The sequence below is a fragment of the Sus scrofa genome, chromosome 6 (assembly GCF_000003025.6).
Source record: "Sus scrofa isolate TJ Tabasco breed Duroc chromosome 6, Sscrofa11.1, whole genome shotgun sequence".
Taxonomy (NCBI): domain Eukaryota; kingdom Metazoa; phylum Chordata; class Mammalia; order Artiodactyla; family Suidae; genus Sus; species Sus scrofa.
In genome coordinates, this window is record NC_010448.4 from 94,817,843 (window position 1) to 94,882,654 (window position 64,812).

At 43.7% G+C, this 64,812-nt stretch overlaps 1 protein-coding gene across 2 annotated transcripts; it reads right to left on the reverse strand.

The window, feature by feature from the left end:
- Window positions 4,175–46,264, reverse strand: RHBDL2 (rhomboid like 2). 2 transcript variants are annotated; one of them, XM_005665240.3, is made up of 8 exons: window positions 46,110–46,264; window positions 26,995–27,264; window positions 23,628–23,776; window positions 20,786–20,898; window positions 14,666–14,766; window positions 12,197–12,257; window positions 7,910–7,971; window positions 4,175–6,095 (listed from the first exon to the last, which is right to left on the reverse strand). In XM_005665240.3, the coding sequence occupies exons 2-8, from the start codon at window positions 27,241–27,243 to the stop codon at window positions 5,916–5,918; spliced, it is 915 nt and encodes a 304-aa protein (XP_005665297.2). In that variant the 5' UTR covers window positions 27,244–27,264; window positions 46,110–46,264; the 3' UTR covers window positions 4,175–5,915.

A 64,812-nucleotide genomic window follows, 5' to 3' on the forward strand; every position in this document is an offset into this window, starting at 1 on the left:
TATTTATAAAGTTATTACTATACTTTGGCATAAAAATTTTTGTGAATTTTTATTATCTTAAACCCCAGAAATTTTCAACTATTATATGCTACCAGGATGTTATTAGATATTACTTGAAATAAATGGATCATTGGTATAGTGGTAGCATTATAGACATTTTCATTGTAACAATATTTGACCTTGTTAGGATATGTAGCTTGCTTTGTGGAGGGAGCAGCAGGGAGAGTTATAATTTAGATACTTGGATTATCAGCCAGTAGGTTTCATATTAGAGTTGATATCCTATGATATCTAAGAGGAAATAAATCCCAAAGGAAAAAAGAGTGAATATTTTCATTCACTTTCATTTAATATATAAATGTATGTCCTATATCCCTTATAGAAAGGGAAATATTACACAGTCAGACAACATACTGGGATGTTATAGCCACAAGATATGTTTATCACAAAAATCCTATGAGTTATGTATGTTTCCCCATTTTACAGATGAGGAAACTGAGGCACACCTTAAGTTACCCAAGATCACACAGCTAGAACTGGCATTCAGACTCAGTCAATATGGCTCTGAAGTCAGCTCTTACCTGTTTTACTAAACTGTTATTTTTTTCCTCTTCAAGCACACTCGAAACTTTCATGAAAGAAATATTAGGACATTACTTTTTCTCTTAAAAGTTTAATTATTTAAATTAGGTATGTCAAACAATGAACATTCTGACTTTTTAAGTCACAGGTTCTAGAGTCTTGAGTTCCTTTTTTAAAGATTTATATAGTTCAAAAGACTTGCAAAAGCATCAACCTAAAATTTAGTCATATTCCTGAGACAGAGAAAATTTATATTTGACTTTATTATGTTAATGGTAGTATACTCTTTGACCCAACAACCCAAAGTACTTTAAAGTGTAAGCAAAGCTATTCTTTTTGTTGTTGATTATAACAATCATACCTTGAAAACATCCAAAATAATTATCGAGAAAGATTGTATTGTACATATAAATAATAGTATGTCCACAGTGTGGTACTATGAATCCAGTAGAAATAATAAATATATACTAAAATAAAAAGACATTTGATATACTATTTCAGTAACATTCAGCTTCTAAAACAGAATAGTATGGCCCTATTACTGTAAATTTATATATTTGTAGAGATACATACAAAAAAGCCTAGAAGGGATCTCCATCAAAATACTATAATTATCTCTGGGTAGTGTGATAACAATTGACTTAATATTTTCTAATTATATATATTTTAATTTTTTTTTTTTACCATCAGCACTCTACTTTTATAATCACAAAAAGAAAAGATCTTTTTTTTTTCTTTAAAGGACAAGAGCATGGTATTTCCTGAAAGAAGTAGTAGTATTTAGATTCAAATTTTAGGTTCTAAAGATTTCATAGAAAATGACATGAGTACTGGTAAACATAGATACAGTACTATAGAATTCAAAAGTGAAAGAAAAAAATTCAGATTACTCTTAATTAGCTAAGACAAATTAACACAAACCTTTCTTTGTGGTTTAGGTAAATCTGAAGCAGATCATGCTTAAAAGTTATACCACAGCCATCTTCACCTTATTCTCTGAATGTGTCCCTTTGCAGATGCAGAGCAAATTCGCTTTGGTTCAGTGTGGTGAGTCAGCCATCATCTAAAATCCATTTCCCTCTCTTATTCTTGCTTCTAAACAGCTCTATCCAATAGAACTTTTTGCAGTGATGCTGGCATGGACTCTATCTGCACCATCCAATAAGGTGGCTACTAGTAACACACAGTATTGAGCACTTGCAATGTGGCTTGTGTAACAGAAGAACTGATTTTTTTTTAATTTTAATTAATTATTTTATTTAATTTTAATTAAACTTAAAGAGCTACATGGGCCTAGTGGCTACTTTATTGGACAGCATGGATAAAGAATATTTCCAAAATTTCTAGTAATACAGCACAGTTTAGGAGACTAAAATTGTGAGCCCCAAATTAAGCTGAATAAATGGTTCCTCCATAATTCAGAGATGTCAGATTTAAAACATCAGATGTTTACATGCCTTTTTAATGGTAATTTTGCCCCCTGGGGAACCCAGTAAGATATCACTGTTTTTGGTAATGTAAATAGTGTTTCTCACACCAAAAAAAAAAAAAATCTAACTAGATAATAACTTCTTTATCATCGGTCTTAATAATCAATGAGTCATGTCCGATTTCATAGTTAGATGAATCCTATTTCTCTGTCTAGCTTTCTGTTATCAACAATAACAGCACTTTAGGTCATTAAAGATCTCTCTTCAGAGCTATTGACCTGGTGGGTTGGTGACAGCAGATGAATACTTTTTCCCTGTGCTTCTTTGCCAAATAATAACTACTTTTCAGATTAAATGCAACCTTTTCATAAGGGAAAAATGTTTATTTCTATATATTCATATTTTTACATGTTTATGTGATTATGTAAATTGCATAGTATGTGTAATATATAAATTATAATTAAATTTAAAAGCACTAAGTAATCAGAGAAATACAAATTAAAGTATTATTTGGACTTCCCACTGTGGCTCAGCAGTAATGAACTCAATTGGTATCCATGAAAATGTGGGTTCAATTCCTGGCCCTGATCAGTGGGTTAAGGATCCTGCATTGTTGCAAACTGCGGTGTAGATTGCAGACATGGCTCAAATCTGATGTTGATGTGGCTGTGCTATAGGCCTGTAGCTGCAGCTCCAATTCAGCCCTAGCCTGGGAACTTCTATATGCCCCAGGTGTAGCCCTAAAAAGCAAAAAAAAAAAAATATATATATATATATATATATATATATAAATTAGGGAGTTCCCACTGTGGCTCAGTGGAAACAAACTAGTATCCATGAGGATGCGTGTTTCATCCCTGGCCCTGCTCGGTGGGTTAAGGATCTGGCATTGCCATGAGCTGCGGTGTAGGTTGCAGAGGTGACCTGGATCTAGCATTGCTGTGGCTGTGGCGTAGGCTGGCAGCTGCAGCACCAACTGGACCCCTAGCCTGGGAACTTCCATATGCCATGGGTGTGGCCCTAAAAAAATAAAATAAAAAAAAAAAGCAGATTAAATCTAGCAAAATTAACATAAGATTTCTGCTTCTAGATGCTTGAAATATTCATTCATTCATTCTGAAAGACACACTGCACATACTAGGATATTCACATAGCACCGTTAGTAATAGTACAAAATCAACAACTTAAGTGTTCAATAGAGGAATGGCTAAATAAACTATAGTGCATCTTTATCATTCATCAATTCAAAGAATAATGATCTCTGTGAACTAAAAGAAAGATCCTGAGTCATATTCTACAAGTTACAGAAATAGATGTAGTTTGATCTCATTTATCCTGTTAAAAACCTACTTTTCATATATATGTATTTAAATAGTTAAAACAGTGGTATTAACCCAAACCTTTCTTAGTTTGTGTAAATCTGAGAAGCAAATCATGCTTCAAGAAGTTATACTATAGTCATCTTCAACTTGTTGTCTGAAAATATCCCTTTGGGGTATACAACAGACTCAGTGTAGTTCAGTGCCATGAGTGAGTCTGCTATCAGCTAAAACCCATTTCCTTTTCTGCTCATCCTGGGTAGAAAAAGTTTGAGAGTATACACACACCCAACTCTTGACAATGGTCATCACCAGAAAAAAGAGCAGGTTTGGGGTAGTTAGTTAAAAGGGGTTCTTATCTTTTAAGTTCTTATAAAAATCTTTGTTTAACCAAGAACATAGTTGTGTTTTCATACTCAAATTTCAAAAAAAAATTTAGTAACCTTCCTACACTGTTAGTGGGAATGTAAATTGGTAAAACCACTATGGAAAACACTATGGAGTTTTCTTAAAAAACTAAATATAGAGAACTACTATATGATCCAGCAATCCCACACCTGGGCATCTATCCAGAGAAAACCATAATTTGAAAAGATACATACACCCCAATGTTTATTGCATCACCACTTACAATAGCCAAGCATGGAAGCAACCTAAATGTCCATAAACAGACAAATGGATAAAGAAGATATGGTACATATATATGTGATGGAACATTACTCAGACAGAAAAAAAAGAATGAAGTAATGCCATCTGCAGCAACTTGGATGCAACTAGAGATTATCATACTAAGTGAGGTGAGTCAGAGAAAAGCAAATAGGATATCACTTACATGTGGAATATAATAAAAATGAACTTATTTATTAAAAAAAATCTTACAGATTTCAAAATGAAACTCATGGTTACCAAAGGGGAAACTGTAGAGGGGGAGGGGTAAATTGGAAGGATGGGATTAACACATACACACTACTATATATAAAATAGATAGTAACAAGGACCCACTATATAGCACAGGGAGGTCTACTCAATAGGTTCTGTAATCACCTCTCTGGGAAAAGGAATAGATATGCACAACTGATTCATTTTGCTATACACCTGAAACCAATACAATATTGTAAATCAGCTAAATTCCAATACAGTTTAAAAGAAAACTTTAAACAAATCCCAGATCAGCTTTTCCCCAAATTCTAAAATACTGCTTTTCTCAGTATAGCTAATTAAGCAATATATGCTCCTTTCAGAATACAGCAACATATTAAGGTAAGTGTTTATAAATAAAACATATTGATGATGAAAGAGGGAAAAAAATGTATTTCTTACATTCAGATGACCTAAAACTACTATTTTGGACAAAGAATGGCCAGCAGTCTGGGTGCTCTACAGGAAAAGGACACAGGCATCTCAGCTTTCAGATATGACATTTTGCCTTTTGTAAAGAAATCCTACCCACTCATAGGAGAGCCACCAGCCATGTGAAGGATAAGAATCTTATCATGAAACTCCAAAGAATCCAGGTACATAGTGTGCGCCAGGAATACAATTCCAAGTTCCTTGGGACTCTAGACACACTGTTCAGCTCTTAAACTAGCTGCCAAGAGAATTATCAGTCTTCTTATTATAAGGTATTTCTACCATTCCCGGTGCACCCACAGAAATGCTTATTCCCATACTCCTGTGAACTCATTAACTTTCGGTATTTGGGGAACACAGTAGGGATAGGCAGGAGAGTATGGGCTGTCAAGTCAACCTTTAAATCTGCCCCCTCTTAGACAAGTTGCTTCATTTTTTTTTTTTTTTTTTTGGAAGAGTTTGCATATTTTCCTCTCTAAGATATAGAGAAGTAGTTGTCTTTCATGTTGTTAAAAAGATTAGCAAATAGGAGTTCCTGTTGTGGCTTAGCAGCTTATAAACCTGACTAGTATCCATGAGGATGTGGGTTTGATCCCTGGCCTCACCCAGTGGGTTAAGGGTCCCATCGTTGCCATGAGCTGTAGGTCACAGACGTGACTGGGATCTGGCATTGCTGTGGCTGTGGCGTAGACCAGCAGCTGCAGTTCTGATTTGACTCCTGGCCTGGGAACTTCCAAATGCCGCAGGTGCTGCCTAAAAAACAAACAAAAAAGATTAGCAATAATGCATATAAACAGTGACCTATCAACTCGAACCAGATGGAAAGTGATAATCAATAGTCTGACAGATATGAAAGGTTTTATTATCAGCATAGTACATTTTTTGTGGATTCTATCAAGCAGTCTCTACACTATATCCTCCCAAGAGAGCAAATCTCTTTTAGAGGATACAGACCCACACAGCACATGCTTAGGAGAAAGCCCGTCTCTCTCTCTCATTTCCCTTCCCTTTTCTCTCTTCCTCTTCCTCCCCTTTACACTCAGAGGAGCCCCTTCCTTAAACCATAACTCCTTTTGTAAGCAGCCTTTGAAACCAATGACTTCAGGAGTGTTTCGGCCTTTTTATAAAATTGTTAGCGTTTGCTGGAACTTCTCTGTTTCTTCATAGAATTCTAGTTTGTTTGTTTTTTTCCCCAGATGGCATTACTCATTCATCGGTTCGTGTTAGGGGCAAGTCAGTTCGCTGGGGATAGGAAAATGTTGAAAAACACAGCAAATAAGACGCAAGCTAAATAAGCTGCAATTGCTACCCAAAACCTTGGATCTTTCAGGAGTGCCTTATCAAAGCAGCTGAACACGGTGTAGCCTATGGACATTCCAGCAAATCCACCTGCAATGTGAGCTGCAAAAGACACCTTAGGAGAAAAGCAAGAAAAGGGGAAATAAGTAAAAAAAAAAAGTGCTACTGCGTATTTCAGCTGCATCACTCTTACAAAAAACAAATGCCATCCCAGTGAAACAAGAGTCTCAAAAGTCTCAAAGACAAATATTATATATCACTTATATGTGGAATCTAAAAAAAAATAATACATATGAATCCATATAAAAAATAGAAACAGACTCACAGAAACCATAGAAAACAAACTTAGGGTTACCAAAGGGGAAGGAGGAGGATGAATTAGGAGTGTAGGATTAACAAATACATTCTACTATGTATAAAATAGATTAGCAGCAAGGATAATAGGTAAGCAACTGCATAACACAGGAATAATATTCAATATCTTATAATAACCTATAATGGAAAATAATCTGAAAATATATATTTATGTATAACTGAATCACTTTACTGTACACCTGGAACTAACACAATATTGTAAATCAACTGACTTCAATTTTTTAAAAAGCTTTAAAAGTCTGAAGAGCAAGTAATGAGGCAAAAGAGACACAAAACTCCATGTATACAGAGAGGAGATATTCCAGTACATGCAAAACTAAAAGATAATGTCATTTTATGCAACGAGATTATCATATTAAGTAAAGTAAGTCAGAAAGAGAAAGACAAATACCATGTGATGTCAATTATATGTGGAATCTAAAATATAGCATAAATGAGCCTATCTATAGGACAGAGACAGACTCACAGACATAGAGAACAGACTTGTGGTTGCCAAGGGGGAGGAGGGAGGGACTGTGATGGACTGGGAGTTTGGACTTAGTAGATGCAAACTATTACATTTAGAATGGATAAGCGATGAGGTCCTACTGTACAGCTCGAGGAACTATATCCAATCTCCTGGGACAGACCATGATAGAAAATAATGTAAACAAAAGAATGTATGTATATCTATATGCATGACTGGGTCAACTTGCTGTATAGCAGAAATCAACATCGTAAATCAACTATACTTTTTTTTTTTTTTTTTGGCTTTTTAGGGCCACACCCCCGGCATATGGAGGTTCCCAGGCTAGGGGTCCAATCGAAGTGACAGCTGCCAGCCTACACCACAGCCACGGCAATGCTGGATCCTTTAACCCACTGAGGGAGGCCAGGGATTGAACCCGAAACCTCATGGTTCCTAGTCGGATTCGTTTCCACTGTGCCACAACAGGAACTGCTAAATCAACTATGCTTTAATAAAAAAAAATGTAAGTCATTTCACTGACTGATATAAAAGATAGAGCCATCATTTCTCTTTCCTCTTGGTCATCATTGCATTTAGGATGGTTCTGTATAATACCAACCAAGGGAGCAAGAGTCGAGGTGCCCTGAGGGATCTCTATAGGAGCAGAGTCTGATCTGACATAAATGAAACGTCTCAATTAAAACGCAGGTAATACATACACACAAATACTAAATGGAGACTACCAAACTCAATGGCCAATTCCAATAAACTGGAAATCTTAGTTTTCTTGACATTGTAAATTCACCTAGGCCCATATTATTCCTGCTTTCCAATCTTCATTATACTCTCTGTGGACAGTGAAGTCCCTTCTCTCCCATTTTGGAAGAGGTACAGTATGGCAGGTGCAGAGAGTTGTCAAGGCGATGAGAGAGAGAAGTAAACAGGACAGTCCAAATGGCTGATTTCCTTTGAAATTTTCTTAACTTCCAAAAGGAAATTTGACTGCCCTCCATCTCAAAATTGTTGCCCCTATTTGGTGACCCTTTTTAGCTATCGATGTGATAGGTAAACAAATTTTCATTGAGCAAATAATAAACTGAACTTACCGGGGACCCGTTTGCAGGGACAAAGAACCTTCTGTAGAGAGCAAATCCCATGTCCAACGCAACTAGAAGGGAAAACAGCCTGATGAAGCCCCAGGATCTCCACACCACCACTCCAGTTGCTTCTGGTTCCCCCCTAAGGATGGTAGCAGCCAACATTTATTGAGACCGACTCTGTGCCAGGAACTGTTCTACAAGCTCCACCTGTACTAACCTTGTATCAGTAATTCTCACAGCAGTGCCATGGAAGGGATACAATCATTATCCCATGGTCTAGCTGTATTCTTCCAGCAAGTATTTATTGATTATCGCCCATGTGCCAGGCACAATTCTAGGTGATGGAGATACTGCAATGAACAGATCAGACAGCCTCATGGAGCTGAAAGTCCAGTTCAGGAAGGAGAATAAGTAAAAGATACAGTATTATCCAAAGGTACTTTGTGCTACAGAGAACATACAATGAGAGGAAGGAGAATTAGGGAATGCTGGGAGTAGGGAGTGATTTTTTACAAGAGAGGGGAATTCAATGAGCATGTGGTGTTTGATGGAGATAAGGGAACGAGCCATGCTGACTTCTGAAGTAAGAGTCTTCTAGGCAGAGGGAAGTGCAAGGTCCTTGAGGCAAGATGGTGCCTGGAATATTTGAGGAATTCCAAAGCAGTTGATCTGGCTGCATAGGTGGTTTTCAAAGGATGGTTCCCTCCCCAGCTGGGGATCTCACCATTACCTGGGAACTTATTAGAAATTCCAATTCTGGAATTGCCACTGTGGCTCAGAGGATTAAGGACCCGGTGTTGTCTCTATGAGGATGCAAGTTCGATCCCTGGCCTTACCCAATGGGTTAAAGATCTGGCATTGCCATAAGCCATTGTGTAGGTCACAGATGCAGCTTGGATCCCATGTTGCTGTGGCTGTGGCATAGGCTTCAGCTGCAGCTCTGATCTGACCCCTGACCCAGGATCTTCCATATGCCACAGATACGCCATAAAAAGAAGGGAAGGGAGGGAGGAAAGAAAGAAAGGAAAATTTTCAGGCTCACCTCAGACTTTCTGAACCAGAAACTCTAAAGCTAGTGCTCAGCACTCTGGGTCTTAACAAGACCTTCGGGTGATTCTGGACTAAGGTTAAGGATAAAGTAGTAGGTGATGAGATGGAACAGTACCAGGGGATAGATCACCTAGAGGCCCCATGGACCACTGTAAGGACTTTGGCTTTTACCCTTCGAAAGCTTTTGAGCACAGGAGTGCATATCTGACTTAGGGTTTTTTTGTTGGTTTTTTGTTTTGTTTTGTTTTGTTTTGTTTTTTGTCTTTTTTGCCATTTCTTGGGCCGCTCCTGCAGCATATGGAGGTTCCCAGGCTAGGGGGCAAATCGGAGCCATTGCTGCCAGCCTACACCACAGCTCATGGCAATGCCAGATCCTTAACCCACTGAGCAAGGCCAGGGATCGAACCCACAACCTCATGGTTCCTAGTTGGATTCTTAACCCCTGAGCCACAACGTGAACTCCTGACTTAGGTTTTTAAAAGATGGTTCTGGCTGCTAGACAGGAAGCAGACTCTGAGGGAGCAAAGACAGGAGCAGGAAGACCAGCTAATTACTACTATTGCAGCGACCCCAGTGAGGAATAATGACGCTGCTATTTTTATACATAAATAAATCAAGACACAGAGGTTAAGCACTAGCCCAAGGCCACACAACTCAGAGGCAGTGGCAGGATTTGAATCTTAAACGGTCTGACCTGGCGAGGGAGGGGAGGTTCCACTCTCACCCACCACACTAATCGCCTCTAATCATCGTCAGGATTACAGAAGATGGGCCAAGAAGGAACGAGTCCACCTTCTTTAATAGAACAGTGAGAGCCAGAATTTAGATGTTCCTAAAATAAGTCAAATCTGTGATGCTAAAAGAGCTTCTGGTTTCCTCTGCCTAGAAGAACTCTGCCCTAAATGTGTGCTTGGAAACATCTGCAGCTGTAATGTTCCACACCCATCCCTCAATTGCCTGTGCTCCACTGAGTGAGCGTTCTAGGAGATGGAAAGACCTAGTCCTTGCCTTTGGGGAAATGGCATCAGGACCCCGTGTTCTGGCTACTTTCCCTTTCAATACAATATTGACATTAAAGTCCCTGGATAGGAATTGAGGTCAATGAAGTACTCAATATTAATTTAATTGTAAATGACTATCACACAAAATGCTGGATAAATGTGGCTGTGTTGTATTTTCAGTCATCTGCCTTTCCTGATCCAGTGTATATAACAGACAGGACTAGGAAATTATAAGAAAATCACTGCTGGAGAACAGGACTGAGTTACAGGAAAGAGTTACTTTGGTCCACAGGAGGAGGCCTTCTTTGCAAAACTCTTTGTAATCCTTAGCATGTCAGTTTCTCCATTTCATTTACGTTCCTGGGCCAGCGATCAAACCTGTGTCACAGCAGTGACCTGAGCCACAGCGGTGACAACCAGATCCTTAACCACCAGGCCACCAGGGAACTCCTCTGTTTCTCTCTTGTTTTGGCCCCTTCAGACTTAATCTCTGGCCCTTTCTGCTTCCAAGGGGAGTTTACTTCAAGGTGCTGCAGTTTTTAAACTGATACCTGTCTTCTCACCAGAAAAGGAGTCCTTATTCCAATAAATCAAATCATTGTCCTCAATAAAATTTGACACTCATTTTAAGGGCGTTCCTTTATATGGACCTTTTTTTTTTTTTTTTTTATGCTTTTTAGGGCTGCACCTGCAGCATATGGAAGTTCCCAGGCTGGGGGTCAAATGGGAGCTGCAACTGCCAGCCTACACCACAGCCACAGGTGTAACTGCAGGACCTACACCACAGTTCATGGCAACGATGGATCCTTAACCCACTGATTGAGGCCAGGGATGGAACCCGCATCCTCAGGGATACTAGTTGAGTTTGTAACCTACTGAGCCACAATGGGAACTCAATATATAGATTTTTTTGGAAGGATGAAAATGTGAGATTTCCTGAACTTTTTCTAGGGAAGCTCAGTTGCTTTGTCAGAAAACAAATCTAACAAATAATGCTTAATGAAGGAACATCCTTAAAGTTAATCGTATTTCACAATTAAGAATAATAGGGGAGTTCCCGTCGTGGTGCAGTGGTTAACGAATCCGACTAGGAACCATGAGGTTGCGGGTTCGATCCCTGCCCTTGCTCAGTGAGTTAACGATCTGGCGTTGCCGTGAGCTGTGGTGTAGGTTGCAGACGCGGCTCGGATCCCAAGTTGCTGTGGCTCTGGCATAGGCTGGCAGCTACAGCTCCGATTCGACCCCTAGCCTGGGAACCTCCATATGCCGCGGGAGCGGCCCAAGAAATAGCAAAAAGACCAAAAAAAAAAAAAAAAAAAAAAAGAATAATAGGAGTTCCCATCGTGGCTCAGCGGTTATCGAACCCGACTAGCATCCATGAGGATGCAGTTAGATCACTGGCCTCACTCAGTGCGTTAAAGATCCGGCATTGCTGTGAGCTGTGATGTAGTTGAAGATGCAGCTCAGATCCTGTATTGCTGTCGCTCTGGCATAGGCTGGCAGCTACAGCTCCGATTGGACCCCTAGCCTGGGAACCTCCATATGCTGCAAGTGTGGCCCTAAAAAAAAAAAAAAAAAAGAAGAAGAAGAATATTTACCAGAGTTCCCATCATGGCTCAGCGATAACAAACCCGACTAGGATCCATGAGGATGTGGGTTCCATCCCTGGCCTCACAAGGCAGTTTAGGGATCTGGTGTTGCATGGGCTATGGTGTAGGTTACAGACACGGCTTGGGCTTGGATCCCACGATGCTGTGGCTGTGCTGTAGACCGGCAGCTGCAGCTCCAATCCAGCTCCTAGCCTGGGAACGTCCTTATGCCAAGGGTGCAGCCCTAAAAAGTGAAAGGGAGGGAAGGAAGGGAGGAAATACAATATGTCAATGGTTTTCAAGCTTTTCCACTTCAGACAAAATCATATATAGAATCCAGTGTATGAACGAGAGAAATCCAGCATATAAAGCATAAATGAAGGTATTGTGGTTGAAGTAGATGGAGTGCCTTGAGCCTGACTCTCTTGACTCCACCCCACCCCAGAAAGAAACAGAAAGGCACTCTAAGAACTACCCACCAGGGTTTGTGAAAACTCCATTACACCTTTCTGCTTAGGGCTATGGAGCTGACCATTCTTTATACCTCTAGGCAGATGGTCATCTTACATGTAACATTTGGGAAATGTGAGACGGCCATCTGAAAGTTGAACCCATAAAACTGAAGATATAAAGTGTTCGCAAAACACACTTACTTATAAGGATGATGATCAGCAGTCTGACAATTCCAAAGGCAGGAATCATTTCTCGAAAATTCTTGCAAAGAGAAAAATAATAATAACATAAGCTATCCTTTGGCAAATGAAACCTCAACTGTGCTCCCTCTTCATCTGCTTTTTCATTTAAAACAAAAGTTGAGATAAGCAATGAGATCCTGCTGTATAGCACTGGGAACTATATCTAGTCACTTATGATGGAGCATGATAATATAAGAAAAAAGAATGTGTATGTGTGACTGGGTCACCTTGCTATACAGTAGAAAATTGAGAATACGGTAAACCATCTATAATGAAAAAAAATTAAATAAAAATAAATAAAAATGATTATAAAAACTTAAAAAAATAAAGTAAAATAAAAGAATGCCAAATATTTGCAAAACAAAGTATTGGTGTAACAGCCCAGTTTTCGAATATATTTGGGAAGTACACTGCTGGTGTACTTTGGAGAACAAAATGAAATGTGATATTTAATTCCATGACATAAACTAGACACAAATTTTTTAGCAGGAAATAATCTAAATACAAGGAATATAAAATCACCACATAACATGTCATAGATAGATAGACAGACAGATACATACTGTCAAACTAAACCTGATGAAATATTTCCAAGTTTTTTTGGTTAATATTCATTTGATACATCTTCATCTTCTTTCTAAGTAGGAGTTAGCAAAGACCTAACTAAAGCTTGAGTATTACCTTAATTTTTTGAGATAACTTCAAAACTGTTTAAAATGTTGGTCCAAAAAAACCCAGTTTGGGAGTTCCTGTCGTGGCTCAGTGGTTAACGAATCCGACTAGGAACCATGAGGTTGCGGGTTCGATCCCTGCCCTTGCTCAGTGGGTTAAGGATCCGGCGTTGCTGTGAGCTGTGGTGTAAGTCGCAGATGAGGCTCGGATCTGGTGTTGCTGTGGCTCTGGTGTAGGCTGGCAGCTACAGCTCCGATTCAACCCCTAGCCTGGGAACCTCCATATGCCTCGGGAGCAGCCCTAGAAAAGGCAAAAAGACAAAAGCAAAAACAAAAACAAAACACCCAGTTTGATTTTCGCTTTGAAAAATTTCAGACCAGCTTGCAGTACTCTTGTGTGTTCCTAGAGGACTGAGGAGACTCACTTTAGCCTGAGTTACCTCCTCTTCCCCTTCAGGTTATTAACTCTCTTCCCAGAGAGTAGAGATGCCAAAATAGCTGTCTTTATTCTAAATGAATTATTTTCTAACTGTTGTGACCATGACCTACAGTAAAAAATCATTTACATAACAATCCAGTATACAAATCAAACCACACTTGCCCTTACTACACGTGATGCATATTGAAATTTTTGTTTAATTTTTGGTTATGAGCTCATAACCCCTAATGGGCTGCCATGCAAACTTTGGAAAAGTTTTTTCTAGAGTTTTATAATGGCTTCATATTTTCCCTCCTAGAGTGTTTTTAAAGCATACCTACATGGTTAAATGATTAATTTCGTCAGGATTTTAGCCTGTTTTAAAAAGTGGCTGGCCTCTCACATACTATATCATGGGCATGTATGCACAACTTTGGAGGCATACACCTAGGAAAATGTAAAGCCTTCATCCAGTTAATCCACTTCTAGGAATTTACCTACAAAAAGAATGACACAAATGCAAAGAGATAAATGTGAAAGAACATTCCTTACAGCATTATTTGTAAATGTGACAAGATGTAATCACCCCAGATTTTCTTCAATGAAGGATTCAGCCGGGATACAGCTTTGTAAAAGGGTGCAGTGGAACACTTGAAAAGATTGAAGTGGATTTCCCTGCGCTGACATGAGTCAGGATACTTTAGGTTAAGATGCTTAACAGTGTAGCAATATTACTATTGGTAGAATTTTGAATACGTATAGAAAATGTCTGAAAGGATATATATCAAACTATTAACAGATACTAAATTGTGAACTTTGACTTTCTACTTTTCAATTTTATATTTTATTTAATATTTATTATTTTGAAATCAGAGGAAAAAAATATGAAAGGAAAACTCTTGTGGCTGGAAGATGAGTGCTTAGACACCACAAGAGAACTCCAGAAAATGTTGATAAATGAAGAGTCCCTGAACCAAATACCAGTAGTTATTTTCAAAAAAACAATTTTAGGAGTTCCTGTCATGGCTCAGCAGAAACGAGTCTGACTAGCATCCATGAGGACGCAGGTTCAAACCCTGGCCTCGCTCAGTGGGTTAAGGATCCAGTGTTGCCATGAGCTGTGGTGTAGGTCACAGACATGGCTCAGATCTGGTGTTGCTGTGGCTGAGGCGTAGGCCAGTGGCTACAGCTCCAATTAGACCCCTGGCCTGGAAACCTCCGTATGCTGCAGGTGCAGCCCTAAAAAGACAAAAATAAATAAATAAATAAAAATTCTACTTTAAAAATAAATAAAATAAAAATTTAGAGGTCCATAGATTCCATTCCCAAAGTTCTTACCACCAGAACATTCATGAAATAGCCTCCCATCAGAGCATAAACTCCTCCTGAAGCACCCACAAGAGATTTGAGTGGGTCAAAGATGGAGCTGGCAAGGGATCCTAAAGAGAAAAACACAAAGAATCAGACATGACTATCAAAATCATGAAGGATAAATCTTTCTAATCTCAGGTAAAAGTCAGGGAAGCTTGGACCATTACATTACCAAGCAACAAATTCACTTTGTCCCTTCCATACTAGAAAAGTATAACTATGTGGGCTACCCCCCTCAATTTTTATGAAACATTAAATGTTCATTATGAAGACAGTACAGCAGTGACAAAAAAAAAACACAGACTCTGGAGCCAGAATTACCAACTGTGTGACCTGAGCAAGGTTCTTAATGTCTCTGTGCCTTAGTCTCCCTATCTGCAAAGTGATAGTCTTTTTAATTTTTTAAATTTTTTTGTCTGTTTAGGGCTGCACCTGCGGCATATGCAAGTTCCCACGCTAGGGGTCCAATCAGAGCTACAGCTACTGGCCTACACCACAGCCACAGCAACACTAGATCCAAGCCGCATCTGCAACCTATATATACCACAGCTCACGGCAATGCCAGATCCTTAACCCACTGAGCAAGGCCAGGGATGGAGCCCGCATCCTCATTGATCCTAGTCGGGTTCATTAACCGCTGAGCCATGAAAGGAACTCTAGCAAAGTGACAGTCTTCATAGAACTCACCTTAATGGATTGTCAGGGGAAGTAAATGAGTTTATGTGTTCATCATGCTTAGAACACTGCCTGACATTTATTATACACTCGTTAGCTTTTTTTTTTTTTTTTTTTTTTTCTTTTTAGGGCCACATCTGTGGCTTACAAAAGTTCCCAGGCTAAGGGTCAAATTGGAGCTGCAGCTGCTGGCCTGCACCACAGCCACAGCAACGCCAGATCCGAGCTGCATCTGTGACCTACACCACAGCTCACGGCAACCCCATATCCTTAACCCACACTCACATCCTCATGGATAGTAGTTTGTTTCCACTGAGCCACAACAGAAACTCCTACTCCTTAGCTATTATTTCAAAATACACTTCAGGTTTAGCCAAAACTACCAAAATACCTGAGACACTCCAATATTTTATTATCTAAGGGCTAGCATTCGCATGGAGCCAAGATGTGGTCTCAGAATCCTTTTCACCATACCGTTCAATCACATTCACCAAGCAAGAAACCTATTTGCTAATCCAATCTTCAATTTTCTGAACCAAAACAAGGATTTAAAACCACCTTGTCTAAACTCTGAGTTGTCCCCTCTGTACTTAGTTCTATTACTTATTCTCTTGCCTTTAGCATTGTCCTTCATTCCTTAGGATACATTATAAGACAATATGTATACTTTGTGCGAAAAAGACAAAGTATCTGACCTTAGGAATCTTACAAATGGATGAGGAAACAATTATCATAAAATGCAGAATATAACAACTACTATGATTTTTAATGTAATGAATTTGCTATGGAAGCACTAAGGAAAGAATGATTTTCTTAGCAGAGAGGTGGAGGCCCTGCTACTCTGAGAGGAGGGAAATAGCTTTTTGATTAAACTCTGAAGACTTTAAGATTTTGACAAAGTTCCCTTGTTTAAGGATCCAGCATGGTCACTGCAGCGGCTCAGGACCCTGCTCTGGTGTGGGTTTGATTCCTGACCCAGGGAACTTCCACATGCTACGGGCATGATCAAAAATATAAAAAATAGGGAGTTCCCATTGTGGCACGGCAGAAACAAATCCAACTAGGAACCATGAGGTTGCGGGTTTGATCCCTGGCCTCTCTCACAGGGTTAAGGATCTGGCATTGCTGTGAGCTGTGGTGTAGACACGGCTCAGATCTGGCATTGCTGCGGCTCTGGTGTAGGCTGGCAGCTGCAGCTCCAATTAGACCCCTAGCCTGGGAACCTCCACATGCTGCAGGTGTGGCCCTAGAAAGACAAAAGACAAAAAAATAAAATAAAATAAAAATGTCTTACATCATCTCCCTCTAACCTCTTCATAAATAATTTTTTTTATTTTTTTAATTATTATTGTTTTTTCATCTTTTTAGGGCCACATCCATGGCATGTGGATGTTCCCAGGCTAGGGGTCGAATCAGAGCTGCAGCCACCAGCCACAGCCACAGCCACACAATTCCAGATCCAAGTCATGTCTGCGACCTATACCACAGCTCATAGCAATGCCGGATCCTTAACTATTGAGCAAGGCCAAGGATCCAACCTGCATCCTCATGGATACTAGTCAGACTCCTTTCCACTGAGCCACACACAACAGGAACTCCCAATTTATTTATTTTCTGAGGACTGCACAGGTGACATATGGAAGTTCCCAGGCTAGGGGTCTAATTGGAGCTGCAGCTGCTGGCCTACACCACAGCCATAGCAACGTGGGATCGGAGCTGTGTCTGCAACCTACACTGTAGCTTGTGGCCACGCCAGATCCTTAACACACTGAGCAAGGCCAGGAATCGAACCCACATCCTCAAGGATATTAATCAGGTTCTTAACCTGCTGAGCCACAGGAACTCCAGTAATTTCTTTTTTAAAACATAGTAAAAAAAAAAAAAAAAAAGTTTATTCTTAAAAAAAAGGAAGACAAAAAAGAAAGAAAAGAAAGAAAAGAAAGAAACACAGTGGGTGGTGATACTTTGCTGCAAAAAGAGACCAGCATATACGTTGCTGAGGACAGAGGCTGACTGACACCTACTAGCTGAGTTGTCCCAGCCATTTGGTTGTTTGTGACTCTTCTGCAGTGAATGCTGTCTGGTGGATATTTGTGCAAAGATTCATGCCCTTTGGGAACCCACCTACACTCTTGGTGGGAGTGTAAATTGGTGCAGCCACTGTGACAAACAATATGGAGGCTCCTCAGAAAACTAAGGATAGATATTGCAACAGAAGAAAGGGTGGGGGGGAAAAATGTAATTGTAATGTATACATGTAAGGATAACCTGACCCCCTTGCTGTACAGTGGGAAAAAAAAAAAAAAAAAAAAAGACAAAAAAAAGACAAAAAAAAAGAAAACTAAGGATAGAGTTACCATATGATCCAGCAATCCCACTCCTGAGCATATATACAGAGAAAACTCTAATTCAAAAGAATACATGCACCCCTATGTTCAGAGCAGCACTCTGAACAATAGCCAAGGCATGGAAGCAACCTAAGTGTCTATCAACAGATGAATGGATAAAGAAGATGTGGTATCTATATAAAATGGAATACTACTCAGCCATCAAAAAGAATAAAATAATGCCATTTGCAGCAACATGGATGCACCTAGAAATTATAATACTAAATGAAGTAAGCCAGACAAAGACAAGTATCATATGATATCACTTATATATGGAATCTAAACTTGATACAAATAAACTTACAAAACAGAAATAGACTCACAGACATAAAAAACAAATTTATGATTACCAAAGAGAGAAGGGGTACAGGGATAAATTAGGAGTTTGGGATTAGCCCTATATATAAAATGGAAAAACAACAAGGTCCTACTTCATAGCACAGGGAACTATATTCAATATTCTGTAAATAGAAAAGAAAGAAAAAGAGTTCCCGTCGTGGCGCAGTGGTTAACCAATCCGACTAAGAACCATGAGGTTGTGGGTTCGGTCCTGCCTTGCTCAGTGGGTTAATGATCGGCGTTGCGTGAGCTGTGGTGTAGATTGCAGACGTGGCTCGGATCCACGTTGCTGTGGCTCTGGTGTAGGCGGTGGCTACAGCTCCGATTCAACCCTAGCCTGGGAACCTCCATATGCCGCGGAGCGGCCAAGAAATAGCAACAACAAAAGACAAAAAAAAAAAAAAAAAAAAAAAAAAAAAGAAAGAGAAAGAAGAAAGGAAGGAAGGAGGGAAGGAAGAAAGGAAAAAAGAAAAAGGAGTTCCCTGTTGGTTTAGTGGGTTAAGGATCTGGCATTGTTACTGCTGTGGCTCTGGTTACTGCTGTGGCTTCAATTTGATCTCTAGCCCCAGAACATGAAGGAAGGAAGGGAGAAAGGAAGGCAGTGAAGCTAGACAGTGGAGGGTAATGAAGAGCAGTCTTGAATGTTTCAGTTTTCTTCTGGCCACTGTAAATGTTTTAGGAAGGATGCAATGTGATCTAATCTGTGTTTGAGGAGCTTGACCCAGCAGCACTGTGAAGGAGAGACCGGAATGGCAAAGAGATACCTGCCAAAAGCTATTGCAAAAATAGTCAGAGGACGTAAACAGGTTATTCACGCTCTCTCCTCTCTCTCTACTCTGAAACTGGGGTGAGCTGATTGAAATCCAGCTGTTGGAGAAATAGGAATAGATGTTGGAGCCAGCAAAAATGGGTGTGTGCAGAAACAGAAAGAGAAGGTGGAAGAACAGGATCGACAAAAGTAGGAGGGAAGTAGGATGGGGATCTGCATCACTGAGCCTTGCCAATCTATCTCTTTACCGCCTCTCAGGACTGCTTTCTGCGCTCCATCCCCACTGCTGTAGGAGGCAGGCACAGTAGTGATGGGTAAAATTTTGAGCACCACCATGAGTTAGACTGTATCTCAAAAAAGGTATGTTGGGGAGTTCCCGTCATGGCTCAGTGGTTAACAAATCCGACTAGGAACCATGAGGTTGCGGGTTCGATCCCTGCCCTTGCTCAGTGGGTTAAGGATCTAGCGTTGCCATGAGATGTGGTGTAGGTCGCAGACACGGCTCAGATCCTGCATTGCTGTGGCTCTGGAGTAGGCTGGGCCACTACAGCTCTGATTCGACCCTTAGCCTGGGAACCTCCACAAGCCACAGGTGTGGCCCTAAAAAGCAAAAAAAAAAAAGATACTGTATTACAGTTTTGCAAGCTGTCACCATTGGGGAGTAACTGGTTAAAGAGTACATGGGACCTCTCGGTATTTATTTTTTACAGTGTAAATCTAAATCTCAAAACTAAAATAAATAAACAGATAGACAAGAGTTGTAATATTTTCTTTTCTTTTTTTTTTTTTTGTCTTTTTGCCTTTTCTAGGGCCGCTCCTGCGGCATATGGAGGTTCCCAGGCTAGGAGTCGAATCGGAGCTGTAGCCACCGGCCTACGCCAGAGCCAGAGCAACACCAGATCCAAGCCGTATCTGTGACCTACACCACAGCTCATGGCAACGCCAGATCCTTAACCCACTGAGCAAGGCCAGGGATTGAATCCTCAACCTCATCGTTCCTAGTCAGATTCGTTAACCACTGGGCCACAACGGGAACTCCAAGAGCACCAAGAGTTGTAATATTTTCTGCCCACACACTAATGAATCACCTTTGGCACACCCAATTTTATTTATATTAGCCATGCCTGCGGCATGAGGACATTCCCAGGCCATGGATTGAACCCATGCCACAGCAGTAACAACCCCTTGGCCACCAAGGAACTCCTGGAACACCCAATTTTAGAGATCATTAGCGTATACTGCTCTGCCCAGTCTTTGGGTCCCTTTAGCTATTCTCAACGCTCTCTTGAAGTTCTTTCTTAAATTCAAATTGATCATGTTCTTTCCCAATATCATTAGTCTTGACTCATAAGGACCTTCTAGCTTTAGTCCTTTATCCAATATATACACCTAGACACCAGACTACTCAGATTTTCCAATTGTGCAAAACTCTGTCTGCTTGTGAGTTACCTGAGAATGGGCATAAAGACTTCTCTCTATGCTTATCTTATCTCTAATTAACTTATCTCTAAACCTTATCAGGTACCCTAGCACATATTTGGAATGCAATAAATCTTGATTTAAATGTTTTATGGAGTTCCAGTTGTGGAGCAGCGAAACGAATCTGATTAGGAACCAAGAGGTTTCGGGTTCGATCCCTGGCCTCACTCAGTAGATTAAGGATCCTGAGTTGCCATGAGCTGTGATGTAGGTTGAAGACTCGGCTCGGAACTGATATTACTGTGGCCGTGGTGTAGGCCAGCAGTTGTAGCTCCATTTGGACCCCGAGCCTGGGAACCTCCATAGGCCACAGGTACGGCCCTAAAAAGCAAAAAATTTTTTTTAAAAATTTTAAATTAATGTTGTATTACCTTTGCTTTGTTTATTACCTCCTAGAGTCCAGAGACGTTGATTCTGTGTTACATTCAGAACACTTACCTGCAATCACTCCCGCCAGGTACACCAGCCCCACCCGGAGGCCTTTATGAACCATCTCCAAGGGGATCCCCAAAACAAGCTGCATCACAAGGTTCCCCAGGATGTGCTGAACTCTGCGGAGACAAACACAGCTGTCAAATATCTTCGGAGATTAACGGTCTTTTATGTGTTGTTTCTAGTAAGAACTTGCTTAACTTGAATTCCATTTTCTAATGTTTTTCACATGACTTTTTTAAAAATAAAATCCTATATGGAGCTTCAACATATAAAGCATTTTTTTTCTTTTCTTTGATGGCCACACCCTCAGCATATGGAAGTTCCCAGGCTAGGGGTTGAATCAGAGCATCTGCAGCCTACGGTGCAACACCAGATCCAAGTCGCATCTCTGACCTAAGCCACAGTTTACTGCAACGCCAGATCCTTAACCCACTGAGTAAGGCCAGGGATCGAACCCACATCCTCAGGGAGACAATGTCAGGTCCTTAACCACTAGGCCATGATGGGAACTCCAAGAGGTTTTTGTGCGTACCTGTGAATTTGAACAAGAAGGTCAAAGTGAAGACAAAGTGACTAATAGCACAAAACCCCCAAAGAATCACCTTAAGCATTCTTTCTGCTGCTCAACAGCCAGAGTAGAAGTGGCATAAAGTTGAAATCCTATGATAAACCTGAAAGAGAGATACTAGCTTTTTTTCACCCAAATCTTATCTACCCTTCAAGTTCTAACTTGAATCCATGTCGCCTGTGAAGCCATCCCCATCCTGACCCTCCCCTCTCTCTGTTTATGTTACTGTCACTAATCCAACATCCGTTTCCTTACCCCTTGTCTGCCTCCTCTAGTGAGGCTGGAAGAGCTACTGTGGATTTTCCTAATCTCCCTTAACTAGGGGTAGCTGTGTCACACAGTCCTGGCTAATGAGATGCAGGTCTGGGTGCAGATTTTTTCTCACTGTTAGGAGACTTTTAAGAGAGCTTCTGTCTTGGAGTTCCTGTTGTGGCTCGGCAGATTAAGAACCCAACTAGCATCCATGAGGGTGCAGGTTCAATCCCTGACCTCATTCAGTGGGTTAAGGATCTGCCATTGCCACAAGCTGCCACATAGGTCTCAGATGTGGCTCAGATCTGGCATTGCTGTGGCTGTGATGTAGGCCGGCGGCTGCAATTCCAATTTGACCCCTAGCCTGGGAATTTCCATATGCCCTGGGTGCAGTCCTAAAAAGAGAAGGAAGGAGGGGAGGAGGGGAGGAAGAAAGGAAGGAAGGAAAGAAAAAGAGAGCTTCTGTCTTGACAAAGGGGATGACTGTCACCAGTACTTGGTCCTACCTCTTCCCCCTTCCAGCCTTGAATGCATAGCTTCAGCAGCTGCCTTGAAACCATGAAAGACCAAGGGAAAAGCAGAGATGCCAGCACCAAGAGTCCTGGCTTCATTAAACTGATAGAGCAACCAGCTACCTCTGGGTTTCTTGTATGGGAAAAAAAAATAACCTCCATTTGTTTAAGACCCTGTTACCTTTTTTCGTTACTTGCATCCAGAAACATCCCTAATTTATACAACCCCACATATGACATGTCCTACACAGACTTATGAATTCTTGGGTGCCTTACTATATGTGTCAGGCACTGTAAAAATTGTCATAACCGTTGTCTCCTTTAATCATAGCAACCTTATGAGGTAAGTACTGTTATACCATTTTACACATGGGAAACTGAGGCACAAAGAGGTTAAATAACAATAGTAGACTATAATATTATACTGCCCTGCATTATTATTAACTATTCCCCCCTATAATTTTATTGGGTTCTGTTTTGCTTTGTTGTTTTTGTTGTTGTTGTTGTTGTTGTTGTTTTTGATGCTGCCATAGAGGGAATTGTTTTTCTTTTTTTGTCTTTTTGTCTTTTGAGGGTCGCACCCATAACATATGGAGGTTCCCAGGCTAGGAGTCGAATCAGAGCTACAGCTGCCAGCCTACACCACAGCCACAGCAACGCCAGATCCGAGCCGAGTCTGCAACCTACACCACAGTTCATGGCAACGCCAGATCCCCAACCCCGTAAGCGAGGCCAGGGATCGAACCCACAACTTCATGGTTCCTAGTCGGATTCGTTTCCCCTGTGCCACGACAGGAACTCCTCCCCCTTATAATTTTAAAGTCCTTGAGTGCAGGAGCCACATTTGGTTAGAATATACTTGCTAAATGGAAAAGTAAAGTGTGAAAGTATCCACAGAAACTGGAAATTGGGGATTTTGTCCCTCACCTGTCAAGCCTCTTGATCTCTGTGTCCTACCATGGATCACCTATTTAGCCACTGGCCCAGTCATCATCTTTCAAGGTCTAGGGCCGGGTAGGTTGCATGGATGAGGCTGGCCTCATCTGAAACCCCCAGACTCCACCAAAGAGGTGAGGCCAGCAGCCAGCATCTTCAAGGAAGCACTTAACATCACATAGTTCAGGGAATACACTTTTAATTTGGTAATGATTAGGCCTCATGACTATTCCTATATAAATACCAATATTAGGCAGTTACAATGCAATGCAAGGTACACTGGACTGAGTTAGCACTAATGGGTTGAGATTCTAGCTCTACAACTTAGTTGTGTGACACGGAGCAAGTGACTATATCCCCTAAACTTCAGACATGACACAGTGGGACTCATACCTGCCTCCTAGGGTTGCTGCAGCTCTGCTTCGACCCATAGCCTGGGAACTTCTATATGTCGTGGGTGCAGCACTAAAAAGACAAAAATAAAAATAAAAATAATAATGAAGCACCAAACCAATGTTTGGGGTTGCAATTACTCATAGTCACTTCTTATGCCAGTGACTTAACTGTCCTTCCTTACCCAGCATGGACCAGCATGTATGAGATAAACCTCCAGGCTTCCTCCCTCTTCTCGGGAGTGTAGATGAAGGGACTCTCCAAGATGCCTGTGTCCAAGGTGATCCACTGTTTCTGAGGCTTCCACACAGCATAGTAAATAAACACCACCAGCTGCCAGGGAGGTGCAGACACGAGCGTTAACCACACCTTCTGCAGAGAGTGACCCCATTAGAGCCCGTGAGCGTAACGACCTGTTTCTCAAGAAGGCCACTCCGTAGCATGTGCTCAGAAGAGGACAGGAATGCAATTCCCTGCCATATATCTGACCAGATAACCCTGGGTGTATCCTACTTCCTTCAGAGGTTAGGAGCTGCCCCGGACCTAAGTGTAAAGACAACTCTTTCTGAACGTACTTTCCCCTCTTAAATATCCACTGCCCTCATCGTTCCACCCTCACCATTTGGTCGCTCATGTACAACATTTTTTGCTTGTTTGTTTCCTTGCTTTTTAGGGTCACACACCCACATGGAAGTTCCCAGGCTAGGGGTCGAATCAGAGCTACAGCTGCCGGCCTACACCACAACCACAGCAACTCGGGATTTGAGCCACGTCTGCACCTACGCCACCACTCACGGCAATGATGGATCCCTGACCCACTGAGTGAGGCCAAGGATTGAACCCACATCCTCATGTATACTAGTCAGTTCGTTTCTGCTGCGCCACAACAGGAACTCCTACTGATGTACAACTTAATATGACATTAAGTCACTGCTGGCTTCTGGAGAACAGAGTAGGGAAGGGGAAATATGGTAACTTTACGGTGGGAAAAACCTGGCCAACATGACCTTAACCAAGTCAAGAAGGCTAATGTCACCATCGATGTCATGTGGATGTCCCCGACTCCCTGCAGTGATGGGATGAGAAGGGCACTTCACCTCTGTGGGGTTCCTCCCCCAAGACCCATGACTCCAGTCTAATCATGAGACAAACATGAAACAAACCAAGACTGGGGGACATGCTGCAGGATTCCTGGCGAGTGCTCAAGATGATCCACGCCATGAAAAACAAAGACTGAGAAACTGTCACAGACCAGAGTAGACTGGGGAGATGTGACAACTATACACAGTGTGAGAGTTCCTTGGTGGCTCAGCAGGTTAAGGATCTGGCATTGTCACTACTGTGGCGTAGGTTCAGTCCCTGGCCTGGGAACTTCTACATGCCACAGGTGTGGTCAAAAAAGAACACACTGATCTTTCTGTGAGAGGTAGATCTCCCAGCACTTGCTCCATGACCCTTCTATGGAAAACTTCCCTTTCCATAGCACCGATGATGGCAGTCCTATTTTGTCCTGTGTGACTTCAGCCCATTCATCTTCTCCGCCACATGCATAGCTGATTGTATCAAGGGCAGGGCAGCAAATCCACAGGCTGGAAGGATAACATGAGGCAGGATGCTGAGAAGTAGAAGGATTCCGATTGCTTCCTGGCTGCAGGCTGTTTCACAATAAAACCCATTGAGAGGAGTTCCTGTCATGGCTCAACTGTAATGAACCCGACTACCATCCATGAGGACACGGGTTCGATCCCTGGCCTCACTCAGTGGGTTAAGCATCCAGGTTGTTGTGAGCTGTGGCATAGGTCACAGATGCTGCTTGGATCCTGCATGGCTGTGGCTGTGGCCTAGGCCTGCAGCTACAGCTCCGATATGACCCCTAGGCTGACAACATTCATATGCCGCAGGTGCAGCCCTAAAAAGCAATAAGAAATAAATAAAAATAAAAGATAAAACCCTTTGAGATAATAAATAAATAAAAATAAAAGATAACCCCTAGAGCTATGTCCCTTCCCCCACAACCCAAACAGCCTTTGTCTTCCTTCAGAAATATTTACACAGGAGCCTTATCTTTATCTGAGCCATAAAAGGCTAGGTTCCCATGACAGTTAATTTTATACATCAACCTGGCTAAACCACAATACTCAGATATTTGGTCCAACATCATTCTAGATGTTTCTGTGACTTTGAATAAAGCAGACCACCCTCCAAAATATGGGTGAGCCTCATCCAACCAGTTGAAGGCTTAATAGAACAAAGACTGACCTCCTCTGAGTAAGAAGGAATGGTGCCAGCAAATGGTCTTTGGATTTCAACTGTAAATCATACCCCTAGGTCTCCAATCGGCTGGCTTACCCTGCAGATTTTGAACTTGCCAAGCCTCCACAATTCCATGAGCCAACTCCTTAAAAGAAATGACTCTCTGTCAATATCTGTGTATAGATAGATGACACATAGTTAGATAGATAGATAGATAGATAGATAGATAGATAGATAGATAGATAGATAGATACAGACAGACAGATAGATAGACAGACAGACACTGTGCGTGTGTGTACATCCTATTGGTTCTGCTTCTTCGAAGAACCCTGACTAATATAGTCCCTGATAAGGAAGTTGAGGCATCAGTGGAAATTAAGAGGATATTAGGGACTTTCCAATGCCACTAAAGTCACACCCCACAAACAGCCATCCTCTGCCAATTGCCTTATGAGATATCATGGTGTAGGAGAAAAATCTTGAGTAAGGTGATGCTCAGGAAAAGCCTAGTCTTGGGCGAATCACCAAGTATGTGGCCTTGGGCAAGTCACCCCACCTCTCCAGGCCTTGCACTCTTTTCTGGAAAACAAAAGGGCTGACTAGATCAGAGTCTGAAACCCACTACATGCTGCCCATAGTAGACATCATGAAAGGATCCCATTTTTTTTTTCTTTTTTGTCCACACCCACAGCATATGGAAGTTCCCAGCCCAGAGACTGAACATGAGCCACAGCTGCAGCCAACACCACCATTGAAGCAACACGGATCCTTAACCCCATTTTGTTGGGCCAAGGATTGAACTGGCACCACCACAGAGAGAAGCCAATCATTAATCCATTGCACCATAGCAGGAACTCCAAGGATCCCATTTTTTTTTCCTACTGAAATTTGGAGGCAACCTATAACTCTTCTAACCATATGGCTCGAGACGGACCTTATCAATCAATCAAAGTTGGTTCATGAGACCAAACCAATTTGCAACCCCATGATTCCTTGGTTTCTAAAGCCCCCACCAACTAGAACAAAATGAAGCCACTCAAATTGTGGTCACTGTCAGACAGGGGAGTTGCTTGACAAATAGAACTCAACCCTTGACTGAAAATGTCTGGGAATGTAAGGAAAAGGTGGGACGGGAGCTCTGGAGGGGGTGAGGTCCAGTTCTCTGTGTGTTGTCCTTGCCACCACCAGGCCCTCTTCTTATATGTTTTCCAGTCTCTTATCTAGATCTAATCTGAAGCCCCAGCATGTCTGCAGCCCCCGGGGCCCTTTCACCAGTGCCCACCACCCTGTGTGTTTACCTCGGCGAGGCTGATGGAGATGATGAACACAGGGGGCGGGAGGCAGTTAGCTCTTTCCAGGTACGTTCCTCGCACGGGTTCAGGAAGCATCCATTTTGAGACGATCCTGTGGACCTTGTTATGCTTGAAGGGCTCTTTACCTGCCCTGTCCTCTCTCATTCTCTTCTCTTCTTCCAGCTCGTCTTTCAGCTCTCTATCCATATTCAGATTCACATCCTCCTCTATCTCCACATCATGAGCAGCAGCCATCGTCCTGGGTCCTCCCTCTGCCTAAAAGGGACGTGAATGTCAGGGAAAAACAGATGACCCTACGGTCTTCAGAACATGGCTCTTTCCTGGGCTCTAAGGATCTCCAAGGATCTACTGGTTTCCAGTGCCTTTCCTGGGAGTTAATAGAAGGCTGCTGAGGATCTGGTGCCCAATACATACAATATCCATACCTGCGTCATCAGCGTGTAATTGTGAAAAAGTGCTAGGGTCTCTCCAGTTGAGGGAAAGGACTCCCCAGGAGTCACTTCTGGATCCCTGCTGTCACCACTCAAGGGAAGGACTGGAATTTTGGAATGGCAACTGTACCTCATATACCTGTTCCCTCCCCTCTGCCACTGACTCTCGAGAAATAGGTCAGCAGTGAGTTAAGGCATATCAGAGCCCAAGCCATGCATACACTGCCTAACTGAATTCAGTTTGGTCTAACTTCAGTGAATAGTCTACTTTTCCTTCTTAGTTTCATCTCGCTTCTACTCCCAAGCCAAATGTGCGTCTCTGGTTTCTGATTCAGAATCAAAAATTATTTATGAGTATCTCCTGTGTATCAAGTACAACACTGGGGGCCCCATTATAGGATAAAGAATTAGCCTGCCATTCCCCTCTCAAAAAAAAAATTTTTTTTTTTGGGGGGTCTGTTTGCCATTTCTTGGGCCGCTCGCGGCATATGGAGGTTCCCAGGCTAGGGGTCCAATCGGAGCTGTAGCTGCCAGCCTACGCCAGAGCCACAGCAACGCGGGATCCAAGCCGCATCTGCAACCTACACCACAGCTCACGGCAACGCCGGATCCTTAACCCACTGAGCAAGGGCAGGGACCGAACCCGAAACCTCATGGTTCCTAGTCGGATTCGTTAACCACTGCACCACGACGGGAACTCCTCAAAAAATTTTTAAACCCACATCTTCTCTTTTTAAATTATCAGTGTCCTATCAAAAATGCCACCACTGCCCATTCTGTTGCATACTTGAGTTAAGAAGGCCATTCCTGGGAGCTCCCGTCGTGGCTCAGTGGTTAACAAATCCAACTAGGAACCATGAGGTTGCGGGTTCGATCCCTGGCCTTGATCAGTGGGTTAAGGATCTGGCGTTGCCATGAGCTGTGGTGTAGGGCGAAGATGTGGCTAGATCCCACATTGCCGTGGCTGTGGCACAGGCCAGCAACTGCAGCTCCGATTAGACCCCTAGCCTGGGAACCTCCATATGCCGTGGGAGTGGCCCTAGAAAAGGCAAAAAGACAAAAAAAAAAAAAAAAAAATAAGGACGTACTATATAGCACAGAGCAACCTACACTATACTGTGTAATAACCTATATGGGAAAAGAATCTGAAAAGGAATGAATATATGTATACGTATAACTGATTTACTGTGTTATTCACCAGAAATTAACACAACCTTGTAAGTCAACCATACTCCAATAAAACTTAAGAAATAAATAAATAATAAATAAATAGTGTTGGGGAAACTGGACAGCTACTTGTAAAGAATCAGACTGGCTATTCTCTGACACCTTGCACAAAAAATAAACTCAAAATGGATTAAAAGCTGAAATGGAAGACTTGAAACCATAAAAGTTCTAGAACAAAACACATATAGTCTGCTCTTAAACATCAGACTTAGCAATATTTTTTTAAATATGTCTCCTTAGGCAAGGGAAATAACAGCAAAGATAAACCAATGGGACTATATCAAACTGAAAAGCTTTTACACAGCAAATAAAACTATCAACAAGAGGAAAAGGCTACCTACTGTATGGGAGAAGATACTGACAAATGATATATCTGACAAGAGGTTAATATCCAAAATATACAAAGGACTTATAAAACGCAACTTCAAAAAAACATACAACCCAACTGGAAAATGCGAAGAGGACCTGAATAGACATTTTTCCAAAGAAGACATACAGATGGTTAACAGGCCATAAAGATGCTCAACATCTCTAATCATCGAGGAAATGCAAATCAGAACCACAGCAAGAATCACTTCAAACCTGTCAAAATGGTTTTATTGTCAAAAAGACAACAAATAGCTCCCATTGTGGCACAGCAGAAACAAATCCGACTAGTAACCATGAGATTGCGGGTTTGCTCCCTGGCCTCAATCAGTGGGTTAAGGATCCAGCATTGCTATGAGCTGTGGTATAGGTCGTGGACGTGGCTCAGATCTGGCGTTGCTGTGGCTGTGGTGTGGGCCAGCAGCTGTAGTTCCGGTTTGACCCCTTGCCTGGGAACCTCTATATACTGCAGGTGTGGCCCTAAAAAGCCAAAAAAAAAAAAAAAAGATAAAAAATTACAAGTGTTGGTGAGAATATGGAGAAAAAGAGAGCCTTCTTGCACTGTTGGTGGTGGGATTGTAAATTGATGCAGCCACTATGGAAAAAAATTTGGCGATTCCTCAAAAAAATTAAAAATAGTACTACTATATGATCCAGAAATTCCACTTCTGGGTATTTATCTAAAGATATGGAAGCAACCTAAGGGCCCATTGATAGATGAATGGATAAAGAAGATGTGGTGTGTGGGTGTGTGAGAGAGACAGAGAAAGAGTGAGAGAGAGAGAGAGAGAGAGAGAGAGAGTGAGAGAGAGAGAGAGAGAGAGATGGAATATTACTTAGTCAGGAAAAAGAATGAAATCTTACCATTTGCAACAACATGGATGAACCTAGAGGGTATTATGCTAAGAGAAGTAAGTCAGAGAGACAATGACAAATACTGTTTGAATTCACTTATATGTAGAACCTAAAAAACAAAACAAATAAATAAACACAACCAAACACAAACAGCATAGATACAGAAAACAGAATAAACAAAAGCAATAGCTGTCAGAGGGGAAGGGAGTAGGGGGGAAGAGAAAAAGGAGAGGGAGATCAAGAGTTGCAAACTTTCAGTTACAAAATGAGTCACAGGTATGAAACATACAACATGGGAAATACAGTCAACAATTACATAATAACTTTTGTATGGTGACAAATGGTGGTCATTTTGAATCACTTTGCTATGTACCGGGAACAATTATGCTTCAAAAACAACAAACAAACTCATAGAAAAAGAAATCAGAATTGTGGCTTCCAAAGGTGTGAGTGGGAGGGGAAATTAGATAAAAGCAGTCCAAAGGTGAAAACTTCTAATTATAAGATAAATAAGGAGTTCCCATCGTGGCACAGTGGTTAACAAATATGACTAGGAACTGTGAGGTTGCAGGTTCAACCCCTGGCCTTGCTCAATGGGAAAAGGATCTGCTGTTGCCATGAGCTATGGTGTAGGTCACAGACGCAGCTTGGATCCGGCATTGCTGTGGCTGTGGTATAGACCAGCAGCTGTAGACTCCTAGCCTGGGAACTTCCATATGCTGCAAGTGCGGCCCTAAAAAGCAAAAAAAAAAAAAAAAAAAAAAGAAAGAATAAGTTTAGGAGTTCCCGTTGTGACTCAGCAGTAACAAACCCAGGTAGTATCCATGAGGACTCAGGTTCAATCTCTGGCCTCGCTCAGTGGGTTAAGGATCCTGTGTGGCCACAAGCTGTGACATGGTTTGCAGTTTCAGCTCAGATCTGGCATTGCTGTGGCTGTGGCATAGGCTGGCAGCTGCAGCTCCAGTTCAACCCCTAGCCTGGAAACTTCCATATGCTGTTGGTGTGGCCCTAAAAAGAAAAAAAAAAAAAAAAAAAAAAGGATAAAAAGTTCAGTTAGGAGTTCCCTTGTGGTACAGTGGGTTAAGGATCGAGTGCTGTCCCTGCAGTGACTTAGGTTGCTACTGTGGTACAGATTCAATCCCTGGCCTGAAAACTTTTGCATGACATAGGCGCAGCCAAAAAAAGATAAATAAGAAATAAAAATATGTTCAATTAGGAGTTATTAACATTGTGTCAATATCCCCAAATATGATACTTTCACAAGCAAATAAAATTCCACCTTGTTAAATAACGCAACTTTCTGGAGTTCCCGTCGTCGCTCAGTGGTTAATGAATCCAACTAGGAACCATGAGGTTGCTGGTTCAATCCCTGGCCTTGCTCAGTGGGTTGAGGATCCAGCGTTGCCATGGGCTGTGGTGTAGGTCGCAGACGCGGCTCAGATCCCATGTTGCTGTGGCCCTGGTTGTAGGCCGGCAGCTACAGCTCCGATTAGACCCCTAGCCTGGGAACCTCCATATGCCGCGGGAGTGGCCCAAGAAATGGCAAAAAGACCAAAAAAAATAAAAATAAAAATAACGCAACTTTCTATCTATAAAAGAAGCTAGAAAAACAAGAATTACATTTCCCCTTAATTTTTCTCTTTTTTTTCAAATTTCAAAATTTCCAGAAATTTTACAACTTCAAGCCCATCATTTTACATATTTTAAGAAAATATATTTCCTGTGCTGCAAAGGATTTGGACCTATCCAGTTTAGCCAAGACTCATGGGTGTCTGCTTTCTTCCCCGGTGAAACCAAGCAGGACCCTGCGGGGATCCAGGGCACACAAGCTTGTCTGTGTTCCCCATTTCTTGTTTTTAGGGATTAAGCTTCAGCCTCCACCAACTTCCCCGAGTTCCAAAGGACAGGTTCAAACAGTTGCTAATCAGGGAAGGGAGGGGATGCAGAGACAGGGGAGGAGCAGTCAAGAAACTCTGGTGCAGCCTAGGGGCAGAGTACTGGTTCCTCTTTAAGGAATATACATAACAATGTCTTTGAGATTTTCTGCAGACCTAAAACCCCCAAGAAATGAAAGCCAGAGAGGAGGACCACCAGAACCAGTCCCGGAGCCACTAAACAACAACTTCGAAGAAGAATGAAAGCTTGCATTTACCCAGATCCTTATCTGTGGCCGTTTTTCACTCCCAAACTATAGAACCACCTTCTTCTAATTTCTCCAAAAGGAAGGCACAGTCTTTAGGGCATGAAACTGCTGTGACTTTCTTTGCCTGGCAAATCAATAAAACAATTTTTTTCTCCTTCGCCCAAAACTCTGTCTCCAAGTTTCTATCCTGCACCGGTGGACAGTTTCGGCCACCCCACCCTGGCGTGTGCAGTAAAGGAATGTGATTACTGTAGATTCTAGAAACAGGTTAACGTGTTGGTAGTGATTTTGGCATTTTGTTTTTACCTCTCTTCTCTGTCAAACACAATCACAATCTGACTTCCGTATCCTTCCGTGTGCCTGTTCCTTCAGGACTGAAGCCTCCCTCTGATTCATCTCACTTCCGACGTCTGGTGTTTGATGCTCACAGTGCTGCTTCTCCGGTGACGTTCCCCGTCCCTCCCACCCCTGTTTCTCTTCTGCTCCCACACCTGAATTCCTGAGCTCAATTCACCGCTTTGGAGTGATGAACTCGTTACTGATCAGATTGACAACAATAAAATTCCAACTGCGTGGAAGTGGGTGCAGTTTATGAGTTCATGTAAACTGATGCATGCTTTTTGGAAGACAATTGCTCAGTATCTATAAAATATGAAAGGCATATACCTTTCAACAGAACTTTTTTTTTCTTTTTTTTTTTTTTTTTTTTTTTTTTTTGTCTTTTAGGGCCACACCAGTGGCACACGGCATATGGAGGCTCCCAGTCTAGGGATCCAATTGGAGCTACAGCTGCTGGCCTACGCCACAGCCATTCTGGATCCAAGCCTGTGACCTACACTGCAGCTTGAAGCAACTCAGGATCCTTAACCCCCTGAGCAAGGCCAGGGATCAAACCTGAGTCCTCATGGATACTAGTCTGGTTCATTACTACTGAGCCACAATAGGAACTCCAACAGAACCATTCTACTTCTAGAAATCTATGCTACAAATGTACTTGAGCCAGTACTCCAGGTTGTGTTTCAGAGTTGTTAAATGCAGAACTATTTACAGTCATGAAAAATTGCAAAGAACCTGAATGAATTTGAATCAAGTTGTTGCATTTTCTGGTAGTTCTACTTCTTAGGTAGTTCGTCCTTACACTGTGTTGAAATCTGCTCACCAACACTTCCACTCCTGGATCCAAGGTTTCCCTCCCTAAGGCTTCACAAAGCAAGTCTAATCTAAAGTCAAGTCATTAATTGTGCGGGTGTGGCCCATATACTCCATGGGTTCTACAGGTCAAAGTTGGGATAGAGTATCTGAAAGCACACTTTAGATTACCAGAATTTTCGGAGGCCCAGTTAGATAGAGCAAGAGCCTCAAAACAAGCCAGCAATGGTTACAACACACTACAGTCTCACAGAGATATAAAACACCCACAGCTATCAAATTATTTACATGATCACTCTCATCAGTATTACTCACTGAGTGAAATTATTTGCTGTACTGACTACTTTCTTGCTCATTAAGCAAAGATCATGCAGGTTTCTTGAGCTAGCTTTCATGTTGACTTGATTTGATGTTCTGTTTCACCTCCTCCTCATATCTGCAGCAAGTGGCTGCCAGCTTTCGTTGAAATCATGCGCGAGCGCGGGCGCGCACACACACCACACACACACACATTCAGATCAAAACTGAGTGGCACGCTCTGAAATGTTCTCATCCTCCTCTTAGGGAAAAACTGGAGTAGATTGTTATAAAGAATGTTGGAAGATGGAGTTCCTGTCGTGGCGCAGCGGAAACGAATCTGACTAGAAACCATGAGTTGCAGGTTCGATCCCTGGTCTTGCTCAGTGGGTTAAGGATCCGGTGTTGCCGTGAGCTGTGGTGTAGGTCACAGACATGGCTCGGATCCCACGTTGCTGTGGCTGTGGCGTAGGCCGGCAGCTGCAGCTCCAACTTGACCCCTGGCCTGGGAACTTCCATATGCTGTGGGTGCGGCCCTAAAAAGCAAAAAAAAAAAAAAAAAAAAAAAAAAAAAAAAAAAAATGTTGTAAGAGTAGAAAAGACCCATAGCCTTCTGCTTAAAAATGGAGATGTTCCATCTGCACACTAAGATCCAAAGACCTTCCCTTATGGTTTGCAACTCTTCTTAAGAAAAGGAAGAGTGGCAAGAACTGTCCTACTTCTGACTCTTCCTGCTATAAGCATTGCCTGTGTAATGAATCATGGAGCTAGTGTGTTGACCAAGCACTAGAAAGGGCAGGGCTATGCTCCTTTACCCAGAACTGTCATTTGCCTCTTAAAAAAAACCCTCCCCAGCCTTTTCTTCTGCACCCCCCTGCCCTGATCATTCTCCCATCACTGAGATGTCAGAGGAGACCTGCAGAGCCCCCAAGCTGTAGTGGTAACAAACAGGCTTGTCACCATTCTTTGAGGAGCACCATTCCCTGTGCTTGGCACTGTGAAGACCCCAGTTCTACTCCCCTCAATATCTTACAGAATTAGGAGTTCCCATCACGGCTCAGTGGTTAACGAATCCGACTAGGAATCATGAGGTTGCCAGTTCGATCCCTGCCCTCGCTCAGTGGGTTAAGGATCCAGCATTGCCGTGAGCTGTGGTGTAGGTCGCAGATGCAGCTCGGATCACACGTTGTTGTGGCTCTATCTTAGGCTGGTGGATACAGCTCGATTAGACCCCTACCCTGGGAACCTCCATATACCAAGGGTGTGGCCCTAGAAAAGACAAAAATATATATATCTTACAGAATTATTGTACGAATCAAGTGAAATTATACAAGTTGCCATAATAGTGAGCACTCACTGTGTGCCAGGTTCTAGCCAAACTCCTTTATGAGCATTCTCTTCATTGCCTCTTGCAACAACTTGTAAGGTGGAGTAATAACATCCCCACTTTTTGGATAAGGAAGCTCAGGCTTCCAGCGTAACTTTCTCAAGGTCATATAGCTGGTGAGGAGAAGGCTGGAACAGGAGTCTTTGGAGGTGTCTGACTCCAAAGGCCCTGTGTTATTTCTATGCCTGTGATCTCTACGTAACAAGGCTCAGGAAGTGTGCATATTTATTTTGGTTATTTTCATCCTATCCTTCCCTCTTCCTTAACCTCCCTCCTCTTCCCCCAGCTCCCAAACAGACCCAGACTAGACCCTGGAAGTCCCCAGATGGGAGCTATAGAAGAACTGGCAGGTCTCCAGCCCTAAGGGTGGGTCCAGGAATCCCCACCTCTCCCACTGCTGCCACAGGGAGTCAAGAGGGAGACAGGCAAAGAGGGAAGGAAAAGGATTTGCTTCTCTGAAAACCCCAGGACTAAGTCAGGCTCACCTTCGCTTCTTCATCTCACCAGGAGAGAACTGCCAAGGCCACCAACCTCAGGGCAACCCTTCTTTGGCAGAAGAGCTTTTCAATCATTAGCTTGTGCTGCTTTCCTAGCTGCATTGCAACAAGTAGGTTTCAAATATCTGAATTGTTTTTTTTTTTAACAGCTGGCCCCACCCATTCATTGGTACCAGGCGGGCCCTTGCAGAGGCTGAGGCCAGCCTTGATGTGGCCAGGGTGCCCAGGAGGCTGGGCGGCAGGCTGAGCTGGGTGTACCCAATTGCTGCCCAGCTGGGCCTGGTGGGGAGGATTTTGGTGGTGTTGCTAGGCAACTGGAGTAATTGGAGAGGCCACGGATTGGGCTTCTGGGCCACAGAGACTAATAGCCTCCTTCATCACACTGCAAACCATCATTATGCCCCATTCCAGGGGACTGCAGCAGTCTCTCTGTGGTTATAGCCTGAAAGAGGGCTTTTTTAGCTACAGAAATTAAGAACCAGCTTTTCAAATTTACGGTTGATGGTGGTGGTGGTTTTCTTTTTGCTACATCTCTGAGAATACACTTGAAATAAATAGGCAAAAGATTTTAAAACAAAATGACGACAAAAAAAAAAAATGCCTTTGCAAATTCATTTTCCCCAAAGTTTTCCTTCTTTCTAAAGCAAAGCACACTTGCCCTCAATCATGAAGGCAACCACAGTGGAGACACTGCTTCCGGAGGTGCCTGCATGCCCACTCTGTGTTAAAAGCTTCTTCCTGGAAATCCCACAACTGTGGCTGTGCTTCGGGGTGGGGGGACCAGGGCCTTGGTCATGTACAAGTCCTCTCAGGGAAATAATTTCTTTGTATCTCTCCCATCCGAAGACAAGCATTATAGCCCCTGCTCAGTCTACAGAATCACTTTCACTTGTATTATTTTGATGACTCCTCCCAGCTGCCATGTGAAGAAGATACCACTTTTATTCCCATTTTATAGATGAATGATTCAGGCAAAAAGAGGCACCCATGGGTACATATCTACTCACAGCAAAGCCAGAGCACAGCCCCATCTTCTGAGGCCAGATCCTGGGCCAATCGACTATACCATATTGACTCTCCATGGAGCTTTTTAAGATATTATATATAATATATATTTTTGTACTCTACTGTAATATGAATAGTAGTAATAATAAATAGTAATAAAAATACACACTGGTGTAGAGACACAAAAACTTCTGTGTCTCATACCATCCTCCTCAACACATCGTCCTTGAGTGGTGGGTTTAGCTTTTGTTCTTTTTTTTTTTTCTTTTTAAGGCCACACCTATAGCATATGGAAGTTCCCAGGCTAGGGGTTGAACTGGAGCTGCTGCTGCAGGCCTACCTCACAGCCACAGCAATGCCAGATCCGAGCCACGTCTGCAACCTACACCACAGTTCACAGCCACGCCAGATCCTTAACCCACTGAGCAAGGCCGGGGATCAAACCCACATCCCCACGGACACTATGTTGGGTTCTTAACCCTCTGAGCCACAACAGGAACTCCCCTCACCTTTTTTTTTTTTTTTTTTTGGCTGCACCCACAGCATGTAAAAGTTCCCAGGCCAGGGATTGAACAAGCATCACAGCAGTGACCCAAGCCACTGCAGTAACAACGTTGGATCCTTAACCTGCTATGCTACCAGGGAACTCTGTAGTTGGGCTTTCAAAGCTGCCTCGTGCACACCAAGGAAGGGTCTGGAAGAACTCCCAAAGACAGCCACACTACCTAGGTTAATAGACCAAGCACATCAGAGCACAGGACTAAGGAAAATTCTGACTCTCCTTAACTCAAGGAGTTGGCTCTGTTGTTTTTGTTTGTTTGTTTTTGTCTTTTTTTTTAGGGCCCACACCCGCAGCATATGGAAGTTCCCAGGTGAGGGGCTGAATCAGAAGCTATAGCCGCTGACCTACACCATAGCCACAGCAACACCAGATCCGGCCACGTCTGTGACCTACACCACAACTCAGGGCAACGCTGGATCCTTGACCCACTGAGGGATCAAACCGTGTCCTCATGGATGCTAGTCGGGTTTGTTAACCACTGAGTCACAACAGGAACTCCCAAGTTGGCTCTGTTTGATAGCATTTCAGTCCCTTAAGTAAGAAGGCAGAATCATTGCTTTCATTAGATAGTTGTTGGTACTTTCCAAAATGGCTTTCACTGCCTCCTCTACAATGTTTCTTAAATAATGGTCCATTGATAATGACCAACTGTGCTGATTTGCATGGGACTAGGGATTTCTTGGGGTGTGGGACTTAAGGTGCTAAAATCAGGACAGTTCTGGACAAACCGAGGACAGCCGGTCACCCTGTCATAGACCACTTGCACCTAAATCATCTGGAGAAGTCAGGTGAGGATGGCGGGTTCTTTTTTTTTTTTTTTTTTTTTTTTTTGTCTTTTTATCTTTTTGCCTTTTCGAGGGCCGCTTCCCACGACATATGGAGGTTCCCAGGCTAGGGGTCGAATTGGAGTTGTAGTCACCAGCCTACGCCAGAGCCACAGCAACTCGGGATCCGAGCTGAGTCTGCAACCTGCACCACAGTTCACGGCAACGCTGGATCCTTAACCCACTGAGCAAGGCCAGGGATCAAACCTGCAACCTCATGGTTCCTAGTCGGATTCGTTAACCACTGCAACACAACGAGAACTCCAGGATGGCAGGTTCTAACACTAAGAAAGTGGTTCTCAACCCTGGGTACACTTCAGGATTATCTGAGGAGACTGTAAAACAGCGTTGTGGGAGTTCTCTGATGGCCTAGTGGGTTCTCTGATGGCTCCTGCAGTCTCACGGGTATGGCTCTGGTTGCTGCTGTGTGGTATAACTTCGATCCCTGGCCCAGGAATTCCCACATACTGCCTGTGTGGCAAAAAAGAAAAAAAAATACAAAAGAAAGAAAGAACCTGAACAAATATTGCAACTCTCATTAAAAAATGAAACAAAAAACAAAAAAACAACAAAAAAGAGTTCCCTTCGTGGCTCAGTGGTTGATGAACCTGACTGGGAACCATGAGGTTGAGGGTTCGATCCCTGGCCTTGATCAATGGGTTAAGGATCCGGCGTTGCCGTGAGCTGTGGTGTAGGTCGCAGACAAGGCTCGGACCCCACATTGCTATGGCTGTGGCTGTGGCCGGCAGCTACAGCTCCTATTAGATCCCTAGCCTGGGAACCTCCATATGCCACAGGTGCGGCCCTAGAAAAGACAAACTGGCGTCCTTGTGGATACTAGTCAGGTTTATTAACCAGTGAGCCATGATGGGAACTCCAATAACCAATGAATTCTGATGTGATGTGCATAGTCATTGCACAAGCATGCCCTGAATGTCTTATATATGTTAGGCTCTGGAAACACACATGCACGCATGCAAAAAACAAAACAAAACAAAAGCAAAGCTATTTCCTGTTCCCCAGGCCCTCCCTATCCAGTGGGGAATAAAGACCTATAAACTGTTCCAACACTATATATATAGGCGCTCCCCCCCAACCCCAGGGGATATGTTCCAAGTGCCCCAGTGGATTCCTGAAACTGCAGAGAGCACCAAATGCTATATACACTACATTTTTCCTATACGTACATATCTATGATAAAGTTTAATTTATAGGAGTTCCTGCTCCGCCATAGTGGGCTAATGATACGGCTCATCTCTGTGGTATTGCCAGTTCGATTCCCAGCCCAGCACAGTGGGTTAAGGATCTATCTGGCTTTGCGCAGCTTCCACAGATATGGCTCGGATTCAGTCCCAGGCCAGGGAATTTCCAAATATCGAGAGTGTTGCCAAAAGCAGAAAGAAAAAAAAAGTTTAATTTATAAGTTAGGCACAGTAAGACACTAACAACAAAAACTAATAATAAAATAGAATAATTTAAATATACTGTAATAAGGAATTCCCATTGTGGCTCAGCGGAAATGAATCTGACTATTAACTATGAGGTTGCAGGTTCAATCCCTAGCCTTGCTCAGTGGATTAAGGATCTGGTGTTGCTGTAAGCTATGGTGTAGGTTGCAGATGTGGCTTGATCCCGCTTTGCTGTGGCTGTGGTGTAGGCTGGCAGCTGTAGCTCTGATTAGACCCCTAGCCTGGGAACCTCCATATGCTGTGGGTGTGGCCCTAAAACGCAAAGCAATAAAATAAAATAAAATAAAATAAAAATTCTGTGAACAGAGTCTCTCACTTTCTCTCAAAATGTCTTTTGTTGTATAAATGCAATAACTAAACACCAGGCACTGACTAAACACCATGCACTGACTCTAACTTTGGCAGTTCAAGGTGTGACAGCAAAACTAGCACCAATTTCTTGTTCCTGCTTCACATTTTCACAGGTAGATTTGTCCTTACTGTAGATCTTAACAACCTTAACATACAAATTTTTTTTTCCTTTCCTTATTAAGTCAAGCGTGTTCCCATTTTCACGTACTAGAAGCCCATTACAGCTTCTCAGTGGTATATCTGAACCGCCAGCACCACTATTCTTGTGCTTTGGGGCCATTATGGAGCAAAATAAGGATGACTTGATCACAAGCACTGAGATACTGAGACTGATAACTGAGTCTGCTCCTGGGAGATCAGGCAGGATACATCGGACAAAGAGATGATTCACAGCTCTGGGAGGGACAAAGCTGGACAGCTCAAGATTCCATCATGCTACTCAGAACAGTACACAATTTAAAACTTATGAATTGTTCATTACTGGAATTTTCCATTTAACGTTTTCAGACCAAGGTTGACCTCGGGTAACTGAAATGAGGGAAAGCAAAACCGCAGGTGAGGGGGGTTAAATGAACTGTGGTTTAGATTTAGAAATGGATCAGCATCATCAAGGCAGTTGTGGTCATTCAGTTTCCAGAACCCCAGTGTGGTCAATTAAAGACAGAGCATATTACCCGCCATTCCTCCACTAAAAGGTGAGTTTGTTTCCCTCTCTTTGAATCTGGGCCAGCCCTTCGACACAGCAGAAGTAGTATTGGGTGCCTCCCAGGCAGCCCCACTTTTGTTCCTCTTGGAATGCTCCCTCTTTGATGTCTGACACCAACCAAGAAGGTTGACCTACTCTGAGGCCACCATGTGCTGAGGAAGCCCAAGCTTCTCTTACGGGGAGAGAGGCCTCGTAGAAGAGCACCAAGGTGCCAGACCTGTGAGTGAAGCCTTCTCGGCCCCTCCAGCCCAACTCATCCACCAACTGGACACAGCCAAGGGAATGACCCCAGCTGACACCACACTCGGCAGAACTGCTCAGCTGAACCCAAATTGCAGACCCACAGAATCATGGCAAAATAACAAGGTTGCTGTTGTGAACTACCGCATTCTATAGTGATTTTTCACACAGCAACAGCTACTGCCACACCTCATGAGAACTAGAAGAAAACATGACGTCCCAGACCATTCTGCATTTTGGGTGACATTGTTCATCTTCACGGCCCTCAGCAGAGCAGACTGCAGATGTCTCACCTGAAACAGCCTCCCAGTTAGTCTCCATCTCTCTTTCCATTCCTGCCCCGCCTCCAGTACAAAACAAAACACAGCCATGCGTCTGAGTACATCAACTCTCTGCTTAAGAATCCTTCAGTGAGGAGTTCCTGTTGCGACTCAGTGGTTAACAAACCCAACTAGTATTCACGAGCATGCAGGTTCCGTCCCTGGCCTCACGCAGTGGGTTAAGGATCTGGCATTGCTGTGAGCTGTGGTGTAGTTGCTGGGGCTGTGGCATAGACCAGCAGCTACAGCTCCAATTCGACCCCTAGCCTGGGAACCTCATATGTCACAAGTGCGGCCCTAAAAATATATATAGTCCTCCAATGACTTCCCATTGTCTTCAGGATAAATACAGGATCCTTGCAATGACTGATAAGTCCTGCATGCCCTAGCTCCTGCCTCTTTGTAGCCTTCTACCACTTTCCTGTAATATCTCCAGGGGACACCCCGGAGCCTTCTTTCTGAGGCACACACCAAGCTCTCTCCTGCCTTGGGGTCTTTGCACCTGCTGTTCTCTCTGCCTAACACTTTCTCCTCCACCCCCCCACCCCAAACCCCAAAACAGACACTCAGGGCTAGCTCCTTCATAACAAACTGTGCGTGAAGCCTTTTCTGGCCTCTCCAAGGTGGTGGCCCAGCCTTGGCCCATCCCATATACGCTATCACATCCCCCTGCTTTCTCACTTTCGGTGCTTACCACTATCTAAAATTATCTAGTTTATTTATTTGTCATCTGCCTCTTCCCATTAGAATATAAGCTCCAGGAAAGTAAGAAACGCTTTTTACTCCATCTAAAGGGGCTTATTGGGAGTTCCCGTCATGGCTCAGTGGTAAGGAACCTGACTAATATGAGCCCTGGCCTGAGAATTTCCATATGCTGCAGGTGCTGCCCTAAAATGAACAAAAAAAAAAAAAAGTGCTTATTAGGTATTTGCTGAATAAACCACCAATGCGTGGAATAAGGAAGGAAGGAGGAAGGATGGAGTAATTGCAATGACATTACTGCAGAGAGCCCTGATCTGTTTTGTGACCATTTTACTAATTTACTCTAATGTAGGTATGTTGTCCAAAGTAGATGTTGCATGTTTCATGTCATGCTGATTTTTTCTAAACCAATCATTAAATGCCATCACATAAGAGAAATTGTAAACGATGCCATGCATCACATAATGCAGCAGCTAAATTGGAGCGTTTTTATCTGAGACCTAGGACATGGGCCATGCTAAATAAGAAGACTAAGAACAGGAGTTCCCGTCGTGGCACAGTGGTTAACGAATCCGACTAGGAACCATGAGGTTGCGGGTTCGGTCCCTGCCCTTGCTCAGTGGGTTGACGATCCGGCGTTGCCGTGAGCTGTGGTGTAGGTTGCAGACGTGGCTCGGATCCCGCGTTGCTGTGGCTCTGGGTAGGCCGGTGGCTACAGCTCCGATTCAACCCCTAGCCTGGGAAACTCCATATGCCGCAGGAGCAGCCCAAGAAATAGCAACAACAACAACAAAGGACAAAAAGACCAAAAAAAAGACAAAAAAAAAAAAAAAAAAAAAAAAGACTAAGAACAGCAGGAGTAAAAACCACGGCATTAGGTCTTCTTAGATAAGTGAACCCTGCTCTGGCAATTCACCAAATTTTATCTGGGAGAAAAAAAAGCTTCTGATTTCATTAAGATTTTCTGTGATGTCCTCTGCAGGCCAGCGATTTCATGACATTGCTTTTTTTTCTTTTTTGGCCATTTTTGGCGCCCCAGGATCCCTAACCCACTGTGCTGGGCGGGGTATGGAGCCTGCCACCCAGTGGCTCCCAAGACACCACTGATGCCCTTGAGCCACAGCGGCAGCACCAATAATGGTAGCTTTCTAGCTTAATTTGGCAGCTACATAGTAACTCAATTAGCAGAATAAATGAATCGCAAACTATAAGCTTAATTTTCCAATGTGTAACTACCCTCTGTGGAAAATATAAACATCATTTAAAAAATCTGAAAATTAAAAAAAATTTTAATTAAAAAAAATAAAGAAAACCCCGGTTCATGCTCCAGTTCTGCCCTGCTTACCTCCCAGCATGCCACTTCACCTCACCTGTCGGGATTCTCGTCCCCACCATACGGCACACACATAGTGACGCCACACACCTGTAATCTTCACACTTGTTGTTCATGAATCCCCACAAGAATTTTGGAAAAGCTGTGTGACTCTCACACATTTTTAAGTCAATAACTGAAATTACTTTTTACAAATTAAAATTCATTCCAAGACAGAACTTTTTGGCATAGTCTTTATTAGAGATATGCTTTAGATATATTTTCTTCCAAACCTTGGAGCTACAGATTTAGTTTGTTCAGTTTATGGAAAATGTTTACGATATAATCCAGTTGTCACAAGTCCTCACTGTCAACCCAATCAGCCAAACCAGAATAATTTTCTGTCTATAACTGAATCTACCTTCATTATTTTTCCTTGTTGCCTTTAAGTCTTTTTTTTTTTTTTTTGGCGCACCTGAGGCATATGGAGGGTCCCAGGCTAGGGGTCGAATCGGAGCTACAGCTGCCAGCCTACACCACAGCCATAGCAATGCAGGATTCAAGGCAGTTCTGCGACCTACACCGCGGCTCACAGCAAAGCCGAATCTTTACCCCACTGAGCGGGGCCAGGGATGGAAACTTCATTCTCATGGATGTTAGTCAGATTTGTTTCCAATGAGCCACAACAGGAACTCCCAAGTCATTAATTTTTTATTGAGGTATACATTGATTTACAGTATTATATTTGAGGTGTACAACAGTGATTCAAATTTCTATAGATTATACTCCACTTTTGTGGCCACACACCCACGGCATGTGGAAGTTCCCCAGTCAGGGGTCACACAGCAGTGACAATGCCAGGTCCTTAACCTACCAGGCCACCAGGGAACTCCAGGTTATAAAATAGTGCCTAGATTCCCTGTTCTGTACAATAGATCCTTGTACCTTATTGAACACATAGTAGTCTGAACCTTGATATCCTCCCCCACCTTGCCACTCCCCCAACCTCACCCCATTGGTAACCACTAGTGTCAGCCACACTGAGCCACTAGAAATTCTAGCTCCCACTCTCCACTAGGTCTTTTCACACGCATCTCCCTCTCCTAGAATATCTCACCTCCCTAATTTGTTCTGCTAAAGTCTTAACACCTCCTCTGTATAGCCTTATTGGACACCTACCCTGTGCCTGCCACCGTGCTAGGCACGGGATGAACAGTGACGAACAAAGCAGATATAGTAGAATTAAATGCCCCTCTTGGAGTTCCCATCGCGGCTCAAGGGAAATCAATCTGACTAGTATCCATGAGGATGCAGATCCCTGGCCCTGCTCGGTGGATTGAGGACACGGTATTGCCATGAGCTGTGGTGTAGGTCACAGACACAGCTCCAATCTGGTGTTGCTGTGGCTGTGGCATAGGCTGGCAGCTGTAGCTCCAATTCTACCCCTGACCTGGTAATCTCCATATGCATCGGGTGCGGCCCTTAAAAAAAAAGACAGAAGTGTGCTCTTTCCCACTTGGGTGAAGCAGCCCAGAGCAGGAGATGCACAGGAAGTGAGAAGCCCATGTCTCAGAGATGGGAGCAATGATGATGCCCTTTTGTTCGAAAGATACAAAAGAGATACAGAGAAACTTGAAGGACAGCAAGGAGGTGAACAAAGCACATGGAGTCTGACCTAGATTTGAATTCTGGATCCACCCACTACTTTTTCACCATGTGACCTTAGGCACATGCCCTCATCTGTTTCTATCTTCATTTCCTCATCTGTAAAATGGGCCTAATAATAATTGAACAGGGTTGTGAGTAAATGAGATTCTGCATGTAAAAGCCTGTAGCTTGAGGCCAGGCAGAGTCTGGTTTTTGGAATTGGTAGTTCCCATCATTTGCTAGATGTGAGTATGCAAATTCAAAAATGCAGCTGGACAAGGAGTTCCCGTCATGGCTCTGTGGTTAACGAATCCAACTAGGAACCATGAGGTTGCAGGTTCAATCCCTGGCCTTGCTCAGTGGATTAGGGATCCAGCGTTGCCACGAGCTGTGGTGTAGCTCACAGATGCAGCTCGGATCTGGCGTTGTTGTTGCTGCAGCTCCAATTAGACCCCTAGCCTGGGAACTTCCATATGCCATGGATGCAGCCCTAGAAAAGACGAAAAACAAACGAACAAACAAAAAATACAGCTGGACAGCCTCCATTCCCTCCAACTGGAGGTCCCAGCCCAGTCCTCGTTCTCACCTCCAACTGGTAGGAGGCTCTTTCCCCATTCAGCCCCGGCCCTTCACCACCTCCCCCTTCACTCCTGGCTCAGCGTTTACAGGCCCACCCAAGAGCCTTCAAGGCCAGGGTGGTCCCATACCTCCACCTGCGGATGGACGGGAAGGTAGCGGTTTCAGAGGGGCGGGGCAGGAAGGGGGTGAAAGAAGAGAAGAACACAGATGTTTATTGAGGCTCCACGGTGTGCCTAGCACCCGGCTTGGTGCTAGTCATGTGTCACCTCATGTCACCTTCATAACAGTACCATTTACAGATGAGGAAACTCAGGCTCAGGAAGAGGTGGGATAGGCATCCGAGTGTCTCCATGACTCGGAAATGAGTTTCCACTCTGCCACGCTGTCCACCAGCTTACAGATAATTATTGCCCCTTTGTGAAATAAATTTCGGTTTTCTTATCCCCAGGAAGAACGGAAATCGTGTGTCCCACCCCTAACCCCACTCAGATAATCCAGGCTCATTCTCAACCAACCAACAAACAATAGAAAATGAAAAGTGAACATAATCCCTCAGACACTGGTACCAGGAAGGAGAAAACACATAACCCTGGAAACTCGACTTGCAGGAAGAAGCCAAACTGTCTGCCAGGGCTGTGGTCTCCAGGGACACAGATCAGGAAGCCCAGGAGGAATGGCTCAGCTGGAGGGCCAAAAAAAAAAAAAACTGGGGGGCAGGAGTTGGGGCAGGTTCCTGGGGAGAATGGGACGAAGGGAGAGAAGGAAGGCCAATGATTGACCAGGGCTGGGAAGAGCAGTGGGTTACCTGGTCCCTGCGCCCTGGACCCTGTGGAGGGGGAGCCAAAGACAGCCCCCTGCCTGCTGGCCCCACATTTTAAAAAAGAAAGTAACAGAATCCCAAGCAGCGCCTCCTAAAAGCTGCTCCGGAAGGAGGTTACCAAGGGAGTGTCCCACAGCTGGCCCGGGGCCTCGGGCTCTGCCGGCTGCTCCCCATGGAGGGCTGGTCCCCCGCTACCGGCTCCCACGCTTACCTCGGGAGGCCAAAGGGTGTCCCAGGCAGAACTGGCTGCTCCTTGAGTTCCAGACGTCCTGGGTCAAGGGGCTGCCTGAGCTGCCCCGGAGTTCCTGCCCTGCCGGGCACTCCTAGGCCCCTCCCCAAGTTAAAATCCTCCGGACAAGTTCCCGCCCCGCCTGCCCGCCCAGCCCCAGGGGAGGGAGCCCAAGGAGATCCTCTCCCAGCCGATCCGGGCCTGGGCTGGGCCAGCCAGCTCGGCAGTCTCAGCCCTGGGCTGGCCCTGGATGAATGAGTCGCCTGCTCTGCCTGCCTGGGTCTGAGCCAGGGCGCCTGTGACCACCTCTTTGCTCTTTCTTCTTGGCCTTGGCCCTGAAGGCCAATCCTCCTGCAAAGTCCTACCCTCCTGGGTCTCCTGCCCGCTGTTCTCAGCTGTCTGGAGGAAGACCTCAGCTGGAAGCCTCCTTTCTTTTCCCACCTTCCCATTTCCTGATTCCTCTCACTGGCTCTACTCAAGAGGGCTCACTGATGCAGTGCGCAGGGATCAGTGCCCCAAGGCGCAGAGCAAGGCAGAGTTGGGTAGAGAATGGATGGCGGGACGGGGTGTAGGAAAAATCCTAGTCTTCCCACCTGTTTTTCCTTTACTCTCATATTCTAACTTCTGACACCAGCCATGTGGGTTCTCCCCACACCAAGCAATTCTACACCACCAGCTGGGTGTCCCACAATTAAACTTGATCAAAGGGCTGAAGGGCTGAAGGGCTCAATCTCACAAGACTGCTCCCTACTTCAAAAGCCAGTTGCAAGTAGTAGGTCCCCAGGTTACCACAACCTCTGTTTAACTTAGCTACAAACCAGAAGTTCCCATGTTTTCTTCCTCAGGTTTTTGACAGAGTTTTTTGTGGGTTTTTGTTTTGTTTTGCTATTTTAGAGCCGCACCCACAGAATATGGAGGTTCCCAGGCTAGGGGTTGATTCAGAGCTGCAGCTGCTGGCCTACGCCACAGCCACAGCCACAGCAATGCAGGATCTGAACCTCATCTGCAACCCACACCACAGCTCTTGGCAACACCGGATCCTTAACCCACTGAGCAAGGCCAGGGATCGAACCCGCAACATCATGGTCCCTAGTGGGATTCATTTCTGCTGCACCACAACAGGAACTCCTCTTCCTCAGGTTTAATTTGCTAGAGTGGCTCATGGACTCAGGAAAGCCCTTATTTACACTTACCAGCTTATTTTTAAAATATGATGATGAAAGAGACAGATGAAGAGATATGTAAGGGGAGGTCTGGGAGAGTCCCAAGCACAGGAGTTTATGTCCCGTGGAGTTGAGATTCACCGCCCTACCTTGAGGTGCATGTGTTCACCAACATGGAATGTTCTGGAACCCTCTACTATTGGGATTTTATGGAGGCTTCCTCACATAGGCATGATCAGTTATTAACTCCATTTCCAGCCCCTCTATCCTCTCTAAAGGAGTGGAAGGAGCAGGACTGAAACTCCCCATCTTCTAATCATGGCTTGGTCTTTCTAGTGACTGGTTCCTATTCAGAGGCAAGTGGCCTCATTAGAACAAAAGATGCCTCAGTGCTTTTATCACTTAGGAATTTACAAGGGTTTTTAAAGCCCTGTCAGGGACAGAGTCAAAGAACAAGTACTCAAACAAAAAGATGCTCCCAGTGTTCTTATCACTAGGAAATTACAAGAATTTTAGGAGTTCTGTGCCAAGAAATGAAGGGCAGAGAACTTTATATATATTTTTTCTATTATCTCACATAGGGGAGGCAAACAGCTGGGGGAAAGAGATATTTAGGAGTTGCACAGAAATAGCAACTGAAGCCCTGGGAGTGGATGAAGTCATTCAGGGAGACAAACCAGAGAAAGGAGAAAAAGGAATTCAGGACAGGACTCTGGGAAACACCAACAAGGAACATGCAGAGCCTGGAGCAGGGAAAGAACAAGGAAGTCCAAAATGAGAGCCAAGAGTTTGAGTCAGTTTGGGCTGCTGTAACAAAATACTATAAACTGGGTAGATTAGACAACAAACATTCATTTTTCACAGCTCTGGACCCTGGGAAGTCCAGGATCAAAGAACTGGAAGGTCAGTGTCTGGTGAACACCCTCTTCCTGGTTTGCAGATGGCCACCTTCTTGCCATGGCCTCACAAGGTAGAGAGCAGAGAGAGAAGCAAACTCTCTGGTGTCTCTTCTTAGAAGGGCACTCATCCCATCGTGAGGGCTCCACCCTCATGGCCTAATTACCCCCCAGAGGCTCCATGTCCAGCACCATCCTATGGCGGCTTAGGGCTTCAACACCTGGGGGAAAACAATTCAGTCTGTAGCACGAGGCACAACATCTACTGTAGGGATTGAGCAGGAAACCAAGACTCAGATGCCATGAAAGCAGAGGAGGGAGTTCACTTGTGGCTCAATGGTTAAGGATCCAACATCATCACTGCCATGGCTCAGGTCATTGCCATGGTGCAGGTTTAGTCCCTGGCCAGGGAACTTCTGCATGCCACCTGCACAGCTAAAAAAAAAGAAGACGAAGAAGAAGCTCTAGAGAGGGGCAGCTGAGCTTTTTATCAGGGGCTTACGGGTGTTGAACTCCACCCCTGCTTTCTATCTAACACATTTTGTAAATTAATAAAATGTTTAGATAGAAAACTCCTGGCTAAACACCTTTTGCAGCTCAATACCAAAAAAACAACCCAATTAATAAATGGGCAGAAGATCTAAACAGACAATTCTCCAAAAAAGACATACAGATGGCCACAAAAAACACATGGAAAGATGTTCAACATCACTAATTAGTAGAGAAATGCAAATCAAAACCACAATGAGGTACCACCTTATACTGGCCAGAATGGCCATCATCAAAAAGTCTACAAACAATAAACACTGGAGAGGGTGTGGAGAAAAGGGAACTCTATTACACTGTTGGTGGGAATGTAAATTGGTGCAATCACTGTGGAAAACAGTATGGAGATTCCTCAGAAAACTAAAAATAGAATTACCATTTGATCCAGCAATCCCACTCCTGGGCATCTATCCAGAGAAAACCATGACTCAAAAAGATACATGTACTCCAGTGTTCACTGCAGCACTGTATACAGTAGCCAAGACATGGAAGCAACCTAAATGCCCATCAACTGAGGAGTGTATAAAGAAGATGTGGTACACATAACAAATGGAATATTACTCAGCCATTAAAAGGAAAGAAATAGGAGTTCCCATTGTGGTGGAGTAGAAACCAATCTGACTAGAAATCATGAGGTTGTGGGTTCAATCCCTGGCTTCGCTCAGTGGGTTAAGGATCCAATGTTGCCGTGAGCTTCGATGTAGGTCTCAGACACAACTTGGATCTGGCATTGCTGTGGCTGTGGCGTAGGCCAGCAGCTATAGCTCTGATTTGGTCCCTAGCCTGGGAACTCCATATGCCGTGGGTGTGGCCCTAAAAAGATTTAAAAAAAAGGGGGGGAAGTAAATAACGGCTTTTGCAGCAACATGGATGGACCTCGAAATTATCATGCTAAGTGAAGTCAGTCAGACAGTGAGACACCAACATCAAATGCTCTCAGTTACAGGTGGAAACTGAAAAAAGAACGCAATGAACTTTGCAGAACAGATACTGACTCACAGACCTTGAAAAACTTATGGTTTCCAAATGAGCCAGGTTGGGGGGTGGAGGGATGCACTGAGGGTTTGGGATGGAAATGCTATAAAATTTGGTTGTGATGATCGTTGTACAACTATAAATGTGATAAAATTCATTGAGTAATTTAAAAAATAGAAAGTAAAATAGGAGTTCCCGTCGTGGCGCAGTGGTGAACGAATCCGACTAGGAACCATGAGGTTGCGGGTTCGGTCCCTGCCCTTGCTCAGTGGGTTAACGATCCGGCGTTGCCGTGAGCTGTGGTGTAAGTTGCAGACGCGGCTCGGATTCCACGTTGCTGTGGCTCTGGCGTAGCTGGTGGCTGCAGCTCCGATTCGACCCCTAGCCTGGGAACCTCCATATGCCGCAGGAGTGGCCCAAGAAATAGCTAAAAAAGACAAAAAAAAAAAAAAAAAAAGAAAGTAAAATAAATAGAGAAAGGAAGAAAGGGAGGGAAGGAAGGAAGGAAGGAAGAAGGAAGGAAGGAAGGAAGGAAGAGAAAACTCCTGGAGAGCTCACCTGTTAGGAGTTAGAGGGGTAGAGGTTGGAAGGAAATTGTCAAATGTTTGAAAAAACAATTGGGAAGAGAGAAACATGACGAAAGGAAGTAACACACAGGCTCACAGAGGGGTGTTGAAAACCCAATCAGAATGACACAGGTTAACAAGGAGGCAAGCTTGAGGGGCCCTCAGGGAGTGAGAAACCAGGGGGCAAGCAGTCCTGCCCTGAGTGATGTGACAGTCAGATGAATGTGAAATGGACGAGACTCCTGGGGAATGCCACCAACACCATTCAGCTCCCAAGACTGGAAGGTGCTTTCACATAAGATGGGAAGTGTCTACAGAAAGATGGTCCTACTCAAAAGGACCAGGGGCAGGAGTTCCCATCGTGGCTCAGAGGTAAAGAACCTGGCTAGTATCCATGAGAACTCAAGTTTGAACCCTGGCCTTTCTTGGTGGGTTAAGGATCTGGCATTCCCGTGAGCTATGTTGTAGGTCATAGGTCTGGCTCAGATCAGGCATTGCTGTGGCTATGGCTGTGGTGTAGGCCGGCAGCTGTAGCATCGATTCTACCCCTAACCTGGGAACTTCCATATGCCCTAAAAAGACCAAAAAAAAAAAAAAAAGTGACGATGGACAGTCACAGGCATTCAAAGAGCACCTGAGGCCAACAGTGACAGTGCTGGATGGCAGAACTGTGCAGGGACAGTGGCGGTACCAGGTCCACTCTGGTACTCAAGCCTCCCCACCAAGTAAAGTAGGATCCAGGCTGTCAGAGATCCACTGAGCAATCAAGCCTCCAGCCAGCCTCCCTTGCTCTTATTTCATCCTCAACAAGCTGCTTTCTAACTGCAATTTGGTTTCCCAAGCCAGATGATTTCAGAGTGAAGGTGTTTGTCTATAGTCATCCACACGTAACTTAGGCAGCTCTTAGAGGGAAAAGCATGTATTTAATTTATCTCTGTGTCCCCAGCACCCAAGCACAGGGTTTAGCATTGAGTTGGGGTTCAAAAAGGTATTTGAAAAACAGATCTGGGGAGAGCTGATACACCCTTAAACACATTTTTTAAATTAATAAATCCTCATTCAGGATTTATGCATGAGTTGCTGTTGAACCCCAGCCATGTGAATCAGCCCCTACAAATCATGTCAGTTCTGAAATCAAGCTCATGTTTCTAAGCTTGCAAAATTCAGAGCCTGATCCTGGACTGTGATGAATTCACCAAGATCATACCCCACTTTTTTTTTTTTTTTTATTTGGCCGCACTCATGGTATGTAGAAGTTCCCAGGCCAGGGACTGAACCTGCACCATAGCAGTGATCAGAGCCACAGCAGTGATAACACCGAATCCTTAACTCACTGAGCCAGCAGGAACTCCCAATAACCTCTTTTTATTTCTTATTTTTATTTTTATTTTATTTTGTCTTTTTAAGGCCACACCCACGACATATGGAGGTTCCCAGTTTAGGGGTCAGAATTTCCCACGTTCCCCTACTCAGGTTTGATTAATTTGCTAGAGTGGCTCACAGAACTCAGGTAAACACTGACATTTACCAGTTTTGTTTTTTGGTTTTTTTTTTTTTTTTTTTTTTTTTTGCTTTTTAGAGCTACACCCGCAGCATATGGAGGTTCCCAGGCTAGGGGTCCAATTGGCACTACAGCTCCTAGCCCACACCGCAGCCACGGAAACGTCAGATCTGAACTGCCTCTTCGACCTACATCACAGATCACAGCAATGCCAGATCTTAACCCACTGAGCAAGGCCAGGGATCAAACCTGCAACCTCATGGTTCCTAGTCATATTTGTTTCTACTACACCATGATGGGAACTCCACATTTACCAGTTTAATAAAAAATATGATAAAGGACACAAATAAAAAGGCAAGTCAAGATATATAGGATGAGGTCTGGAAGGGTCCCAAGATCAGGAGCATCTGTCCTCATGGAGTTAGTGTGCATACCTTCCCAGTAAGTGGCTGTGTCCACCAATCTGAAAGCTCTCAGAACCCAGTGCTATCTGGGAGTTCCAGTTGTGGCTCAGTGGGTTACAAACTGGATTAGTATTCATGAGGGTGCGAGTTCCATCCCTGGCCTCACTCAGTGGGTTAAAGGATATGGCGTTGCTGTGAGCTGTGGTGTAGGTCGCAGACTGCGGCTCAGATCTGGCATTGCTGTGGCTGTGGTACAGGCCAGTAGCTCCAGCTTCGACTCATCCCCTACCCTGGGAACTTCCATATGCCACAGGTGTGGTTCTAAAATGCAAAAAAGAATCCAGTGCTATTGGTATTTTATGGAGTCTTACTCATGTAAACATGATCAGTTACTAACTCCATTTCCAACCTCTCTGTCCTCACTAGAGAAGTTGTGGGCAGGGGGACAGGGCTGAAATTTTCAAGCTTCTAATCATCGGGTCTTTCTCATGACCAGCCCCTATCCAGGAGCCTACTCAGAGTCGCCCTTATTACTTAGGAACTGGCAAGGGTTTTAGGAGCTCTGTGCCAGGAACTGGGTGCAGAGACCAACACATATGTTCAATTATCTCACACACATGTGTCTTTCTCCTTCCCATCTAAAGGGCATGCCCTCGGATGATGAGCTCTTCAAGAACAATAACCTTGGAGTTCCCGTCATGGCTCAGTGGAAAGGAATCTGACTAGCATCCATGAGGGCGAAGGTTTAATCCCTGGCCTCGATCAGTGGGTTAAGGATCGAGCTTTGCCATGAGCTGAGGTGTCGGTCGCAGACACGGCTCAGATGTGGCGTTGCTGTGGCTCTGGCGTAGGCTGACGGCTATAGTTCCCATTCCACCCCTAGCCTAGGGAACTCCACGTGCCAAGGGTGCAGCCCTAAAAAGACACACCAAAAAAAACAGTAACCTTCACTGAGTCATCCTTATATCCATACAATTATGACCAAAATCTGACACAAAGTATGAAACAATGAATATTTGTTGGACTTCTGAATTGGGGAGCATGAATTCCCACTTTTCCCAGGTGACAGCTCCCTCAGCCACCAGCAGGTGTCAGAACGTGTCCCTGTGGCTTCTGGCCTCAAGGCTTCTTATCTGATCCATAGTGGGCGGTAAAACTACCAGTGAGTGGCTGGAGGTGTGCAGGGTGAGCACTTGGAGCTCTAAGGCCCCAGGCTGGGCTTTAACAGAAAGCAACATAATCTAAGCTGCAACAAGTTACTCATTGGATTCTTCCAAATTCCCTGGATCGTGGTCCCCAAATACCAATGTCTTTCCTAAATGTGTTAGATGAACTGCAAAAATAAGTATCCCAGTTGGAGTTCCCTAGTGGCCTAGGGGTTAAGGATCCTGCATTGTCACTACTATGGCCCCGGGTTTGATCCCTGACCAGGGAACTTTTGCATGCCATAGATAGGTGCAGCCATATATAAATACACATATCCTATTAAATTAGCTTTTCTTATGGGTTTTAGCATTATATGTCTAAAGGAAAAACAAATTATTAAAAAGATATTGTTTATTGAGTTCCTGTCATGGCTCAGCAGAAACAAATCTAGCTAGCATCCATGAGGACACAGGTTCGATCCCTGGCCTCGTTCAGTAGGTTAAGTATCCAGCATTGCCACGAGCTGTGGCGTAGGTCACAGACACGGCTCAGTTCTGGTGTTGCTGTGGCTGTGGCATAGGCCAGCAGCTACAGCTCCAGTTCGATCTTGGGAACCTCCATATGCTGAGGGTGTGGCACTAAAAACACACACACACAAAAAAAAGATACTGTTTATGAAAAAAGACAGACCAACCATCCACAGAAAACCTAATACAGCAGAACTATTAAAAACTAGAAAAAAAAAGAAGATATTTTTAATGTATCACTGACTTTGATTGGAATGTGAGGAATTCCTAAGAGAAAATAGGAGTAAGTGATTGTGAGAGACATATTGGCCCCAGCGGTATGTACAGATTCCTAGCGATCCAACATCTGTGTTTTCATGGGCCATGGAGGGGAGGAAGCCTGAGCCTAAAGAAAGCAGAAAGTAGGAGTTCCCGTGACTCAGTGGTTAACAAATCCGACTAGGAACCATGAGGTTGCAGGTTCGATCCCTGGCCCCGCTCAGTGGGTTAAGGATCAGGCGTTGCCATGAGCTGTGTTGTAGATCGCAGACACGGCTCGGATCCTGCGTTGCTGTGGCTCTGGCATAGTCTGGTGGCTACGGCTCCGATTCAACCCCTAGCCTGGGAACCTACATATGCCGTGGGAGTGGCCCTAGAAAAGTCAAAAAGACAAAAAACAAACAAACAAACAAACAAAAACAAAAGCAATGAGAGTCCACTGGATTGTATACTTAAAGATGGTTAAGGATGGTAAATTTAATATTATATATATCTTATCACAAAAAAAACTTCTGAGAAACTTAGAAAGGGCAGCAGTTCCAAATTAAAACCTTCGGCAATCTCTGTAACTTGCAGTTGGTAAAATTCAGTACTGCGATCTCAGCCAGGCAGCCCACCCCATGTACTAATCCTTCCATTTACCCTGCTGTTGGTTTTCTGGCAATTCAAGCGTTCCTAAAATTTTTGGTTGGTTTGTTTTTGCTTTTGCTTTTGCTTTCTTTTTTGCTTCTTAGGGCCAAACCCACGCAGCATATGGAAGATCCCAGGCTAGGGGGTTGAATCAGAGTGGTAGCTGCTGGCCTATACCGTAGCCACAACAGTGTAGGATCCAAGCCACGTCTGTGACCTATATCACAGTTCACAGCAACACTGGATCCTTAACCCACTGAGCAAAGCCAGGGATTGGACCCAAGCCCTCACTGATATTAGTCAGGTTTGTTACTGCTAAGCTGCAATGGAAACTTCAAGGATTCCTACATTTCTCTAGTGAAATTATTTATTTATTTATTTGCTTTTTAAGGCTGCACCCGAGGCATATGGAGTTTCCCAGGCTAGGGTCTAATCAGAGCTACAGCTGCCAGCCCATGCCACAGCCACAGCAACACTGGATCTTTAACCCACTGAGGGAGGCCAGGGATCGAACCCACAACCTCAGGGTTCCTAGTCAGATTCGTTTCTGCTGCACCACAACAGGAACTCCTCTCTAGTGAAATTAAACAAGGGACAATATCCAGAATGTTTAGGATCTCTATTATTTGCCGAGACTACTGTTATTGCTATTAACTCCTACAGAAAAACTATTCACTTTAATATATCAGATTGGCAGCATTTCTTATTTGTCAGTAGAGTCTATTTTTATCCAGAGTTTTCAGCTATTTCCGTGAAAAAAATACTTTATTTTCTTTCAAAAAGGCGAGAGAAAATTCATCTTGTAGCTCATATTGACAGAGCCTGTTGCCAAGGAGTCTTTGATCAGATTGACTGACATAGGGGTCAGTGAGCAGACAGAACATGAATATGTTGTTATTTAACCATACAGAAGATTAGTTCTTGTTGTGGCTCAGGGGAACCTAATCTGACTAGTATCCTTGAGGACGCAGGTTCGATCCCTGGCCTTGCTCAGTGGGTTAAGGCTCCAGCATTGCCGTGAGCCATGGTGTAGGCAGAAGACCTGGCTCAGATCCCGAGTTGCAGTGGTTGTGGCATAGGCCAGCAACTGTAGCTCTGATTAGACCCCTAGCCTGGGAACCTCTATATGCCTCGGGTGTAACCCTGAAAAGTAAAACAAGCAAAACAAAAAAAAAAAACACCATACAGAAGATCATTGGGTACCATCTTGAAGGCAGGCTACCACAAAGACGAACTCCTTTTTTTTTCTTTTTAAGGCCGCATCAGTGGCATATGGAATTTCCCAGGCTAGGTGTTAAATCAGAGCTGCACCTGCTGGCCTACACCACAGCCACAGCAATGCCAGATGCGAGCAGAGTCTGCAAACTATGCCAGTTCACGGCAATCCTTAACCCACTAAGGAGGTCAGGGATCGAACCCTCATCCTCATGGATACTAGTTGGGTTTGTTACCGTTGAGGCATGACAGGAACTCCTGCCCTCACTTTCCATCAAAAGTTTATTCATAAGCAAAATGGGGTCTCTATCCTACCACCTTTGGGCAAATGTGAACCTTATCCTTCAAGTTCATAGTTGACGCAAAAACCAAAAACAGAACAAAACAAAAAGAATTTTACTAGATTCATGGTATGCAAGTTACATGCAAAACAGAACACAGTAGATGGTACCCAGGAATTTAAAGTTTATCAATACCTCAATGTTTGCAAGCAAATTAAGCGTAATAATCCTTCCTTGTAGGAAACTCTGTGCTTGTGTGTTTTTTTTAAAAAAAATAAAGTACAGGAGCTCCCGTCGTGGTGCAGTAGAAACCTACTAGGAACCATGAGGTTAGGGGTTTAGTCCCTGGCCTCGTTCAGTGGGTTAAGGATCCAGCGTTGCCATGAGCTGTGGGGTAGGTCACAGATGCAGCTCAGATCCTGCATTGCCGTGGCTATGGCGTAGGCCAGCAGCTGTAGCTCCAATTCGACACCTAGCATGGGAACCTCCATAAGCCAAGGGTGAGGCCCAAAAAGCCAAAAAAAAAGTGTAGATCAAGGCCAGTTGCAATGATTTTTTATAATTTTTTTCTGGAAGAGCCCTAATAACATTCTCACATTTATATCACTTGCTTAAATATTATTAAATTGTTATTATTAAATATTATATCACTTGCTTAAATAATATATTACTTAAATATTAAGGGAAGTAAAAAACCAAGGACCATTTGGTTGAAGAAGCTTCAGATTGTTCTGACTGACCTACTCAGATCCTCATTCACTTATTTATTTTAACTCCACAGATTTGTTTGTTTGTTTTGCTTTTGCTTTTTAGGGCCACACCTGTGGCTAAGGGTCGAATCAGAGCTACAGCTACCGGCCACAGCCACAGCCACGCAGGATTCAAACCATGTTGCGACCTACACCACAGCTCACAGCAATGCTGGATTCTTAACCCTCTGAGCAAGGCCGAGGATCGAACCCAAATCCTCATGGATCCTAGTCAGGTTCGTTAATCACTGAGCCACGGAGGGAACTCCTAACTCCACAGATTTTTGTCTCATCTGAATGAACTTGTAATTTTGTCTGTTACCTTCAAAAAGGTTTTCCAGGAGTTCCTGTCATGGCTCAGTGGTTAACAAATCTGCCTAGGCTCGTTGAGGTTCAAATCCCTGGCCTCGCTCAATGAGTTAAAGATCCGCCGTTGCCGTGAGCTGTGGTGTAGGTGGCAGACACGGCTCAGATCCTGCATTGCTGTGGCTCTGGCATAGTCCGGTGACTACAGCTCCGATTCGACCCCTAGCCTAGGAACCTCCATATGCCATGGGAGCGGCCCTAGAAAAGGCAAAAAGACAAAAAAGGTTTTCCAGTCCATAAACCTAATTATCTTATGTTTATTTCATTTAAAGATCATTGAGTTTCCTCCTTAATAACAATCACAAGCGCTTATATAATACATATTTTGTCTTAGGCACTGTCCTAAGTGTTTCACATACACATTTATGCATAAATCCTAGATATAGAGTGATTAAGTGATTCTAGCTGGTGGACGGCAGAACTCAAGATTAATCTGGCACCAGATCCTGCCTCCACTCAGCAAAGTGTTGATCAAAGGTTTTCAGATATGTTTTATATACGAAGCATCGGTTGCTATGGTCAATTAAAGAAGGCTACAAATTCTTGTCACTGTTCCCATTGAGAGGTTAATCTATTTCCTTTCCCCTTGAACCTGGGCTGGCTCTGTAATTTGCTTTGACTAAAAGAATTTGGGGGGATTGATGCTGTTTAACTTGTTGTTGTTGTTTTTTTATGGCTGCACCTGCAGCCAGAGACCAAATCTGAGCCACAGCTATGACCTTTGCCACAGCTGCAGACACACTGGATCCTTAATCCATTGGGTAATGAATCCGCACCCCTGCAGAGACCCAAGCAGCTGCAGTCAGATCCTTAACCTACTGTGCCACAGCAGGAACTCTGATGCTGTTTAACTTTTGATTCAGGGCTGTGAGAAATCTATAGCATCTACTTTCCAGTACTTGGAACACTTCCTCTTGGAACCCAGCTGGCATATGCTGTGAGAATCTCAAGCCTTGTGGAGAGACCATGTGAAGGATAACTGAGGAACTCTGGTCAACAGCCCCAGGTGTTGAGCTCCCAGCCAAGTGCTGGCACCAAGTGCCAGTCAGGTGAGGGCGCCATCTTCAGATGTTCTAGCCCACTGGAACCTAGGATAATTGCTGAAGCCCCAGCTAATATGACCAAGAAGAGAGGAGCTGCCCAGCGGAGCACAGTCAACTCACAGAATTGTGAGAGATAAGCAATAGCTGTGGTGGTTGTTTTTTGGGGAGTTTTTTTTTGGTGTTTTTTTTTTTTTTGGAGTTGTCTCTTATGCTCTTTTGCATTTCTGTGGTCAGTTGTAACTTCTACCATTTCTTTTTTTTTTTTTTTTCTTTTAGGGCTACACCGGTGGCATATAGAAATTCCCAAGCTATCAGGGTCCCAGGGGCTGGATCCCCAGGAGAAGAAGGAAAAGTGAGGGAGCAAAGAGATGGAGGTTTGTCCCCTTGTGCTGCACTCTTACCCCTTCCTTCCTAAGCTTTGGTGTCTCTGCCAGCCCAGGTGTCCAGCTCTCTTTGTCCTCCGCACCCCTTACCAGGATCTGGACGTCATTTTCCAGGCCTCTTGCCATGCACAGTTGCAGAGATCAAATCCGTACCACCACTGAGATCTCATTTATTGTCAGAGATGCACAAAATAAATAACCCAGCATCACAAAAAAAAGAAAAAAAAAGAAAGAAATTCCCAGGCTGGTTGTCGAATCAGAGCTGTAGCTATCAGCCTATGCCAGAGCCACAGCAACTCGGGATCTGAGCCACGTCTGCGACCTACACCACAGCTCATGGCAACGCCAGATCCTTAACCCACTGAGCAAGGACAGGGATCAAACCCAAGTCCTCATGGATGCTAGTCAGGTTTGTTAACCACTGAGCCACGACGGGAATTCCCCATTTCTTTTTTTTTTTTTTTTTTTTTTTTTTGTCTTTTTGCTATTTCTCTGGGCCGCTCCCGTGGCATATGGAGGTTCCCAGGCTAGGGGTCGAATTGGAACCGTAGCCACCAGCCTACGCCAGAGCCACAGCAACTCGGGATCCAAGCCGTGTCTGCAACCTAACCACAGCTCACGGCAACGCTGGATCGTTAACCCACTGAGCAAGGGCAGGCATCGAACCCGCAACCCCATGGTTCCTAGTCAGATTCGTTAACCACTGCGCCACGACGGGAACTCCCCCATTTCATTTTTTTTGTTGTTTTATTGAAATATAGTTAATTTACAAGGCTGTGATAATTTCTTCTGTACAACAAAGTGACCCAGTCATACATATACACATATCCATTCTCTCTCAGATTCTTTTCCTGCATAGATTATCACAGAATACTGGGTAGAGTTCTCTATGCTATACAGCAGGCCCCCATTGGCCAATCATTCCATATACCTCAGGGCGCGTTTGTATGGTCGTTGTTTTAAGTCACTAAGTTTACGAAGCATTTCTTATAGAGCAATAGATAATCAAAAGAGTTGACAACAGGAGTTCCCATCATAGCTCAGCGGTAACGAAACCAACTCCTATGCATGAGGATGCAGGTCCAACCCCTGGCCTTGCTCAGTGGGTCAAAAGATCCAGTGTTGCTGTGGCTGTGGCTGTGGCTGTGGCTGTGGCGTAGGCCGGCAGCTTCAGCTCTGATTCAACTCCTAGCCTGGGAACCTCCATATATGCGACCCTAAAAAAAAAAAGTCAACAATAATAGAATTCCCCCAACATGAAGTTAAATGACAACCAGTCAACTTAAGTCTTATGGAAATTGTATTGCCAGGAAAACAGGAACAAACAAAACAAAAATAGGGGCGCTAAGGCCCTCTCCAGTCCCAACTATTTTACCAGTACAAGGAGCAACGCTGAACTAGAACCATTCTCTGCAAAAGAACCCTCTCCTATCCCCCTCCCAAGGAGCAGCTCTGAAGGATCCTAGACAAAAAAATCTCTCAGTGGCCATAACCCAGGGTGACCAGATTCTTTAACCCAGGAATTCACCAACTGCAAGGAACTGACCTCTACATAGAGCTGCACGGCACACCTGCTATCATGTGAATGGTACCTTCTAGAGGTGTAAATGTGGTGACTTCATCAGGAAAATGAGTTAATGAATGAACATCTAGAAATGTGTCAGTCTTACTCTATTTTATTAGGGCTTGGAATATGTATGTATGTTGCATCTTATCCCTCCCCCCTTTAAATGGAAGATTAATTGATGCCTGTATTAATAACAAAATACCACTGACTAAATGGCTTAAACAACAGAAATTTATTTTCTCACAGTTCTGGAGGCCAGATGTCTGAGATCAAAGTGTTAGTAAAGTTTTGCGTTGTTTTTGTTTTTGTTTTTCCTGAGGCTCTTTCCTTGGCTTAGAGATGACCACCATCTCCCTGTATTTTCCTTCTAGACATGTCTCTTCTTGTAAGCCCACCATTTAAAAAAATGTTATTAAAATATTGTTAGTTTAGGAGTTCCTGTCATGGCTCAGTGGAAACGAATCTGACTAGCATCCATGACAATGCAGGTTCGATCCCCGGCCTCGCTCAGTGGGTTCAGGATCCGGCATTGCTGTGAGGTGTGGTGTAGGTGGCAGACGCAGCTTGGATCAGGCACTGCTGTGGTGTAGGCCTGTGGCTACAGTTCTGATTCACCCCCTAGCCTGGGAACCTCCATAAGCCATGGGCATGGCCCTAAAAAAAAAAAAATGACAAAAAATATTGTTAGTTTAGAATACTGTGTTAGTTTTAGGGGTACAGCAAAGTGATTCAGTTATATACGTAAATTTTTTCAGATTCTTTTCCATGATAATTTATTAGAAGATTTTGAATGTAATTCCCTGTGTTAAACAGTAAATCCTTATTGTTTTATCTTTTTTTTTTTTTTAGGGCCACACCTGAGGCACATGGAAGTTCCGGGGACAGGGATTGAATCTGAGCTACAGCTATGACCTATGCTGCAGCTGCAGATATGCCCAGTCCTCTAACCCACTGTACCGAGCTGGAGATCGAACCCAACTCCTCAACAACCCGAGCTGCTGCAGTAGGATTCTTCACCCACTGAAACACGGTGGGAGCTCTTATATCTATTTTGTATAGAGTGGTATATCTGTTAATTTCATACTCCTAATTTATCCCTTCCTCCCTTTTCCACTTTGGTAACCATAACTTTGTTTTCTTTTCTTTCTTTTTTTTTCTTTTTACAGCCACACCTGCGACATATGGAAATTCCCGGGCAGGGGGTAGAATCTGAGCTGCAGCCAGGGTCTACACCACAGCCACAGCAACATCAGATCCAAGCTGCATCCACCACCTACGAAAGGAGAGCGAGAGATAAATTAGGAGTATGGGATAGACATATACAAACTGCCATATACAAAGTAGGTAAACAACAAGGACCCACTGTAGAGCACAGGGAAATATATTCTGTATCTACAGGGTTTTTTGTTTGTTTTTTGGCCACACCCAAGGCATGCAGAAGTTCTTGGGCCAAGGATGAAACCTGTACCACTGAAGGGACCCAAGCCACTGCAGTGACAACACCAGATCCTTAATCTGCTCCTCCACCAAGGAACGCCTCAATGTCTTGCAATAACATATAGTGGACGTTCCTGTGGTGGTGCAGTGGAAATGAATCTGACTAGGAACCATGAGGTTGCGGGTTCGATCCCTGGCCTTGCTCGGTGAGTTAAGGATCCGGCATTGCCATGAGCTGCAGTGTAGGTTGCAGACACGGCTCGAATCTGGCATTGCTGTGGCTATGGCATAGGCTGGTGGCTACAGCTCTGATTAGACCCCTAGCCTGGGAACCTCCATATGCCACAGGTGTGGCCCTAAAAAGGACAAAAGAGAAAAAAAGCAAAAAACATATAGTGGAAAAGAATCTGAGAAAGAACGTATATATGTATAACTGAATCACTTTGCTGTACACTTGAAACCAACACAACATTGTAAATTAACTATACTTCAGTAAAAAATTTTAAATTATTACTATTATTTTGTCTTTTTGTCATTTTAGGACTGAATCTGCAGCATATGGAGGTTCCCAGGCTAGGGGTTGAATTGGAGCCATAGCCGCCGGCCTACACCAGAGCAACAGCAACTCGGGATCTGAGCTGCATCTGTGACCTACACCGCAGCTCATAGCAACGCCGGATCATTAACCCACTGAGTGAGGTCAGGGATCAAACCCATGTCCTTTTGGACCCTAGTCGGGTTCGTTAACCACTGAGCCACGACGGGAACTCCTAAATTATTTTTAATAGGCAATACAGTCACATAGGAAAAAACTCAAGTATTGTTAACAGTATACAATGGAAAGTAAACCTCTCACCTGTCTCTATTCTCCAATCCCCCAGTTTTCCTCCTAAGAATCATTGACTTTCACCAGTTTCCTGTTTATCATTCCAAAGATAATCTATGGATATGTAAATATTTTTCTCCCTTTTTGTTTCACATATATAGAGCACAAAATAGACTATTTTTTCCAATCTATTTTTATTTTTTTTAATTTTTTATTAAAGTATAGTTGATTTACAATGTTGTGTCAATTTCGGCTGTACAGAGAAGTGACCCAGTCACACCTATTTCTATATTCTTTTTCTCATATTACCTTCCATCATGTTCTATCACAAGAGATTGGATATAGTTCCCTGTGCTATACAGTAGACCCTCATTCCTTATCCGTTCTTAATGCAATAGTTTGCATCTACTAACCCCAAACTCCCAGTCCATCCCTCTCCCTCCCTCACCTCTTGGCAAGCACGAGTCTGTTCTCCATGTCTGTGAGTCTGTTTCTGTTCTGTAGACAGGCAACATAGTCTTTTTTTCTTTTTTCTCTTTTTTTTGTCTTTTGTCTTTTAGGGCCTCACCCACAGCATGTGGAGGTTACCAGGCTAGGGGTCTAATCAGAGCTGTTGCCTCCTGCCTACGCCAGAGCCACAATGCCAGATCTGAGCCACATCTGCGACCTACACCACCACTCACAGCAATGCCAGATCCTTAACCCACTGAGTGAGGCCAGGGATCGAACCTGCAACCTCACGATTCCCAATCGGATTCGTTTCCTCTGCGCCACAATGGGAACTCCTCCCTATTCTCCTATCTCCCTCTTGATTTCTTTTTTCTCCTGGATGTCACTTGTCTACGAAACAGAATAGATAAACTTATTATGAAACAGAAACAGACTCACAGACATAGAAAACAGACTTGTGGTTGTCATCAGGGCAAAGGTGAGATGGGGGACGGATGGAGTAGAAGTGTGAGGTTAGCAGATGCAAACTATTATATATAGAATGGATAAACAACAAGGTGTCCTACTGTACAGCACAGAGAAATATATTCAATATCCTATGAAAGCCATATTGGAAAAGAATATATGCAACTAAATCACTCTGCTGTACAGCAGAAATTAATATAATATTGTAAATCAGCTATACTTCCAAAAATTGGATAGGTTTAGCTTGGTCAAGCCCTTATTGGTCAAAACTCTGATTCGGTACCACTTCATAGTGTTGAGAGTCTACTCAATATATTCAAAAGAGTTATATAATAGTTTCTTTACGTTTAAAATGTTGATAATTGCAATATGCTGAAAAGCCTATCCTTTGCAATATTTAATCTTAGAGTGAAAAAAATGTAAATAGCGGGGTTGCTGTTGTGACGCAGCGGAAATGAATCCAACTAGGAACTATGAGGGTGTGGGTTGGATCCCTGGCCTCGTTCAGTGGGTTAAGGATCTGGCGTTGCTGTGAACTGTGGTGTAGTTTGCAGACACGGCTCGGATCCTGTGTTGCTTGGTTGTAGCATAGGCCAGCAGCTACAGCTCCGATTTGACCCCTAGCCTGGGAACATCCATATGCCACAGGTGCAGCCCTAAAAAGACAAAAAAATGCTAAATGGCAACTTAAACATATACACAGGAGTACACAATTTTTCAAAATTGTCTTAGGAGATACATAAGCAAAACAGTTGGCTCATTGCCCACCTTCTTTCTCTGTGGGAATTCCACAGCGAATGCTGGAAAGAAAGATTGTGGCAAAGAGCAACCCTGAAATATAAGGAAAAGGAAAACCACCAGAACCAAGGGAAGTTTTCGAACTTTATCAGTAAGAGCTGTGCCAAGCATTTGAGGTGCATTATCTCAGTTCATTCTGACAATAATCAGTGATATAGGTTCATTTCACAGGTGGGCAAAATGACACTCAGGGAGGTTGTAACTGGCCTAGGCTAACACCAAGTGGTCAATAACAGAGCTGAGATTTGAACCCTCAACTGCTGGGTCCCCAGGTCTGTGTTTTAACCACATCACTCTACTACATGGCAGAGGGAAGAAAGACCTCCACTGCCTCCTATCTCTGGGAATGGTAATAGCTGCACAGCAGTAGCCTGAAGCAGGGACAGTCAGAGCCACACCAACAGAGAAGAGACACAGGATCAGCTTGGAGGGGATGGTAAGAAGACCCAAAGCACTGTGGCATCTGTTGCCAAGATTCAACAATTTCTATAAC

Excerpts from the sequence above, each read along its gene's own strand:
- RHBDL2 (XM_005665240.3), bottom strand. The coding sequence starts at position 27,243 with ATGGCTGCTGCTCATGATGTGGAGATAGAGGAGGATGTGAATCTGAAT. Across the intron at positions 20,899-23,627 it reads TACATGCTGGTCCATGCTGG|AGTTCAGCACATCCTGGGGA; the intron begins GTAAGGAAGGAC and ends TTGTCTCCGCAG. Across the intron at positions 14,767-20,785 it reads CCTGGCGGGAGTGATTGCAG|GATCCCTTGCCAGCTCCATC; the intron begins GTAAGTGTTCTG and ends TTTTCTCTTTAG.